The 72,089-nt window shown below is 36.9% G+C and overlaps 1 long non-coding RNA gene across 1 annotated transcript; it reads left to right on the forward strand.

Annotated features, from left to right (window-relative positions):
- Window positions 1–34,917: 34,917 nt before the first annotated feature.
- On the forward strand, window positions 34,918–41,476 carry LOC149916982 (uncharacterized). Its single transcript, XR_016468516.1, has 2 exons — window positions 34,918–34,990; window positions 41,385–41,476. It is a non-coding gene; the product is annotated as an uncharacterized LOC149916982 (long non-coding RNA).
- Window positions 41,477–72,089: the final 30,613 nt, after the last annotated feature.

A 72,089-nucleotide genomic window follows, 5' to 3' on the forward strand; every position in this document is an offset into this window, starting at 1 on the left:
AAAATAATGTTTATGTAATTCATGTATTATGTCTTATTTGAATCCGATAATAATACTGTTACCTTTTTCTTTTATGCTTAACAGTTATACTTAAAAATATTTAGAATTTGTGTGCCTTTAGACCCTGATTACAAATTTCAAATAATCTTTTGTTGACCTTTTATGACTACATCCAGACGTCTGACCTAATTCAGAAACAGCTGGGACGTTTTCTAACTTGGCTTCATTTTGGTTTGGTTCAGAAAATCAAAATATTTTTCAGAAGAACGATGATCACAGTAGGTTTTAAGTTAAAACCTGGTCTTGTGGAAATAGCAGGCCTGAAATTTCAAAACACTATCAAAAGAGTTATTGAAAATTTGTCCTGAAGAACAGTAAGAACAAAGATGATTTTGAAAAGAAAAAGAACTGATTGGTATGGGTTTTTTGTTTGTTTGTTTTGCTTTCGTAAGAAAAGATTTCTAGTAAGGGCAATCCTTAAAAATCATTGCAGTTTTTCTTAATTTCTGGCAATTGCCTGGTGACATCCACTATGACCTGCCTTCAGATGTTTCTTTAGATCACGTCATTTAATAAAGTAATGAACTATGAGAGAGATGCAGCTTGCTACAACATCTAAAGTAATGTTAAAAATGAACGTGCCCCAGGGTAAGGCTTTTATATTTCCCAAGAAAAATAAAGCAGCTTTGAAGAATCCAGGACTTTGGGAAATGAAATAGAAGCGGAGACTAAAAGAATAAAAGGGTCAAAGACACACAGCGTACTGCTGTTTTGAATTAGTCTGCGCATATAGCAAGAAAAAATATTGATAAATTTGTCAGTATGGAAAGCTTTGGTGGATTATTTCCCTGTAACACAGAACATATTATAATAACAGCTCTTATATGCAATTCATTTTATAGCCACAATTGCATTATACTAGAACAATTGTGAATGCAGTCGGGTGTACTGATGCCCAGCAGTGGTGAATGCCTGCCTCAGAAAAAATGAGAAGCCTTTATAATCTCTTGACCTGTACAGAATTATTCCTCAGGGCAAATAACACTTCCTGACCTGAGGAAAAATTCACTTCATGACCTAACCCCCAAAGAAAAGCATTTAATAGTTTTGTACGAGACATTTTTTCCTGCAAAATGTCTCATCTTTTCTTTGACTTGTACAAACCACTTATCTCAATGCTATGTTGTGATAACAACATTTACATGATGTTGTATATCAAAGTTTTAGCCTACCTGCTTTGTTTCCTAGTATGTGTACCACATAACACACTCAGTTGGAGTTATTTTAGAATTATATTTATCATATTGTTATCAGATTTTGCATTACACTTATTCAAACCAGGGAATCTGATCAGTGCAGTCAACATGAATATTCTTTTCTTTTTCTTTTCTTTTTTCCCAGCATTTCTAAAAGTTAACTCACGATGAAAATACATTTATTAACCAGATGATTGGTTCAGCTGTTTCTTTAATTGGAGTGCAATGGAGACTATGTTTTTCCATCTCTTCCAAATTCCTTCCTTTGAAGAAACGTTACTTGTCTCCTCTTACCTCAAAAGCATTGAATGAAGAAAAGCTTTTGATTCGGAGACTGAACTCATAAGTCAAATCAGCGGTGATGTCTGGTCCAGAAGTTAGTCTGATATTCTATAGAGGTTTTCTGAAGTATATGTAGTGACTTTTCTATCAGACAAAGCATCGTGGGCTACACAGACTAATGGCCAGGATGCAGTATGAAAATTCCCGTATTCCTCAATGAAGGCAACAATCGTAGCACTTACTTTAATTCAACAGTACAGCATCTTTAATAATCAGTATGGCTTCTGGACAGTGGAGAGAGGTACTACTCTTTGTGGACACTTAATTTCAACTAATTAAAGCATAGTCCATAATATAGGAAGAACCACGTTAATTTCATTCCACTCAGGAGAGCTTGACTCAGTTTGCCATACGGCTAAATTTTAGAGATCAGAGAAGAGAGATGAGCACCATTCTCAACTAATACATTTTGTTAAAGAATCCTGCCCAAAAGATTTTATAACAGGTAAAAAGAGCCAGTGTTGTAATGAAATCTTAATTCATTCTTTATACATTCTTGCCATTTAAAGAGCTGTTCTTTAAGAGTAATAAGGACAAAAATCTCTAAGTAGGGCTAGTGAAAGGTTACCTATCATAAAACGCATTATTACTGCAAGAAGGTCTGAACTGTGCAGCATATATATATAGCATATATATGTAAATTGAAGATGCTAATAAACAAGGAATTAACCAAGAAAATATGGGGAGAACACTTTTTTTGCTTTCAGTCTCTTCTTTCTCCCCGAGTTCGCTTATTGATTGCCTTATGGTATTGCTGTCAGTGAAGCTGATTTTCTTATCTACATTTAGAAAGATTAGTTTGTTGCTGTCAGAAAAGTGTACCTAAATAGTAAGTCCATTTCTTGATTATTCTTTTCTTTTTTCTCTTATCTGATGAAAAAGGCATGAATTCATATTTGAAAAATAAAAAGCAATTCCTTGTTTTTGCTAGTTGGAAGATTATATTCATTATGGTCATTTAATGACTTGGACCCCATGCTTACCTTGCTGAATATCCATAGCATGTGGGTACACAGTGCTTCAAATATAACAGTTTTTGTCTAATCCCTAAATCCTTATCTACAATAGATTAATATATATCATATCTAAGTCAATGCTAGATAAATGGAATTTTTGAAGAAATATCTCCGTTATTATGCCAGCTCTAAGGAGATTGATTTTTCTTTGACAAAATTCAGGTAATTACTGTAGTTACATTTTCTGTGTTAAGAAATAGCTTTATTATTAGAGGATCTATTATGTTTTGTCTTTTGCAGAAAGAAAATACTGCTTTATTACCCTATCTTTTCATGTTGTAGTAAGAATGTGGTTGTCTGTCCTTAGTAATTAGCGACAACTGAAAGTTGCCGTGTGCCATTTTGAAGTCAGAATATTTATCTGAATACTGAGTTTGTTCTACTTCAAAATCAAATGAGCTCTAAGTTACTCTTATTTCATCATGAGTTACTGAAGAATTTAAAATATAATAAATCTAAACATATGGGAGAAAAATACAGCAAAGACATTTTTAAATATGTGCCTTTATATGTATATATTTTCCCTAGTTATTTTGGACATAATCAGATGTGTGTAAGAAAAAAGATTTTGCTCAGTTTCAACCTATCTTAAATTGCAAGAATGGAAATAAGAGCTACGGTTTAGAACGTTGCCTGTTATAATAACTGAGGCCAAGGCAAAACATAATGCTATTATACGTACCTTCGTCTCGCTCATCTTCACCTAGAAAGTGTGTTTTAAATAGCTCTAGGCAAGAAATACTAAATAGTTCATAATATTGTACAGTTGGATTGCAGCATCTGTGATGTATGCAGGAAACGCCGTGTAATCTTTGGAACGCCACGAACAGTATTCATTTTAATGAGTACTGTAACAAAAAAATTGCTGTTAATTCTGGAAAGTCTGCCTAGTTAGTCAAGTCATACTATGTCTGCTCCAAAAGCAATGCCTCCTACTTTATTATGTTGGCCCAAGACTTCAAAGGCAGATATTGGTATGGTAGAGGCTGAACCTTCCCGGCAGTATTCCATCACATGTTGTTGCTATGTGATGCGTGGCAGCAGTGGGGCATCTGTCAGAATGGCATCTGACATAGAATTGGGTATGAAGCAAAGATGTGTTATTGAATTCCTCAGTGTGGAAAATACTGTACGCACAGATATTAACTGATGCTTGATGAATGTTTATGGAGACCGAACAGTGGATGGAGCACAGTTAGGAGGTGGGCAATATGTTTCAGCAGTGGTGATTGCGACATGAAATCAAGCCACGTTCCAGATGTCCTCTGTACTCTTCTTCAGTTTTGTTAAAAATGCATGAAAAAGAGTGTTGTGTAGTTGAGAACTTTCTCTACCAAATAGAGTTACTGTGCGCTTTGTATTGGGCTGCAGCTTCCATGGAAATAAATAGGAGGCAGTAGTTTCAGAGCAACCGTGTATGTATGTGTGTGTATATATATATATGTACACATAGTTTGCTCTGAATGTGTATTTATATGCCTCATTTATACATACTATATATATGTAATATATATTTATTATATGTATATTATTTATGGTAAATTTACATTTTGTTATATACACAACATTACATTAACCTGTGTTCTTCTTTAATAACCTCCTTGTCTGTCTGTGGAATAAGCAGACTGCATAGACTGTGATTTACTTATGAAACTCATACAGCAGTAGCCTACTGTCTCTGGAAATGTTGACTGAGTTTATGCAACTGAATTTATACTGAAAACAGTATTTTAGCTACAGTGTCTTCTAACAAGCATAAAGAGCTCAGAAGTTGAGTAGACAGTGCTGCTTTAGCATTTCCCTTCAAAAGATGTGAGGATCACTTTGCAAAAGCTATTATAATCTCAAAGCAATTAATTTCCATCACTTCTCATCTGATTTAACAGCCAGCAATGACCTGCATGCATTAATCCATTGAACGAATCTGTATGAAGAATTTCTTATTAATTCACAAGCAAATGTAAAATCCAAGGTTCAGTGACTGGAGGTGCTTGACGCTGAAGTGAGAGATCTGAGTCACCGTGTGGGGGAAGTTTGACTGCTCTGAGTCAAGTTAGTGGGATAGTCAGCAACTGGAGGTGGCACCTGATCTGCTAAAGCGGCATTTGTATCTCCAAAGAGATGAAGCATTCTATTAGAGAAATGTCAAAACTAACTCCAGAATAACTTAGAGTTAAATAAACTGTAAAGGAAAGAAACTGAGTCTGAAAGAATATTGTGAATCACTGCAGGTTAAACGGTATAAATGCTTCACCTGGAAAGGCATGTTTCTGAGTAGGTAGCTACCTGTGTTAGGTAAGTATTTGAAAACTTTGAAAGCGAGAGAGGATTTCCCAAGTAACTAATGACACATCAATTACATGCACCTGGTGGATAGTGAACCAACAGTCATTCTCAAATCCTCTACAAGTCTGAAGGATTTGAAGCATTCACTAACTTGCCAGATCAGGCTCTGGATTTTTTAAGTAAATCAGCACTTTATTTTTAACAGCTAGAATTATTTATAACAGCTAGACTTGTATTGGGTCTCAAGCACGCTTTCTGCACAGATATGACTACAGCGTAGGCAAACTGCCGATATTCTGCACATCTCTGGCAATATCCCTCACGGTGACAAGTGCTATACATTCTGATCCTCATCTTAAAGAGAGAGGTATTTTTAACGTTTGTCAGAGTTTAATACAGCTATCGTGTTCGAGAAGGAAGAGTTTGCGTTGAATGTGTCACAAGTTCAGAGGACCTACTGTTGCTTCTAGACGGGTGAGCGAGTAGTTGGCTGCTCGTGAACTTGACCGTATTTTTTCAATTTCAGTGAATACAAGTTGGCTGGGAATAACTTGCAGCTGGTACAGCTCTATTTTTAAATAGATTTATTAAAGGAAATTAAAATTAGCCTTTCTCCTTCCCCTCAAATTTCCATCTGCTGCAATTAATATTAACACGATTTCTAGCTTGTCATTTTAGCTAATTATATTTTTAGAAAGATTCCATAAAATGATAGTGTGAAGAACGTACGCTCTGCATCCTTGTCAATCTGCTTGCAGAGAATGTGATCCTCCATAGCAACATGTAGGTCAAAATGAATTTTGTTTAATGCTTCCTAACTAATGTATAGCACATAAAGCACCCTTAAACATGGAGGCATTTCTGAGATATCGTTCAAGCCTTCATCACCATCACGCGCTCCATTCCACACAGGCACTCATGGGGAGGCTAGTAGAATTCAAAGAAGGCTGACGTACTGTGCTTAGAATTAAGTAGGAAACATTTGACTGCCATTCATCAATAATACATGTCTTCATCATCTACATGTTCTATATATATAACACAATCGTTGGAAACGCTACAGAGCTTTTCAGAGACATTGTTGCGCTCTGCTCTTGTGGTTATAAAAGGTCCTCCTCAAATCAGGTCATGTCTTTGCTAAATTTTATTTCAAAAATGATGGCTTTAAATCTGAAAGGAATTTTATCTGGAATCTTCTGGTGAATTGTGTTAGTAGATTTATAGATTAAATTATTCTGACAGAATTGCCGAGACAGCAGTGGTCCAAAGAAGCAGTTAAAGACTTAACTGGCTGTATCAGGTCTATTTTTATGAGAGAAACTTTATCCTAAATAGCTTTTGAAGTGTTCTTTGGTGTGGTAAAGGCTTTGTGTATATGATACTATGATACTTTTTTTTTTTTTTTTTTTTTTCTGGATTCTAAATAGTGCTAAATTTTGGATGCTAAGTATTTCCAGCATGTGAAAATCGCATTCTTTATAATAGTATGTTGAAAAGATTTAATCTCTTCTTTAACAATTTGAGTTTCATCGACATGAGTTTTACTTGTTAGTTTTAGGTGAGGACTTGTAGGACAAGCGTAGGGGAAATGATGAGTCATGGCCTGAAGCAGTGATAGAGCACCTGTGGGAAGGCAGGGCCAACCTGGGGGAGCTCAGGTGCACGCAATGCTGCTGAGTGACCAGAAGGGCTGGAGCCAGGATCCACCCCTTACAGACCTTATTTAAGGGTTGGCAGTAGAAGTGAGGGTATTTCTTTTTAGAGATCCCTGCTTACCTGTGGTCTTCTGGAGGTAAGCAGATTCTTTATGTTCTCAGCTGCTGTATTTGAGCATTGTATAGTAGCTTATAGCTACTTATTATAGTATATATATACTTATTATAGCTATATGTAGCTTACCTGCTACAGCTTTGGGTTTTGCTAGCGTGCTGTTGTTGCTGCATTTTCCATTACGTTGCAGTGTTATCGATAAGGTGTTTTTATTATTATAATTATTTTTAAAGTTATTATTCATATTGGCTTTTCTAATCGTAGTCCTTAAGCCTGATGTAGAACTGAAGTACAACACAGGCATTGAGGGTATTGTGCAGGTGAATTTGCAGGTGAACATAGCTGAAGCATCATCCATCTAGCATTCAGTTGTGCAATTTTATGCTTTCTAGGCCAATTGCAGAGAGAACAATGCTGTTGTTCAGCACATTATGGGAACAGTAGTATGAAATATACACAGCATACAATAACAAATGAACGAAAAAAAAGGAAAATAAAACCAACAAAAAATACTACTAACGATTAGCATTTTTACCTTATTATTCCAGAGTATAAAAAAATCTCTAAAAACTTTCCCTTTTCTTCTGTGTTCATAGACTTTTTGGTAAATAACTAACATCAAAATGACAGTAAAAAACAGAGGTATAAACAATCGATGTTAGCGTGTACCGGGCTATTGCTGCTGCTTGCATGGGTTGGGAAGAAAGAGTGAAGCTCCTTTTTAAGAGTTCGATTGTATCTGAAAAATTAAATGAGTAAACTCTTTGCCGTTCCTGAAACTGTTACAGTCTGCTGTGTATTGAAACAGTTTTTATAAGCACATTTGCTATTGTTGTGTAAACAAATGAGTAAACACCCTTACTGCAGTAATAATCAGTATAATTTGAACACAATTTCTGGCTTGAAAATATTATAATAAAAGAGGAAATTGTTAGGTCTTAATGACAGTTTTCCTTTGCCAATGTTGAAATTACAGTAGAGGGAGTAAGAGAAAGGGAAGTAGGCATCCTTTCTAGTTGGTGGGTCTTGAGCAAAAAACGTCAATTAACTCAATCTGCATAATGTAATTTTACTCATGGTAGTTTTAATTACTAGCAAATATTAAAATAAAGTTTGATTTTGAAGTTTGATTTCTCACATCCCTGAGCCCAGAAATTTCAGGGCCAGGATGATGCTTTTCTCTATTTTGTCATAGAAACAATTTTCTTTTAAAGGCGCTTTTCCACTATTAAGAAGTCTGCTTGCTTACTTACTAGCGAGAAATGCAGTGCAAGCCCTTCATTATTTGTCCTCTCTGGTTTTTGACACTTGAGAAATTCACATATTGGTTTCTTTGATAGTCCCCTTTTCCTAAATCCATTTGTCAAGGTGTGCTGGCCGCAACCTTTCTGTGAGAAATTATAAATATTTAGTTTGCATTATAGTTAAAAATGAGATTATTTTTTCTGGAATAGAGCTAGTGCATTATTAGTTTTGACAGTGAACTTAAGTTGCTTTCTGAAGAGTCCTTGCCAAATATATGCCATTTTCTCTCGCTGGCACAGTGCAGCAGTAAAGTGGCATCATTACAGCATTGCCTGTGTCGTAGCTGAATTTCTTTTTAAGTTCTTAAGGAAGTATGTTCTCCTAGTATACAGTCTACATAATCAAGTTTTAGCACACCGCTGTACTTCCTATAGGATTCCAATTCCCCTATGCCTGGTACGAAGTATGGTTTCATGATGGTTATCTCAGTGAAAAAATATAAACTTAAAAAATATAAATCTTATAAAATGCAAGTGTTCCTTGCTGGAGCTGACTGAACGCTTGATGGTGAAAAACTGCCAGTGACTATGGCTTGCGTTCTGTAGCCAAGTAGTCAACCAATTACTTTCTCACTTCAGTGAAATCATTCTTAATTGTAATTTTAAATGAAAATTGTATAAGAATTTTTCAGCTAGTGTTTGTCTCCAACTTTTTGCTGTGACTATTTTCTCCATTAAGCATTCCCTACTTAGGTGTCATTATCTTGCTTGCTGTCAGTAGGCAGAGATATTCCTATAAGTTACTTTGAAGCTGGATGGGCAGAGGACTACTTGAGTTCTCCTGTAAGTTTCACCTTTTCTAAATCACATCCTTCTCCCTCAGGTCTTATGTTTAATTGTGCTATTTGGGTGCATCTTCAAATTATCATTGCTCAGCGCTCAATGTTTTTTTCCCCTCGGAAAATGGCGTGGATGGAAATAGAAGGAATCCAAGGTGTCTAGGGAAACTTGTTGCCCCTGGGCACCCTGTGGCATGGAGGGTAGATGAAGACAAAGCTACTGCACAGGCAGCGCAAGGTTATGTCCGTTATGTTCTCCTGGACTTGTACCATGGCTTGCAGAAAGAACTCATCATCACACTAATCACTACTACTAGCACTACTAGTTGCAAAACATGTGCTTTCTTATGCAAATGAATGCTCCTGAGAAACTATGCAGTGCTACTTTTTCTCATCTTCGCTGTTCCAGGCTCCTTTTTCCCATGTTTGTGAAAAATATCAAGTTGATATTCATTTTGCAACCATATACACGTTATTTAAAAACAAAACTAAATCCTTAAACATTCTGCTGATACAGAGTCAAGCACTTCATGCACTGATTCACTCCCTGTGAATTAAGTAGTGTATGTAGAGCAAGCCTTAAGAGGCAGGAATATCTGTGCTACTTCAGAAGTGTTCTGCGAGGCAGCGAAGCAGAGAGATCTGAATGTACAGCACTCAGTGGTCTTCTGGATGAAAAGAAAATACGTCTTAATCTGTTCTGAGATAGCTGTCTTCTCTTTTCTGTATGTTAATGTATGATTTTTAGAATTGGAGGTAAGAATTCTGGATCGGGCTCCTGTGTTTAATTCAAAATTTCTGCTAAGGTAGCAGCTTTCAGTGCTTAGTTGTACCAAATCTAACTCATTCTTCTCTTACAAAGAAACATATCTTCATCACATTTAATTTGCATAATTCATGGATGTATTGTTACAATAATTTCAATATTGATTTTTCAGTCTGGTTATTTCTTGTTAAAACAGATTTCTCGCTAGTGATTATCCAGGAGTTTCAGAGGCAACTGTGTAAGACTATGATAACCAGGAACTGAACTCACCTCAGTAACTTATCAAGTAGGTCTTCTGGAGCTTATGGGGATTACAAGTGACATATGGAACCTGCTGTTTTGTGTGAACTCTTAGTAACTCTGGAACTTGTTGTTATTTTGATAGCAGATGAGAAGGCACAACAGTAAGCATAATCTGTATTCACCCAGGTATTTGTTTCCATCTCCCCCTTTAGCATGCATACAAATAGCGTGATTGTGAAGTGAGGGATATTTTTCTCTGATAAGAGAGGGATTACAAAAGTCTGGTAAATAGACACGATGAGATATTAGATTTCAACTCTGTACATTCCGTTAGAAAATTTGCAGGTAGGTTTTTATATTGTTTGAAAACAGAGTCTCAAACAAACAAAATCTTGGTTTGTTTTGTTTTGGTGATCTTGTAAGCCATTCTCAAATTGCCTTATCAGAATAGAAAGCAGAGCCGCATATTTTTTTGCTGTTTACAGGGCATTTTTTAGCCAATGCGTAGAAATCCATAAACTTAATTGTCATAACTTGAGTTAGCAGTGTGCTGTGACCTTCCCATGCTCTGGTTTCATCCCGAATTGGATTAATAGCACACCATTGTTTGGTGCTGAGTGATGTGTGCATGCCTTGGGCCACGCTGGGCTGCTTGTCAGGGTAGAGCTGCCACCACGATGGCTCAGGACAGGGAGAGGTAGCAGTGAGGCTTCTGCCAGGCCAGGGCTGTGCGTTGGACGTGGCTGGACTGGATGATTTCCAGAGGTCTTTTCCAACCCCTGTGATTCTGTTAAGTGATTTCCTAAGGCGGTTGTTGTGCTATCGATGAAATCTCATGTGTACTGATGTATTATTTACTCTTGTGTGCAAATACAATATATAAAAAGCTGTAAAAATCTGAGCAAGTTCTTGCACATAATCGGTTTTCGTTGTTCAGTTAATAAATAAAAGATGAGATTATTAAAACGTGTTAGCAATGTTCAGTGAATAATAATGTTTACTGAGACAATATAAAATAAATAATATTGATGATCTTTCTCCTATCATCATGTTACAACAAACATGATCATTAACTGTAACTTTCAGTACTTAATATCAATTATGTTATTGTTAAGCATCCAATAGTGTATTTTTAATGAACTCTTATTTACTGAACAATGAAATAGCTGAGTTAATAGATTTAATAAGTCATGCAAAAATATTAAATTTAAAAAACAGAGGAAAACTTTGTTTGAAGTAGTGCTGCTCTTGTAGGTCAGAAGGGTTACCAAGACCCTCCCACAGTGGTCACAGTTGCTCCGAGTGATGTCAACACTGGAGGAGTGTTCCTGTGGCAAGGGACCGTCAAGGACCCAGGTCCTGGCACACAACTTTCATTGCTTTCTGCAGCAAGCAGTTCTCGGAGAGCTGTACTGATGTTGTGTCCCCCGCATATCCCGGGAAACCTTAAAAAGTTTTAGCAAAGTAGGGCCTCAGACACTGTGGCTAAGTTTGTGTTTAAATGAAGATACCTCAAAGGTTCACCTCAAGGTAACTATTTATAAACCTACATGATTTCTTAAAAGTTTTTTAAAAATTCTGTGAGAGTGTGAAGTCTGATTTGTAGTCCCTAAGGATTTATTCTGGTAGATTGTCCAAACCTTTTGTCTAAGTTAGAAAAGCACGCAATGTCAGTACAGTTTCTACATGATTTTCACTAGAAAATATAAATTATTCTATTTTTAAATTAGAGTAATTGGATTAGGCAGGTGGGTGTGTGAATGTAATACCAACAGTGTGCTAGAACGTTGTTTTTTCTTTTTCTGAAGCTATTTCTTGACACTGTATTATTAGACTTCCTCAAGAAATGTCAATGCTATAGAAAACAGTGTTTGGCAAATGCCAGTAGACTCCATTTAACTACATTTCTCTATGATGTTTTTTGAATTATTATTTTTCCTCGTTTTTTTCTTTGTCTTCAGAAAAGGTAAGTATTGGAAAAAAGTGATTTCTCTGTGGATAAGTCTTCAAGCAGTGAATTCTGTACAAGGCAGATTGAAAGTTAGCGTCGATGGAGACATTTTCAGGAGTCTTAGAACAGGATTTAAATGGCCTATTCTGCTGAAATGGGAGAAATGAGTGAACAATCAAACTTAGTAAACTAAGAAAACAAGTGAATGTACTGGACTATGTATTCTGTACAACAGTTGGTTAAATCTGCTGATTTCACATGGATGTAATCAATGTTTTTTCATTTATTTGTCTCAGATTACATTCACAACTATTTCTAGTCTCAGCATAAGACGTAAATATCTTCAGTCAATTCACTGACTTCCAGATGGCAGCAGTTACTCAGTTTGGAGGATGGTCTTACTGAGGATACCTGTATTTCAGCTCAAAGAATTGTGAGGTCGCTCAGATTTGCCATATGATACCTGAGTAATTGAATGCCGTAGCCTAAAATTCATATGAGGAACAGAGTTTCTTTATTTTCTTTAATTGTCTTCTCTGAAAAGCTTTTCTTCTGCTTAAACTTTCAGAAATCAATGGTATTTTCTTTAAAAAAAAAAAAAAAAAAAAAGCATTTTAAATATAATGTTCAATCATTGAAATATGAGCAGTCTTAGCATCGATTACGTATGTTCATCTTTACTAAATTTTATCTTTGAACAACATGAATAATTCTTTGAAGTTTGTGGAATAATTAGAATGCTTGATGATTTCAAGCATGCAATGTGGACATGTATGTCAAAATGTTTTGAAAAAACGGCTTTGTAAATTAAGTTTTAGCTGGTCTGTCAGTAAAATGTTCTGTTTAAAATTTTTAGCTTTAAAAAAAAGAGATGAAAAATAAATTTTTAAAGGACTGTATCTTTTTATCCTTCAGTGCAATTTAGACGTCAGGCCAAATTTATGTTAACTCATTCTATTAGTCTGATTCTCATTTCAGAAATGGAGATTTAGAAGATAAAGTGCTGTTACGTGCGAGACTATAATTCTGTACTGACTTTCATCCTTATATATGCGTATATATATAAAATTGAAAACATTGACGGCATTTGTAGTCTGAGGTAGGCTCTGGTGATTGAGTGCTCGGCTTACAGAAATCTTTTTGCAGGTCACACAGATGATGAATAATGAACTGTTTGAAAAACCTTTTGGAAACGTGAAAATTTTACCATAAATGTGAGTGTAGAGAAAGTGAAAATCAAGTTAATCAAAATCAACTGCACTTAACATTACTAATCATTATTAATATCAGACAAATGCAATCTTTTCAGAACGGGAGAAGAATGAAACCATTCACATCGTGCATCCTACAGATAAGCACAGGACCAGGTGGACCTGGGATGGAATAATAGCAGGGAAGCACCAATAGTTGGTGGGAATTTCAGTCTGTGGAACAGTTCATAGAAAGCACAGAGGAGATGAGCGTATGACTTAAGGAGCTTCTGCGTAGCTAAGTAACTGCCTGGTAATTTGTAAAGATGGTGCTCTCTTCATTTCTTCAGTTGCTATACCTGGAGAAGATAAGCACATCTCCTGTGTAAATCTGGAATGAAAAAAATGTAGCCTTATACTTGCCAGAATACTAGTAACGAATTCTGATACCATGGAAAAAGTGCTGTATACCCATATTAAGCACATTTTCTGCTAACTAGATGTATAATGACCAAAACTAGTCCAGATCAGAAAGTTGAGTTCTATCTATAGGCACGGAGGAGAGAGAACTCGGGGTGCTCTTGATCCTATTGTAACTAGGTGTTCAATGTCATTTGGCAATATTAGCCTATTTAGGTAATCTTTTTCATTAATTGCAGTGGGAAACCAGCTTTCCTAAAGAAATCACTTGAAATATGCTTGGCTGCGGTTTAATAGGATCGCTCGCTGCCCTGTCTACATGATGCCATGGATTTCAGATAGGATTGTAAAGAGTGAGATGTCTGTCACTCCATAAAATATTGCCCTACTTGCATTATTTAACAGTAGATATGTTAGAGGGAAGACATTTTTCTTTTAACTGTTATGACAAGCCTATTTTTAGAGGAAAAGCATGCAGCGTATCTTTATGAATAGGTTCTTTCTCTTGGAAGCAGAGCGCAATGTCTTAGATTCTTGAAAAAAACAAAAAAAAATATTTTAAATGCCTAGTTTAATTCATGTGGCTTATTACAGTTCTACAGGGAGAAGGGTCCAAGAAGACAAGGCACTGCTTTTTCTCTGTCACCTCTCCTGCTCGTGTTAACTGTACATGCACAGTGAAAAACATGATAAAAATGAAGGTCAGAGCTGTCTGGGAGCTCTGAGGAGAAGTATACGTGCCAAGCCCAAGAAAAAAAATAAATGAATATGCTGCAGCTCAACGTTTCTTCTCAGTTGCAAGAAAAATTATCCTCCTTTCCAAACAGTATAAATAGAGTATTCACTGTCAGAAGGCAGTTTTGGAAGCTAACAGCTTCAAGACAGTTGATTCCTTAATGGAACCAAATGAAGCTTCAGTGCAAGTTGGTCTGCCAGCTCAGAAATGTCATGTGATGCTAACCTTCTTTTCCTGTGTTTTTTTTTTTAAATACAAATTAAGTGAGTACTGTTAGGAATCATGTTTTAAAATACCAACACATCGTATAGCTTTGATATAAGCTCAGGTATTTTTGTATATTCTAGCATTTGATTTCACTCTGCCTGGACAAATGTAAGTGTTGAGGTGATTTAACTTTTAGTATGACTTTAAAATGATCACTTAGTCTGTGTGCATGTATGTGTGTTTGTGCTTATCTGCCTGTCACTTATTCTTGCAGTGTTTTTTTTAAGCTGCTAGCCAAATTCAGCTTAATTGGATAGAAATATATAAGTCTCAAATAAACAGTTTGTGTAAAAATTGGAAAAATAGCTGGAAGAAATGAGAGAGGAAGAGATAGGGAAGGAGGAGCACAGAGGAGGGGTGCAGAGAAGTCTTGATGAAAGCTCACCTCCCAAGACACAAAATCAACAAGGTATCTTAAACAGCTATATGTTTAGCATGGGCCTGACCAGCGTGCCGGTAATAATATTTAGCCAGAAATTAAGATGTACTAATAACTCATTTTTGACTCAGAAGGGAGAAAAAGGACAGAATAGACCACTCTCTGTATTCGTAGTATGACTTTGTCATGGCTCTTGTGAGACCTCATCTGCAGTACTGCATGCAGGCCTGGGGCCCCCACTGCAGGAAAGATGTGGAGCTCTTGGAGCAAGTCCGGAGGAGGGCGTCTAAGATGATCAGAGGGCTGGAGCACCTCTCCTATAAGGAAAGGTTGAGGGAACTGGGTTTGTTTACGTTGGAGAAGTGAAGGCTCCAGGGAGACCTGATTCTGGCCTTCCAATACTTGAAGGGAGCATATAAACAGGAGGAGGAACAGCTCTTTACGAGCGTGGATAGCGATAGGACAAGGGAGAATGGTTTTAAACTGAGCCACGGGAGGTTGAGGTTGGATTTTAGGAGGAAGTTTTTCAGCCAGAGGGTGGTGAGGCACTGGAACAGGTTGCCAAGGAGGCTGTGGATGCCCCATCCCTGCAGGCATTCAGTGCCAGGCTGGATGTGGCTCTGGGCAGCCTGGTCTGCTGGTTGGTGACCCTGCAATTAGCAAGGGGTTGAAAATAGATGAGCATTGTGGTCCTTTTCAATCCAGACCATTCTCCAATTTTATGAAATAGAATTGAGCTTCATGTTGATGGATGGGAGATCTCTTCCATATTTCCGTGGTAGGTATGTGCAGAAAAATACAATGTATAAATAACATTTCTTATTTTAACAAGGATATTCACAGAAAGAAAATCAACTAATCTAATGGAAGATTACATTTTCTACATTACATTTAATGTAATAATTATTATTGAATAATGTGCTGAATGTATTACTCTTAGGATTTCCTTCATAGAGAAGTAGGGAAATTACCTGGTGAATCAGAAGTGAGCTAGAGATAAACATAATGTGATGTAGTGACTCTTTTGAGCTGGAGTTGACTCCAGAGAAAGGATTACTTTTCTCATCTTGCAGATGAATGTCACTTGAGTACTTGCAAATTTGAGGCATCTAGAAATCGCATGAGTCTTTTCAGTATGTGTATACATAAAGCAAGAAGATGCTTACTATCACATACACATAGGCTGAAATCTTTATTTCAGAAGGCGTGAAGATTAAAGGTAAACTATTAGCAAGAAAATTGAACAAATAATACTGTGGGTAGCTATTTTTTCTCGTGAAAAGGAGGATGCTTAGAAATATGGTAATAAGACATGGAAACGGTGACAATGTTGTGTAGTTGATGATAATGAATGATAAAACCTATAATTCGCATCCCAGTGCAGCCATAAGCATGTTACATGTCTAATGTATGTAAAATAATTTTTATTTAATTCTGTAGCCAGTATAAGTTGCATAACTTATTTTAGTTTTGCTGGGAGTTGATACTACCCACTCATTATGGTGAACCATATCTAGTTCTTTTCAGATATACGTATTATTCACATTAAAAATTAATTTTAAGAATGTTCTAAGTTAGTTAACTTGTTTTTTCTTTCATCTTTGAATGCGACTATTGGACTCTAAGGAAAGTACTAGCTTTATGAACGAATCTATGGATTTAAGACACAAAATGATTCAAATGTACCTCGGAAGATAACGCTGCTTAATAGCCAATAGCCTTACATAAAAACACTGCATTTTATGATGCGCATTTTTCACCCTGCACTCTGCATAGAACTTTTTGACTTAGCTTTATAAGATCCACAGAATAATATGGTACATGAACTACTGAGGGGAGCAGCAGTAATTTGAGTGAGTGAGATCCGTAGTTATTTCCTGTAGCACGAGTGTCCCTTTTATTTCTTACCTTGCGGAATTGGCATTTTGCAACATAAGGATCCTTGTATGTTTATTCAAAATCAAGACTTGGTGTATTTTTTCAGGAATGAATCTGGAAAAGATGTCGTATCTCTAAATCTGTGCTGCTGCTGGTCTGGTTCAATGCGATCATCCAAACTGAGGCACCCAAAGGCACCTTTAAGAAGCTCTGAGTCTTTTCTCAGCCAAGTTAACCATGAAAATTCACTAAAGATGATACATTTGAATTACAAGTTTGTAAAGTGCCACAATTTTGAGATTCTGGAGCATCCTGAGAAACAGTCTGAGAGGGGAAAAAAAGCTGTGGCTCACTGCACGTCTCCAGTAATCTGCAGAACTGTATGGGTTTCTCTGCCCCAGGGCTGATTCAACTGCTTTTAGTTGGATTCCAAAGCACTGAGAAAACCGATTTCGCATTGTGAACCAGCATGGAAAAAATTGCTAACTAAAATATAGTGAATCTCTAAATATTATTAATGGATGAATAATTACGTTGAAGACTGAAGTTTATTTTCTGGCACTTAATTTCTTTCTTCAACTATTTTTCTTCAAATACGCTGCCTGATTTTCTGAAGACTGATCAGTTACGATATTGCTTAATAATTCTGCTGGGTATTTTCTGGCACGCAATAAGTTTAGCAGGGTTTCAAATATGAGTTCAATTAATATCTTTATCGCCTAAACCATTATTCCTATGAGCTGATAACTTCTGTATCTGTTGAAAGTTTTCATTAATTGCTTAAATTTGTTGGTTATAATTAGCTATAACTTTGAGCGAGTATTGTCAGACTGTTGCTTCATAGAAAGAGAGGGTTTTATAAATGCATTTAAAGAAACTTTGTCTCAGCACTTGAAAGCCAAGTTTTACCTAAATATTTCTTGAGTACATTTAGATTTTTATGAACTAATTTGTTTGGAAAAGAATTGTCATGTGTTGAATGAAAGGAATTATCTTTTATTGTCCCTGTCACCAGATAGTAGTGTAATGGCATAAGAGCTGGCTACATTTGAGTTTGGTGGTATGACAGCATATCAGGAATAATGATCTAACGGAATAATATTAGAAAGTTTGTACATACATTTTGACAACTGCAGCCTCCAGGATACATTTCTGCCACATTAAATTGTTTCAGATTTCATTCACTACGTGGGTAGGCTGTAATGCATTCTCTGCAAAGAACATCCTAAAGCTAAGATCTATCAGTATGGATATCTCACCTTTATCTTTGCAGATTAAATGAGGGTGAACAATGAAAATAAATTATCTGAGAGATGGAATGATCCTTTATAACAGTAACCCGGTTTCTCTTTGTGCCTGCTTCATTTCCTCCCCTCCACCCACTCATTATTTTGCCTTAGAACATTATTAACATATCATTAAGTAGTAATACATGTATTTAATTAACTTTATTTCACGTACTTGGCCCTGAAAGTTAGCCTTCAAAGAAAATTTACCTTCCGTGCTGGGAGAAAAACTCGCTATGATCTGGCTCTATATCGTTCATGTTGTTACAGCTCTGCTGTTAAAAGGTGTGGTAGTATCAGGTTCAACAAAGCAGCTGGGTAAAGGAAAATGATGAGCTTGATCTTGAATGGTTCAACGGAGTCTGATTAAAAACAATTGAATGTCACAGATGAACCGACCCGCAATAGATAGTGAAGCCATGCTTCCAACTTTCCTTTGAACGAGAGATTGGTAGTGGAAATTGACTGTGAGGGCTTCTGACAAATACTGATGTTTTTCTAATGGTAAATATTGCAGAGACTCTTTGAAAGCATGCAGATAAGGATCTGAACACACAATGCTTCAGGAATTGATAAGGCAGCTTGTGTTCAGTTACTGTAAGCAACTGTGGCCCTTTACTAGCAGTTATGAGTTTTGAATGCAGGTGGTGCAAAGAAGAGAATAAAATGGTTAACATTGAACTTTGTAGGTTACCTTTACTGGATAAAACAATTTCCTGCAAATCCTGATTTCTGTTTATGCAGATGTTTGTTCTGAATTTTAAAAACATTTCACTTCCACTGAAGTTCTGAGGACAGTCTTATTGCTAGAAAAAAAATGCTGTATAAGGCTTCAGTTATCAAAGAATACTTGATATGGTTAGATTACAGTGGATTTTCTTTTTACATGTGTACACAACAGTCACTTAAAAGGTCACTTATAGGCAAATACTAAACAGGAGATCTGTAATGATTTTTGCTTCACAGACTTGCTGGATGTTAAATGTGTGAGGAACTTTCCATAAGGTTCTTCACTTGCAATTCGTTAGAAATAGCTTCTGTTGCTTAAGAGGATTCAGGACATCGGAAAACAGATGCAGGTTCAGTACCCCAAGAAGTAAAAATAGATGACAATAAGAGAATAGATTTTTGAGTATCTTCGGGTTTAACAAAGCAGTTCAGGGGAAGGAAGGAAATCACTCTGACGCTTCATTCAATGTGTGTCTGTGCATCTTAAAACAGTTGATTTTAATTCACAAAATCGATCCTTACATTAAAGGTGTTAGTTTAACAAGAGCAAAGGGGACCATGAAACACATTTTCATCAGGTGCCAAGGAGAACACAGGTCCTTCTGTGTGGTCATATAGCATGTTAGTACCTAGATATGCTTTTCAATTGTCTGACAATTTTGTGTAAAGCTTTTGGATAATATTCTGGCTGGCTGAAAGATCTCTCTAACCTCAATGAGGTAATAAAATATTCCCAGCATCAAAGGTTACAATTATTGTTCTATGAATGAAGAGGAAAATGAAGATGATTTAACATTTTTAAACTGTGTTTTATAGTTAGGTTCTTAGCTTTCCAATTGTTAAATGAAGGATTAAATTCACTATCAGAGCAGAGAAATATGAAATTTTCTCAAATTATTCTTTATATCTGAAGTCAAGTAAATGCAGTTCGATTTGAGTTTCGACTCTTTTAAGCTCAATGCATTTTTTGATGCATTTGGACAAGAGTTTGTTTGAAGGATGGTGCTATCATTCAGTTTTTGTATCCTACATAAATCATGACATTTTTATGGTGACCTCTGTAGCTCTAATGGTGCTGTTTTGAACATAGGATGGAATTCTTATATATGGAAAACGTGTGAGAAAGATCAATTCCAAGTGAAGAAAGACGAAGTGTTAGAGGCAGGTTAAGGCTGGTATATTCAACACCGTTCTAGTAAGTATGTAAAATAAGTAAAATAATAAATACAGATTGTAATTAAATTATTTCACTCATCATAGATGCTTTCAGTTCTATGATGATAAATACAAGTACTTCTAAAGTACAGCTTACAGTTTTGCTGTTCCTCAAAACAGTTTAGTGGTTAGTGCTTATTTCTGAGTTAGCTTCTGGTGCCAGAATGTACTGATATCATCGCTCTCCTTAAGTACCCTTTCTCTGGTCCTGGTATATGGGACAAAATGTTCAAAATGTTCATCAGATTTACCGTTACCTTTTCTGCATGTGGCAGTGCTACTGTTGAAGATTTCTTGACTTCTTCGGTTTTTACACTACTGTCATGATACCAGTACTGTGTGCAAGGCCCTAAGGCATCTTTTTCCCCTTACAAGCGAAGGTTTTGGTTAGCTGTTAAAATATGATAGAATACTGGGATAAAAATATATATTTTATGTCTAGTAAAATGTTGTAATACAAATGGCAAATCTATAAGTATTAATTATTATTATTTTAGTTTGGCTTACACTACACTGTTAATTTATCTATACGTTCTTCAAGAAGTGCTGGTTTTGAGTATGTCTGTGCCTAGATACAACTTTGGCAGTATTTGAGTGAGTAATATTTCTCTAGGCAGTACTTGAATTCTATGATCAACTTGGATCTTTGTTTTCTCTGACTGGATAATCAAGATTTTGCAGTTTACTATTGCTTCTGTCTGAACCATGTTCTGTTTCACAGTCTACTTTGGTTTACTATGGTAATTTGGCTAGAAATCAAATATCACAGGATGGATAGTATTGGAAAACCTCATGGAGTTCAGGGCTCCTGGACTGCAGCAAGTGGTATTTGGTTTTTGTTTCATTGAAGCTTTTATAGAATATCTCAAGCACACACGTTTTTAACGCTATATACGTGATATTTTATTATTCTCAATTGTTCTTTGGCATTTCAGTGATAAATGCTGTCCTGAAAGCTTTGTTTATGTCTTACCAAGGACAGTTCTTCATCATAAGATGACTGTTTGCGTCATGCAGGCAATAATGAGTACAAAAGCAGCAGAAATATATAAAATCAGTTCTTGCTGGAAATTGAGTTTTAGTTCAGATGAAAATAACTGGACATCCACTGTGATAAAGAATTAGGGAGAAAAATACCCTAAAGTGCTTCGTTCGATGTTCTTCTGTCTTTTCCAGTTATATGCAGGGGGATAGGTGACCCCACATTGCTTTCCCATCAGCCTTTAAGTTTGAAAACAGAGATGGTGTCATAATCACTAAGCCTTCTGTTCTCTTCGGTTTGTTTTTTTTTTTGAGTAGAGTTAAAGGTAGAAGTGTATTCTGTCAGAGTAATGTGTACTCTATCTCTAAGTTAAAAGAAAAAACAGACATAAATAGAAAATAATTTACTACTTAAAACAAGTAGGAAAACAGCCGTTCTTAGTGTTGAAAGTTTAACGTTTCTAATAGAGTAGGAACTCAGTACTTAAGTTTAGCATTTTAACATCTATGCAGCTTATAAATCTTTTTTTTGTAGTGCAATATATTTTCTGCAGACCACTAGAGTTAGTCTTAGCTTGATATTACCGTGTAAATTATTGAGGCTGTTTCATACAATGCATCACCTTTATTCATTATTAAGAAGGCAAGCCACAGAACTCCCGTATTTTCACTTGGGTGCTATTAATAACAAGAAGAGAGCTAGCCAAGGCAGGACAAGAATAAGGATTGTACAGAGAGAAAACATTTCAAGTAAATTTTCTTCTGCACTGGGGGGAAAACGATAAAATTTTTAAATCTACCAAACATAAAGTACAGAAATAAATTAAGCAAAGCTTGTTGGAGCATTAGTCGATCTGTTATTTTATTTAGCTAGCATTGCGCAAATACATTGTCGTTCATTACCTTATATTGCGCTAACAGAAACTGTAAGGTTTTCTTTTTTAAGAGAAAAGATGGAAAAATTCTTAATTTCAAATACTCACATTTTTCAGATAGATTAGATTTCATGCAGTGTTTGCTTTATGTTGTTTATTTATTAATATACTTATGTTATATTCCAAGGTAGGTGACGTGGATATGTGGAAGATACCGGTCAAGCAGTGATGCATAGCAACTGCTTGAAGGACATCATATGAAATTTGGTATCCTAACACTAGGGAGAAATCTGAAGAAAGAGGAATGACCTTGTAAATTGTTGACTCTCTTGTGGCAAGCATGTAGAGCTTCCTGCAGATATTGTAGAGCACTTCTGGCATCCTGTTTTTTGACCCTGAGCTCTTGTTCTGTATTGCAAGATGAACTTCCTAAGCTCTGTGTTCCCGCTACCGTGTTAGATGCCTTCTATGCTTTTGACAAATAATGATTTGTATTTTGTCTCCATGCATGCATCCAGCACTTTGCTTCATTTCTGTAACACCGTGTAATTTAACGCAGATAAAATCAGTCTAAGACATAAATTCAATTCGTTATTACATCTTCACTTTTTAAGTAAATCCTCGTGCATTTAAAAATATCAAAACATAAAATAACCATAAATATACTAGTGTCCAGTTTTGCTTCCTAAGTGTAGCTAATGCTTTTTGAGCCATGTCCTTCTCTCTGAGATCGCCCTGGAGACATGGTTTTATAAACTTTTTTTTAAACCTTTATAAACCCTATAAGCTTTAGATTTTAACAAAATGGAACCCTTTTGCCTAGCCAACCAGTCGGAGCTCTGCACCGACATCAGAAGTGGAAAGTATTTGTAAGGCCTTTATTTAGAGATTCTTTTCTGCTTGTCCATATGCAGTCTATTTTGCTTTCTTACTAGCAAGTATACTTTTTAAGCAAATAATATTGTGAATTTGCTGTGAAAATTGTTGTTTTTTTTTTTTAAATGCAGATCTCCATACTTGAATGAAACTAGAACATGAATTCGGCACAAGATAAAAATGAGACTCTTATTTAGTGGAGGCTCAGCCTGAGTTGTCTGGTCTCAGATAAGCTTTTTTGTTATTGCTAAGATTATATGTTGACTTGGGGTTGATTTTCTGCCTGTCATAGGGAGGTATTTGATTTGAGGTTTAAATACAATTTATTTAAACAGGCAATTCTTCATGAAATTATTGAAGTTCATTGGAATGTCTGTTCACTTCAATTTTTTATTGTTGATAAAATACTTAGGCCCTATTTTTAGTAGTTGCATCCCTCCTTTTGACCACTTGACGTTAAGAACTCTGGGTTGCTCTTCAGTTCGAGTACCAACTCTTTAAGTCTGATGAAGTTATCAAACAGGTGCAACAGAGACTTATCCAGGATGACACACTGCTTATGTAGAACTGATCAGTTCTGCAATTCACGAAGCACCACTTCATGCAACATATGGTGCCATGTTTTATTTTCCATCTCTGCCTACAAAAAGATCAGTTAATCTTGATTGGAAATCAAACAAGGTTGTGACATAAGGTAGGATATCTGGAAGTTTCAGAACAGAAAAAAAAAAAAGTTCCTCTTCCATTTAACTAGTATATCTTAAAGCATGAGAAGATGAATTTGACTGTCTGTGAATTAATTCAAATATTTTCTGAGGCACATTTTGAATGAAGAATTGCCTTCGTGATTGAGGTTTCTTTCCATTTTTTAATATTCCTCTTCACTTGCGTCTCTTTTCACAGAAGAAGTAAACATTTGCGTGTTGTAATTTTGGGGGGAGAAAAACTGAAGAGAGAAAATGGGGGAACTGCATAACAGCTTTTTTTTTAAATACTTTTTGATAATTCTCCTGAGATGAACACTGCAATTTCTTCCATGTTTTTCTTGAGCTACCTTTGTGTTTTTTTTTTTTTTTTTTTTTTTTAAGATTAGGGTTTCCTATTAATACATTTAAATAACTTACCATACTTCATCTACCATAGCTCAGCTGTGTCTCCAGATGGAGAACCTTAAGATTCGTCATTAAAATGGTTAGGCAAGTGCATAGGCTTAAAACACAGATGAGCCTGTTTGTAGATTGTTAGATGGAATTATTCTATTTTCATTGGCATCAGCAAAGATAGGTTGAAATGGTGAATCCTTATGTCAGATATGTTGGAGTGACTGTAGAAGTATTCATGGCGTAGCGGAAAAATATTTGTCCTTCTTTGTCAGGGTACTTAAAATTTCATGAATTTGAAAATAAATGAAGACAAACTAGCATGAATGAAACTCAGTGTGTTATCAAATCCTTCGTTTTAACATTTCTGCTGGATCTGCTGTGGGGCATCATGAGTGATCAGCACAACAGAACGCTAATTATTTTTGAGTTTCAGCTGGGAAGATTGGTACTCCATGCTAATGCTAACAATAAAACCTAGGACAGCACACTAATGGAAAAAATCTGAAATATCAAATAAGGGCACAGCAACTATGATAAAAGACTCAACTACTCTTGGAAATATGTATTCATAGTCAGAGAAAGCTCTGGTGAGTGACTACTGCATCAAAATATATAAGGAATAACTGTAAACATAATAATAAAGGGAAAAAATGTCTCTTCACTAGGTGAAGAACTTTATAAGGAAAGAATAAAGACCTGATACTTAAAGTAACAAAGAATAGTAAGGAGTGTTCTCAGAATGTACATAAATTGAATGTTCTTATTTTGAGCATAATCAATAGAGTCAAGTATTGCTTAACTTTGCTGCTTTTTCTCATCCTATGAGATCCGCCATGTTCAAAAGCTGACTTTCTCTCAGCTGGACTTATCAAATGAATAAATTCACTGCTTTTTTTGATTCCTGGAGTTTACAACGTCTGCCTGAACGTGAAAGCCTCTGCTGTGCTCAAGACAATTGTGAAATGGAGTAGCTGTTTCGGGGGATATAATGACTAATAATTTGCTTTGGCAAAAAAAAAAAAACCACTCTAGTAGTCGTTTAAGAAATTAACCTTTCTAGGCTATTTTGAAAGCATTTTAAGTATGCCTTGCTTGGCAGGCAGCTTTGTTCTCTCAAGGGCGTCTGCGGGTTGGCCACACTGCTAGCCAAGCTGACATTCAGTGCTTCAAAGCAATGCACCATGTTGAATTGGGGGTGACCATTTACTGCAGAGAGACAAGCACATGAAACGGCTTCCTGTTGAAACTACGGGAGTTATTCTGATAAGTTAGCTCTGTGGGTTCTTCCATTTTTCCCATATTTCTGGCTCAGCCGCGCTTCTTGCTAGCAGGAGGAAGTAGATGGATGCTCCTGGGAGGTGATGCGAAGTTTGCGAGTCTGTTTTCCATGAAGAATCTCACTTAAGGTATTGGAAGAATCTTATTAAAGGTACTGTACATCAGTTAAGATTCAGAGATCAGGTTTAGGTAGCTGTATGTATATCTCTTAAACATGTGCTGTTGTTGATTGTTAAAAACAAGCCTTTGCACCCTTTTCTACAGAATGTAGTCTTGTTCCCAGACTGATGCGTTAGTGCTGTGTAACCTCTGTAATAAGGATCGGGCTATAAGGAGCACTGATAGTCTGGGTTATGCTCAAATTACATCTGCTGACAAACTTGCTATCAGCTTTACTAAAATTGAGAAAGTCACTAAAGGACATCTTGAAAGTTTTTAGGTTTGACATATCAGTCATGACTGTTAAACTGCAAGTTTAAACTGAAGGCCATCTGTGCAAAACTGACAGTGTTTTTAGTTGGTTTTACTATGTGTCATGGTTTGCACTGATGTCAGTAACAAGACTCAGCCTTCTGCTGCCTGTCTGTGAGTTGTTCCCCTTACTTTTCAGGCAGTTGTGACAGGGAGCAGAGAAGGACAGAGAGCAAGAATGTTCAGAAGTTCAGAACTGAATCTGTGAATTAGTGTTTTTATGGACCTTCCTAAGGGGAGCCAAAAAGGCAGTCTTCATCACTTCATGAACTATGTTTGAAAGGACTCCTTAAAAGCAAAATATAGTTTAATCTTAGTATCAACACGAGGCCAATAAAGCACAGAAAGAGAAGTCTGGAGTTTCTTTTCTTCTTCTGGCATCAAGTCTTGTTCAAATAAAATTATAAAGAATAAATACTGAATTAAAAAAAAAAAAAAAAGGAAGAGAAAACAAGGGCAGAGGGGAGACTTTGCCTTCAAGTCGGCAGATCTAACACATAATAGGCGTTGTTTGTAGATCTGTTGAGGCAGAAAATGTCATTTACATAGCTTTTTCTTTTTTTTTTTTTTTTCAAAGTGGAATCATGCTGTCAGAAGTAGTGGAGTTTTAAATTTTAAATCCATGATTGATGCAGTCATATTTTCTAGTTTGGTCAGTGGTCTTCAACCTTTCATATCTCATTCAGTTATACACCCATTTGTAACTATTTGTCTTTTTTCCTCTCTTTATTTCCCTCTTTACTTTCTTATGGCACAGACTCTCTTCATTTTTCTGAGATCTCCTTGAGATCATTGTTTTCTGTTAACCTGTCCATTCCTTTCACCTTTCCCATATCGCAACAATACCACCTGCCTATGAATTGCTTACAAATTCCAGCTTCCTTTTCATAGAATCATTAAGGTTGGATGACCTTAAAGGTATTTTCCAAATGTTCACCTATCACTAGTGTTGTCCACTAAACATTTCTTGAATGCCTCCAGGGATGGTGATTCAACCACTTCTTTGGGCAGCCTTTTCCTATGTATCACCATTCTTTTTGAGAGAAAGCTTTTCTTTAAGTCCAACTTGAACCTGTCTTGGCACAACTCCCTTGTCCTGTTCCCAGGTACCGGGGAGAACAGCCTGACGTCCGTCTCACCACAGTCTCCTTTCAGGTAGTTGTAGAAGTCAGTAAGGTCTCCCATCAGCATAGTCTTTTCCAGACTAAACAATCCCAATTCCCTCAGCTGCTTCTGGGCTAGCTACCTGGACACACTGCTAGCTCGTGGTCAGCTGAGCTTTGGCAAATACTCCCGGATCCTTTTTCTCTGCAGTCTTCCAGCCATTCTGCCTTAGGCCTGTAGCGTTGCTTGGGATCGTTATGACCAAAACTAGGAGCCAGCACTTGGTCTTCTTATTTTTGTTTCTATGTATATGTATTTTTTATCTTATTTCTGTATTTTTTCTGAAACGTATCCAGCCCTCTCACTTGCTTATCCTCTCCCTTTAATTTAGAATATTACTGTACTGCGTTGCATGGTGTAATACTTCTTCCCAAATCCTTTCTGAGTCTTTAGAGATAGCCAATTATCCAATATAAGCCTACCTTATCCAAACGTAAGGTGAAATATGCATTGGCATGCGTTCATCTTGTTATTTACATCCTCCAATAGATGCTGCCAAAGAAGAGACTGATAATAGAAGAACAATTTTGTCTTGTGTGGAGACTTAGTACTTGATTTGCTCAGCAAGTTAAATCCAAGATGATTATTTTGCAATGGTGAGACAGTATGTAATCTTGTCTCTAACAGAGAATTCTGGAGTGTGAAAATGAGATCGTAAAAGGTTTTTTGGTGGTGTAGTCAAAAATTTGATTGCGTGCTTGTTGAACCCTTATTTGAACCACTAGAACAGATCCTAGTATATTCATTACATCAAGTAGCCTTTGTAATGATTGTAAAAAAAAAAATAATATATATAATAACTTGTGTTACAACATTTCAGTATACCAAACCAAGGATCTCAGCATGTGTGAGGAATTAGGATTGAAAAAAAAGCACCCAAAAACTATTAATAGAGACTTTCTGACATAGAGAATATAAATTCAGATCCCCACTGGAAATCCAGGCCTAAATCTAAGGAACTACTTTCCATGCAGACTGCCTGTCAAAATATACTGCAGTGGTGGAACACCAACTCTGAGAAGATTCATGTCCAAGCTTTTTCTGTTTAATTTAAGCAGAGCTTTCTAGAGAAACTCAGAGGATTCCAATACGCTGCTCCGAAGCAAGCATCTGAAACCTTAAGCTTGCTGAAGTATTTTAGCATGAGTTCCATCTGAAGTCCTGCCTTTGACTTGTTATCTTGTGTAGATGTGAGCTGCATGTATTCTTCCTCACTTTGTGCAGTTAATTTTGTTGTCTCTCAATTGTCTTGTGCACAGAAGATGGAAATTAGCTGTGATAACAACCACTCATGGGCAAACATATAGATTAAATAAAATTATAGTTTAAATGACCTGCAAATATCTGGAATTCAACTATTTGTATTAGGACACTTAGTGAACACTATCCATCCTTTTGTTTTATTTTAGTGGGTTGTTATGCAAGCTGTCAGAATGACCATTTTGTGGATAAGTTTTCTGGCTGCCCATCCTGGACTACTGGGATATTTTTTAAGGATATCTTTTAAGGAGTGGTTGCTAGGGAGGATGGCAATTAGCACTTGCTGATGGAATGGGCTTTTTGTTGACGCTTGTTTAGGAGAAAGTCCTGTGAGTTCATCATCTCATCTGCCACGAGGCCATAGGTAGCCATTAGATTTCTTTTGATCGCTGCTGCCTTTGAGTGCATTTCAGCTGACAATTGCAGTGTTGAACTGATAATTTACTATTGTATAGGATGCTGATTCAATTCCAACAGAAGTCAAAGTGAACTTGAGGAATCCCTAGAATGTTAATAGATATTAAACATTTCTAGAATTGAATTGCCTTTTATTCTCTTCTGGGTTAACTTATTATTGTTTTCACATTTTTGTGATAACATATGCCACTGTTATTTTTAAAGAGTAGAATAAAAGAAGTGATCTAAGCTTTTTTATCTGTATGACTGTTTAAGCCTGAGGAAAGAAGTATAATTCATATAGGTTCCTAGGGGTAGCAATTAACATTAAATACGTATCTCCTTAAGAGGAGTTATTTAAAAATGTCATAGGGTCAACTAGCTTCAAGAGCCAGGATCGCTTATTGAAAGATTAGAGGTTGATATTAGTAACCATACAAAAACAGATGAGGTTGTTTTAATGAGCAGAGTACTGATATGCATTTATGTGCAGGCAGCTGAGTGCTTTAGAGAGTGTTGAAGCAATGTACCTCTCTCTAGGGAAAGTGAAAATAATGTCAAGTTATAGAAAAGCATAAAAGATGCGAAAAAGGAAGCAGTAAGGTACCTAATAAGCTGCAGTGGTCAGCTTTGATTATCTGCAGAGGGCCGAGGTTGCCACAGATGACCAGTGTTAGTATATGCACTGCTTGCATTTATTTTGTGCCAATTTTTAGCTCTAAAACGCGTTTCATACTTTGAAAAGTTTGGAGATGCAAGTGAAGCTTGTTTCATAATCACAGCAAGATTTATGAAGTAGAAAATTACTTCATAGGAAATTTCATATTATGTGGATTTTTGTAGTAATTTGACGTCTCTATATAGAATTTCTACTTTGCACCCACTCGTTTAAAATCAAGACTGCATTGAGGATATTGATGTTTTTGAACTTGTCTCTGTCACACCAGTTCAACGGGACTCTGTACCTTGCAGAATTAAACTCCTTAGCATCAAATATCTGAGATGACCAAGAAAATGATACATTTCTCATTTATTTATATGTTTTTTACTATGCACATGTGCTAAATGAGTACTTATTCAGAATCTTTGTGACTTGATTTCTATTTCTCTTTAAGACTACATATTGTTATGTCATATATAGAAGCATAGAATTGCTTTTATATTATTGCTATGGATGAGAGTGTATTAAGAAACCTCCTTCTCCCAGTCTAGCTGAAAATACTTTTGGCCAAATAGTCTAATGCTTAATATCACCGCAGCTTTTAATTGAATGATCCTATTCAGATTTACCCCAAGTGAACTTTTATGTTAGATTTGAAGATTAAAGAAATAACCTATATTATTAAGACGTTGCTAACATGAAAAGCATATATATATATATATGTATATATGCTTTTTTGTTTATATATATATGTGTTCTTACATAAATGTTTTTTTTTAAATAAAAATAAGACATCAGATAAGATATTGTAAAGTAGCTGATTAGTATTAATACTGCAGATGTTGATACTGTTGCGATGTTTCTGCTTTTTGAAAGTGCATGTTTTGAAAACACAGGTTTAAAAGGTTGGCCAGAATTAACTGAGCTGCACTGTGGGCATCTCGTTATTTAGAAGCCACTCTTAGATATAAATTTTATTGTGATATATGCTGCATAGAAAGTAAGGAAGAAATAGTATTTTCAGTGAGGTGAAATTTGCAGCTTATGACAATTTTGGGTTAGCAGAAGAGAACAAATTTACTGCTGTACCTATGTAGTAAATATGTCTAGTAAAATGATATATTTTTAATGGGATTTGATGTAATTTCAATGAAAGTAGTTTAAGTAGCTAATAAGAATTTAACTCTGAAGTATTAACCAATATTTACGTTATACTTAGGAAATTAATATGTAAAAAGAGAGTATTTGAACAGTGTTTGCTCTGTTTAATTAGATAATGAATGCAATAATATCTGAGAGCCCCAGTGAGTCTTTGGGTCTTATTTAAATGTGTAATACACAGAAGAAGGCAGGCTCTGGTCTGCAACCAGTGTTGTCTTACTGATCGTAAATGATAACTGAAAATGATGTTTGCTGCTGTGGCAAGTTCAGCCAAACAAAAATCAGCATTTCCCATTGTGATGAGGTTTCTCTCAGGCTGTATGGAGGGTGGGGAGATGTCTGGTGGCACTGCAGAACAGGACGTCTGCAGTGTGCCGGTGCTTCCATCCAGCCTGTAGACCCAGGATAAACCAGGACTCATTTTAAGAACAGGTTGCTAGTCTGGGTTCTGCAGTTCAGACATAGTTTTGCTTGAAAATGTTTGTATTAGCATAATCCTGCTTCCAGCTTTATTCTTTCAGCTCGCAAAGGAGGAACAAAGAAATTTTTATGGGGTAAAAGAACATTGAATTAAATCTAAGTCTAACCCAAAGCTAATGCAACAGGAGTAGCCTAACATCCTTCAAATCACAATATCTTGCTGAAAGTTTTAAACAGAGATAAATTACGTGCCCAATTACTTTTGTGTTCTTTTTGTCTTCAGCACAGGACATACTGAATTCTCTTGTATGAGACTTGTTCATCATACTTCATGCACTTAAATTTTCCAGGAAGAAGAAAAGTCAAAACAAAATGTATTAACAATGCAGGGCCATCTTTTCATTCTTTTTTCCCTCGTGTATTTTCAAGGCTGAGGTGTCATAGGTAGTGAGCAGATCTTAATGCCTCTATTCTACGGACACAAAAGGCTAATATGCAAGCAGGGTTTGCTCCTCACTTCACCTTCTGTTCACACCGTTATCTCACGCGCTCATTCTGTGAGAAGCAACTCTGTCAGGTGAAAGGTAGATTTGCATTGCTGCTTCTTGACAAGTTCTATTTATTGTATTTGTTCTGGGAAAAAGTGGCTTTAATAAGAAAGCTTTCAAGTAGTACCTAACTGTTCCAGTAGTGACTCTTTTTAGTTGCTTTGGTATGTAATCATTATGAGTCCAAAACATTCCAAGTCACACGTTTGGGGAGGCTGACCAGTACGGCGAATGAAGAGATAGTGATCTAGCAAATGCAGTGCGTTAGTAATCTACAAGTCATAGGAAGACGGATGTCAACGAAACCTACTTATGCATTATATATGTTTGCAGAGCCTATCTTCTGCTTAATTAAGTCCATATTACTTAATCACAAGTGAGGCGTGAAGGAAGTATAGCTATGTATCTCCTTTGAGAGCCAATTTTGCAAAATGAAAAGGAATCCAAGGAGGTTGTCAGTAATAGAAATCTGTTAACAAATTACCACTTTGGCAGGCGTTAGCTGGACAAAAATTTCTATTCAGAAGAGGAAAAGCATCAGCTAAGGGCAAGGAATATACTTCATAGAGACAAGTATTTAAAATTTGGCAAGCAAGACAGACTTTGGACTGAATCTAGAAACATAGGGAGAAATGCATTTTCTTTCTCCCTTCCCTTCTCTTCCCCCCCACCCCTCCTCCCTTCCTTTCTCTTCCCCCCCTCCCTCCCTTCCTTTCTCTTCCCCCCCTCCCTCCCTTCCCTTCCTTTCCCCCCCTCCCTCCCTTCCCTTCCTTTCCCCCCCTCCCTCCCTCCCTTCCCTTCCCTCCATTCCCTTCCTCCCTGTTTATCTTACTTGAAAATTATTGCATATAGCACTTTCCTTCATAAAAAGAGTGTTAAAAGCATAAAATCACACATTTGATCACAAAATCGTTCTTCATTTCCAGAACCACTGCAGACAGATTTCTTTTACCAGTGTACATCAGGTCTATGAGTCTTCATCTTTGAAAGCGTCCAACCCTCTTTCAGGATATGAGGCATGAAATCCACCTACTTTTATTTCTTCTTCACAATTTTATGCCTGTTTAGAAAACAGCTAGTTAATTAGGTGTTTTTCCTAGCTGAGGTACAAGATTTTGAAGAGGTCCTGCCAAGAGAAGCTTCCAAAAAGAAAAACTAAAACAATTTTGATGGAATGAAATGAAGGGGAGTATGTAAAAATGGGTGGCAAAAAAAAAAAAAAAAAAAAAAAAAAAAAAAAAGCTACTTTTTGGGTATTTTTTGGACTTTGCAACTGAATTTCTATATACTGTTAAATATGTCCATCTCTGTGATATGCAATAGGTTGTATATTTATTTGTGATGGTTTAAGTTATTTCTAATTTGTTTTCATGTTTCACTCATCCCCAAAAGCAGAACATCAGTAGTAATTTCTTCTCTATTGGCTATTTTCTGATTGGCTATTAACTACTATATAAGGAAATAGAATTTTATTGCAATTACATTTTCTATGCTTATATAGCAGTCGCATGCATAGACGCCCACGTGTTTATGCTAAGCAAAGTTACTTAATTTTATATTGAAATCTAGTTAAAATGTTCCCAACTTGCAACAAGAACTTAATCAGGGGAAAAAAAATTCTGAATATGCACTTAATTAAATTTAGAGTAGCAGATTGGAACCCTTCTTTGGACAACTATTTGTAGTTAAATTTCCAGTAATTTTTACACTGATTATTTCTGGAGGTAGAGACTGCATAATGACACCCTCCTGATTAGCAAGTGAGCAGACTGCAAACTCTATTTTAGTGTTATAGTGTAAATGATTAGAAATTAACCAACAAGCTGATCTGGATTTAATTTCAGTAAGTAGTATTTCATCGTGGCATAGTAACATTTTAATTAAATCTCGTTGAGGGTAATGCTGCATTAGTAGTATAAAAATGAAGATGACTTGGATGTTAAGCCTTCATCAAGCAGTTTAGTTCAGTCTTCTATCTCACAACTAATATTTTTGTATTAGAAAAACTTCTTTATTTCTATTCTTTCAATGAAATTTAGGTAGTGGTTTATTTTGTTAGGCACAATACCAGTTCAGGAAAAAATCACATGAATTAGAAAATAACCCCCCAAAACAAAATCACCCCAGAAAACCAAGCTCTAGCACCAGATTAATATCCCCTATAGATAGGGTACTCTAACTGCAGTAAGTATTAATGAGAATAGCCCAACGAAACTCAAGAGCTTACTATATATTCTACAAATACCGAAGAAGATATAATTTTTGCTGCAAATTTCATGCTTTCGTATCGTAAAGATTCCCTCTAGACAGAAAGATGAGTGGTACCATGGCAATACAAATCTGCAATTTTTGAAAAATACTACTATCAGATTTACTTCTGCTGTTACTCAAGGCAAAATTATACATATCAAATAACTTAAGTATCATCGTTGAAAGTTTTAGTAGAAAAGAAATGTGAAAATAATTATTAATGGAACAACTTTTAAGATTCTAAGTTGTTTAGCTCTTTAACAGTAACTCTTACTGTTGGAATTAAAAAAAAAAAAAAATCGAAAAAAAAGCCAAGCCCTCATCTGTAGGGATGTCTTCTCAAGATACTATATTAAATCTTCATCCGGAACATAAATTTATAATGTAGCTATCATTACAAACTCAAATAGAGAGACCACGAATTGAGAAACTTTATGGGTTTTGAGCTATGAACCAATAATTGCACTAACCCTCCCCTGTCTGATGAATGTCTCGCCCTCTGTTCCTTGGGATACAGAGTTTCTCTTTCACCTAAAAGCACTCTTCTAAAATGAATTACTTGAATGAAGGAGTGAGTGAACAATTGAATTAATTTTATTCATTTCTGAATGAAATAGTGTTTTATTGAAGAAGTCATTCTTTCGGGTCATAGGCAGGTCAATGTTACAGAGCACGTACCTTTTCTTAGACAACTGGAAATCTGAGAGGAGCTTCCATATATTCCGTTGTTTCTCAAGGTCTAAAATAGTTGCAGATTTCACTGTTGGGTTAAAACTGAGAACCTACTGATCTGTCAAATCTGATGACTTGTTCTATAAATCCTGTAAAAGTCAAAAATATGTCTTGTCTCTTTCCTTCAACTGATGCAGTTTAACTCTGCAACAGAAAGTGTTAACTTTGTATTATGTAGATTAAAATAACTGTATAGGAATGGGTATATAAGTATGCAAAGATGTTCTGTGTAAGTGCATCCACTTTCAAAATACTTCAACTATCTTGGCTTTGCTAGAACACCATAAAAGTTGAGCATGAGAAGTCATGAAAAAAAATCAAAAGAAGCAGAACTTAATTTCTAATATGAACATTTGATGTTAAGCTCTTAATGCAACGCACAAATTTAAACGCGCACAAATTTAAACGCACACAAATTGTGCAACACACAAATGCGGGGTTTATCATATGCGAAAGATAATTCTTGTTCTTCAGATAGATTTTCAGAACCATATACTTTCATCCTCTTATAGAGAAGATCAGTATGCAGTGGCTGTGGAAGTGGGGTGTATGGGAACTGCTGAGTCAAGGCCTGAACCTCTGATTGACCACCTCAGGCGAGCAAAAGTCAGCCCTGGGAGCACTGGTGAAGGCAATTCACCTGTGCTACTGGAAGGGGTGGAGCCTGGCTCCACCTCTCCTAAACCCCATTTAAGAACTGATTACGACTGGGGAAGGATTTCTTTTGGAGATCACTCTACTGGAGTTTTCTCAGCGAGCCCAGGACAAGTATCTTTGCATACTTACATACCCATTCCTATACAGTTATTTCCATCCGTTCTTCTTTGGTGTGATAACCTGTTTAGCCTAACTTTCTTGTGTATTTCTTAATTATAACATCTGTATATTCATTGAATATATGTAGGGTTAATTTCTTTGTTCTGTATGGAGGTTGCACGTGGAGTAGAGGGCAGACCTCTTAGTCCTGGCTCATCACCCACATGAATCTGCAGCTCTGGCAGGTAGGTGTCTTGCAGCACCTTTCAGATGACACCCATCTACTCTGATGGATGCTCTTTATTTGCCTTGAATGAGCACTATTTTTTTTTTTTTTTTTCCCCAATGTATAATCGCATTTATATTCCTCTTTTCCTCACCTTCAGTTTGAGTTTTCTCTTTGTCTAGCGTGGACCCTATGGCTCTTCTTTTGCCTCTGCCTTATGATGTACCTTACGTCCTCTGTCAGAACCTTTTCTGAGTGAGCTCTGGATCTTGTTATTACAACTTCCTTTGACTCATAAAGTGGACAACACATTACAGTTTACAGAGTCATTTTGTGTGTATGTTGTCTCTTTTTTGTTTGTTTGTTTTTCCACAGTGCAACCTGGAATTTACTTTACAGTTCTCTGTTTAAAACAACGAAAACAAAAACCCATCTCCCTAGTTCTTAGTGATACCTCAAGCAGTTCTGTCTGTTAAGAAAACTTCAAGAAAGCTATTTTAGATGGACTGCTCAGAATATTTCTATGTTGTGCTGAAAAAAAAAAAAAAAATTGGAGATCACAGGTCATGTTTTGAAGAGTAGAATAGTTCTAAAGCGAAGCTTAATATCACAAAAGACTTCATTTTGATTCTAGTAGGTAGGGTAGATTACTGATAAATATTTCCTTTGGAAAGATGCCTATTACATGGAGATTTGTCATGGTTGCATCTCTTGTTTTGAGAATCGAAGAGTTCAACTCTAATTTATCAATATAAATGTATGCCTACCACCTTTCACTTAAAAGGGGAAAATGGAGTACAAGGATTGACTTGGCCATTCTGGATTTGCATTCTTGAAAATTGCTCAATCACTGTATTGTCAGTGTTTTTTAATGTTGAGAATTTTATTCTGTTAAACAGTGTCAGTTGGAAAAAAGGCGTGATAGATCACTAGGCTGGGAAAAGCCGGTCCTTGAATTCATTAACAATTCATTATTTTGATTTAGTGAGTAGTTTTAAATGCTGCTTCTAGTTTGAGGGCACACGCACGTACATACAGCACTACTCAATGTGAGGAAACTAAAAGGAAAATTCTGATTATAGCTCATATTTTTGGGGTTGGTTTCAGTGTGAAGAAACCAGATAATGCGTTAGGTTAGGGTATGATTCTTTAGAAGCGGTAAGTAATAGGGCAGTGATGACCCAGATAAATCATCCACAGGGCTTGATCTGAACACAGTGCAATCAGTCAGGGAAAAAAAAAAAACGTAAACTTTAACGTCTTTCAGATCAAAGGTACGGTAAATCAAACGTTATATGCTGAATAAAACATACTGCTTCTCTTAAATCCCTCTTTGTGTCGGCAGTGAGAACCTTTCTTTCGAAGGTACTAAATTTGAGGAAACTGAATTTTAAAATGCTGAGATGGAGACAAAAATTTTGAAGGACTTTGTATTGAGAAATTCAGAAGTTCAGTACTAATAGGTATTGACATTTCAGTATTGGGAGTCCTCATTACATCATATGATGTAATAGCTGTTAATTTATCAAACGGTAACCAAACATTAGTGGAAGCAGTTCGTGGCTACAGAAGTATTTTCCTAATAGTTGTGAAAATGTTGTTTTAAATTGCTGTTTTTCTTTAGGCTTTTTTACTTAGGGACTGCATGGTAATTTAGTCAGTGTGCACTAAGGGATGCAAAAGCCACTGACTAAGTTCAAAAAATTTGCTTGAGAAGTTCAGGTATGTCAGGAGAAACATATAGAATAGTAGATCAATCTAACGCTAACTTGTATTTCTGTTTCAAATTTTCTTGTCAGTGATCGATCATGTTGTGCTGCAGTTTACTGCTCTTTTTCCTATCAGTCATATTCATTGGTGTGAATCCAGACTAAGACTACAGGCTTTCATGGAATTGCTCTGCTTTTACAGAAGTATATCTGAGATAAAAATCCTGCACTGTTTTAATGTGCCTTCCTCCCAGTGAAGCCTCCCTTCTCTATACTGATGGAGTTGCCAGGGCGTACTTTCTCTAGACTGATGCTTATGGCACATAAATAATTTTGTAGGTACATTATATTAATATAAATTATCACAGTATTGGTTGCTTCACAGTGATTGTTTTCTTTGCAGCCCAAGTGATACGTGCTGGAATAGACAGAGTGGCACGTATTCCTGTTTAAGTTTTACTGCTAGTACTGTGTTAAGTAAAGCCATATTAATTTGTAACTTGAAGGGATTTTGTTCCGTTCTTCAGGCTTTTTACATGCATTCTCTTTTTTTTTTAAAAACAAATGAAGGAATCTTTTCAGTAGGTTAATGTGAATTATTCAAGGATTTAATTCTTATGTCATTTTTATTTTTATGTATTTTCTCCTTAAACTGTGTAGTCACAACAGGTGAAGGCTGAAATGAAAGAGAAAATATAGCGACGTAATAATGAGAGATGAAACTTCTTTAAATTTGATCTGATGAAGAAAATGCAATAACTGCTTTGAATAAAATTTTAACTGCATATTTAGTGCTGCGTTACGTGAGCCAGTAAAACATTATATCACCCTGATTTTTACTGTAATTGTAGAGACTGATCCTACCATGCAGTAAGGGCCAAATTCATTCTCACTTTTAGTTGTCATATGGGGGATGGTTTTAAAACCATTGGATTGTGGTTCAGTATGATCTTTTTACCTATAAATAAATAGCAGCAATATACTGCAAGCTCCTTCTGTGTCACCCTAGAAGTCTCTAAAAAGGTTGAAGTGCCCCCTCTGATGTAAAGTTACTTGTATGCATCATAAGCTTTTAGTCTTCGCAATTGTGCGAGTTCATTCTTTGCTATTTTTCTGATGGCACAGCTGATGTACAAAGAAACTAATATGTGCTCAAGGTCGGACAGAAACCTGTGGCAGAAGGTAGAGTTGAAACACTCTGACAATTATGCTTTCATAGATGGAAGTAATTCAATTCCGGTGTATGTAGGAGTAAATATTGAAACTGGATAAATTATTCACAACAAACATGTTATTCTCAATGTTTAAATCCTCTTCTGCGTAGTTTATTTTCAGATTGTCATAAATGTGTGTATTTATCGGAAATACTCAAACAACATATTCTCACACACAATATTTGCTGAGGTTATTTTCTGCGTTCACTGCTAAGCGTTCGTTTTCAACCTGAATTTTCTGATGCTATCAAGGATTTGATGTTTTCAATCTTCTCAGTGTTTTCAAGACTATTATAGGTTCGTTTTTATTTAAGCACCCACGACCACACACACTCATAAGAATAAGAAATATTTGTCATTTTGGTGACATTGCTGAAAAAGAGCACTTGAATACACTATCTTGGGGAAAGAAGATAGCCAATCTTGTCATTGCCACATCGTGAAGTTTACTCGTGTATTCACGACTTCTTTTCCTCTAATGTTCACTCAGTCTAGTGTACAGAATATCTATAGATATATTCTGATGTTTTGCTACTGCCTGTGACAAAAGTACAGTTAATTAGGCATGCTGAAAGGAGAACTTAGCTGCTTTAATATGCATTGCTTCTGTCACAGAATATTCAAGCAGCGGTGGTGAATCAATTTCGAAAACTCCAAGTAGTCTGGTTAATATAAATTAAATTAAAAGCCCAAGACTGCTCGATATGCATTTTTTTTTCAGACCGTGGATGAAATCCTGCTTAAAAGTTCTCTGACTGCCACAATTAAAAAAAAACAAAAACAAAAACAAAAAAAACACACAAAAACTAGATCATATTTCAACAAATTCCCATTTAAATGTCATGAACTTTTCTGTATTTTCATCCACATCATTACTGATTTCTGAGATATCTGTGTATGAACAGAATCTCGCTCTTATTTGCATATGCCAGATTCTTTAATTGATTATAAGACACTTTTTTTTTTTTTTTTTTTTTTTAAGAAATAGTAGAAACCAAGTAGAAGAAAATTCTTCACTGTTGTTGTTATTTCTCTAAAGGTAAATGGAATTGTGATCCTGGCACTGCAGGTTCCTGGTGAAAAGAGAGTGATTTTTCCCTTCTGGATTTGAATTCCGCTTATGTAGGGTTATCGTTACAGAGATAGAGATTCAAAATCAGAGGGTTTGATCACACTTGAAGCTTTTACATAGGAAAGAGAGATTGGAGACCCACATAACTCTTTTTTGGACTTTTTTTTTTTAGTCTCCAGATTTTGCCTGATTCTCACTCATTTTCACATGCAGGTTTAAATCCATTTCTGAAAGTTGTCATCTAACTGCTTCTCATTTCATGTGACGTCTCAGCACGTATGAAGTATTTAGAGTAACGTTAAATGTATAATGGAGAATTAGGCTGGGAAGACCTTAAGAGGTCCCTGACCCAAAATGAAATTAGCAGATGCTGTGGGATCCTAGTCAGATAGGTATTGAATCTTTCTGTGAGTATGGAGATTGCAAACCTCAGAAGACTCAACCTATTTTTAAGACTTTTTTGATACCTAACCTGAACCTTATCTCTTTTCTCACCTGCCTGAGAGTAAAAAACATCACATTCTCTTTCAAATAACTTTTTGAATTTTTGGTGCTTATTACCATTCTTCCTTCAGTTTTCTCGGTCTCCATTTCTTCAGGTTTTCCCTGCAGTTTATGACTTCTAGGCATCTCACATTTCTGTTGCCCTACCCTGGGCTATCTTTCGCAGCGTGCTCATACTGAAGAGCCGTGCTTGCTCTTCTGTCAGGCACTGCTATCCCACTGAGGCAAGGCAGGGATCGGGCAGAGCACAACAGTATCACATCATGATTTATTCTGATATCTAAACTTAAAGATGAGCGGTGCTTTTTTTTTGTACAATATCATTGTACTGTTGACTCATATTAAGCTGGTTCTGTGTAATCAGTTTTCTGCAGAACTACTATTTTCCTCCCTTGAGTTTTGTGAAAATGAATATATGACTAAATGACCTTCCGCTTGTCCCTAGGAAATAGCTATCCATCTTTTCGAGTCATTTCCCCAGCTTGTCAAGATCAATCTTCCATGCGTGTGAACTCCTCTTTAGGTCACATTTGACACATACTCTCCCTTTATATTTTTCTTTAAAACACTGTACAGGACTGGAGCCAAAGCTCCATCCAGTTAAGTACACCCATTCATCCATTCAGTGCATCCCACTAATGCAGTCTGGTCTCAGTTTACCTATCTTTTTAATGAGAATGTTCTTTGGGAAACGTTGGCTAACACTTGCCAACACGTGAATGTTCTACTTCTCCTCTATTTGTAAGTAGGCTAGTAAAGAATTTTAAAGCTTGAAATAGTCAAACATTTTTATAATTTCAAGTTCATAAGCACTTATGGAGTATTTCTTCATTGTAAAAATGTTTCATATTATAATGAAAATTTGCAGTAAAATGCATTTTTTACTTAAATTGTTTCTTCCTTTTTGTGCTCTATTTCTTTTTATCTTCCCTCCTTTATCAGATGAAAAAGATAAAGGGAAGAGAAAATAGAAATACAGAAATAGAAAATAGAAAAAATGATAACTGAAGTTTGCTGTGTAACTTCAGTGATCTGTGAGGGAAGTGCAGTGCTCCTTTTCGCAGTGTATGCAAGTGATACTGAAATCTGCCCTCCTCTGTGCAAGCCCTGTTCATCTACTAATAACCTCTTCGACTCGTGAATTATCAGCATACCTGCATAAGTTTCTCTATCTTCTGTATTTTTAAGGAAACAGTTTTTTTTTTTTTTTTAAGCGAAGTTATACCATAGAAATAGGCCTTCCTTGGATTCCTAAACCATGCATAGTAATTAATGGTAATATGTATCTAGATTCCAAACAAAACAAGTGAAGCAAACTAATCTCTGCAATTCCTTTTTTTCTCCGCTTTCCATTATAAAAATGGTATTATGTCTGCATGAGCAAACACTGAAACATTAGACTGTGTCAGTGCAATCTTAGTTTGGCCCTTGTGAATATGTTTTTAGTATTGTTTTTAATCACATGATTGTATAGTTTTTTAAATGGAAATCATTTCTTATTCTGCACATAATGAATAGTATTCTTACATTTTCACAACCTGCTATTACTTGGATTGTTCCCCTTGCAATTCTTGAGTCATCTTAATCCTCTTTTTAAAAACTCACCCATGACTCAAGTGCTTTCCTATAGACAGTTGTTTTATCCACAAAGCAAACAAGGATTTTTTGACATTTTCTGCCCACTCCATCTGCCTGCTAAGTAAAGCAATTTAGAAGTATCACTAATGGATGTGGCTGAACACACATAGAAAATATCCCCATCTTGCCCCAGTGCGTCTTACTACAGTACAAGCGATAGCAGAAGACAAGCCTTTCTGCGTTGTGTTTACCATAGAAAATGATGATGCAATATGGGTGGCAATGCATGATTTCTGCTTAGCACGCTGCTGTCTCTTCTCTTTTCTTCCATTGCAGGCTGTCTTCATGCTGACTCATGTTTCCTAACGGGGCTCTCCGACACAATAACCCACAGCACTGAGAACTCGTAACTTCCCTGCACAGCAGAGCTCACAAAGTAGATGTATACAGACTACAGTATTTACAGGAATAATCTATTTCCCAGGACTTAGGACTTCAAAATGAAATCAAAGCTCACAAGCTCCATTTCCCTACAAAGCAAAGTGGGATACAAATATCCTCATGCCTTGTTACTTGCCTGGGAGCAGCAGCATTGTATAATAGAGAAAATAAAAAGCTCTAGCTGGACAGTGAAGTTTCTTCTCAGGTTGGCTTGGGTTTGCAGTAACGAGATAAAACTTGGCATCCAACTGGCTTCTCAGTTGGCTGGAGTAATACATATGATGATTGCATTCATTTTAATGATAAGTCTTTAAGGGTATTGAATTGATCCTTATAGCAGGGAGGGATTTCAGCATCCTTTTTACTTTTGGGGGGAAGGGAAGATGTATGGTAACTGCTGAGTCACGGCCTGAACTGCTGATTGAGTACCTGGGGAAAGGATCTGGTCAACAACCTGGGAGCACAGGTGAAGGCAATTCAGCTGAGAGACTGGAAGGGCCACCCCTGGTGCACCTCTCTTAGACCTCATTTAAGGGCAGACTGCCAGCGGGGGAGGATCTCTGGTTGGAGATGCCTCCTTCCTGGAGTTTTTCTCACAAGCCTTGGTCTTTGGAGATGGGTGAGCACTTTGCTTTTGTAGTATCTTTCTATCTCACTAGTTCCCTTGTCACTACGTTTCTTGTAACACCATTCTGTTGTGCTGATCTTCCTGATTATTACATGAGGGATGCTATTAATAAGGCTTTTATTTCATAATTTTATTTGTAAAATACACTTAGAAACACTAGTTTTCTGCTTTTCAACATTGGGAATGCCTGAAGAGTATTAATATGGAGCACACATGATGTGTAATTCTGTGCCCTAGAAAGTAATCTCTCTTGCTTTGTTTTCAAAGAAAGTTCAGGTTGAATTCCTGTTTCATCTCTATAGTTAAGTATCTAGCTATGAATGGTAAAGCCTTGTACGTGTATACACTTCGCTATTATTACCTTCCAATTTTTTCTTTTAATTGACTTATATGTTGTTCCTTGCCATTCAAGAAGAGGCAAGGTAGCAGGAGTTATGTAAGTTATTGTACTCTCTGTGCAAAACAGCTTGAATTGAGGTAATGAGGGACACTAAGCACATATAGCACAGCTTCATTGCTGTCTTGCTCACCTTGCGTGGGCTGAGAAGGCATAGAAATAATTAGATGAGACAGGAGGAAAAAGTGTATACTCCTTTACACTGAAGTGGAAGAGAAGACTGATTTCTATGAACTAGACAAGGCAGAATTTTCCTGTTGAAGGGCTGAGGCTTAACAGGGAATGCCTAGCAGCGGTGGCTGCGTAGTGTTGGGAGGAAGGTTGTTAAAGCCGATGCCTGATTCAGTGACCAAATGAGTTGGCTTCTCTCATCCGTTTGTGGCCATATTTGAGGAACTGAGCTCCGGTGGTTTTGTTGCTGAAGTTACGGCGGCTTTCAAAATGTCCCTGGCTACAGAAAACAGCTTGGATTCTGAAAGAATCTACAGGACTAATTCTGTAAAGAGTGTTATCTTGTGTTATTGTCACGCATATAATTTTCTTATCTCTTTAGCAGTGAAAATGCTTTTATTTCCAGCTTTCTTTTTGTAACATTACGTTGGTGTAATGGAACTAACCTCTGATAAGAAGTTATTGCTATTTTCAAACTTCATGAACAAATACAGATTTCCAAGACTATAACGTATTTACAAGTAGCTGTAACAAGAAACGTGTTTTTCAAAAATAATTTATCAATAAGGTGCCTCCTTTCTTAATTGTGGAATGGAATGTCCATCAATATACACTCACAGCATTCACTTTTTTGTTTGTGAACTACAATACAAGTTGTTATTATCAGTATTGTTTCTCTTTGCTGCTGTCCTTGGTATGTGGGAATAGTTTTTAGGTAAGATCTCATGAGAGCTTTTCCTTTGAAGTCTCCACTCACAGACGATTTGTATCATATTATCTTAAAAATTCTGTTGCCAGATGTTTCAGTTAATAAATATTTTCACGAAATATTGGCAAGTATTTTTTGACAAACCCTGAAGTAGACAAACCTTTCCTTTCATTATGAGGCCAAGACGAAATTTTTTCATTGACTCAGTTTCCAGGGTAGATTTTAATTTCCCCAGAGAGAGCAATTGTATCGATAAAATGAGACATATGCAAAATGGTGATAGACCTGTGATACCTGCTGAAAGAGTTGAGAATATTTCATTGCAGATACATTTTATGAAATCCATTGTATCCTCTTTTCTGTGGAGTTGCATAAATTTCTCTTGGGTCTAAGAAGAGGTTAAGACTGGTTTTATGACGAAGACCTTGAACAGGAGGTCTGCCAAGGATCTTGACTAGCTTGTTGAGCTGTATTTATCTTTATAATACTTAACTTCACCATTCAGAATGAGTGTAATAAGCATATTTGAGGAGGAATTTGTCCTTTACTTTTCCCTCAGCTCACTACTCATTGGTGAAGTGGAGCTTATCTACTTTACAGGTTTTAAAGTAAATGAACATATGCATTTATGGCCCCATCTGCTTAGGCTCATGCAGATGTTTCCAGCTGCTGAGTCTTTCTTGCATGTTAATTTTGAGGTATGCTCTTAAGGGGAAGCTTCAGGTTAACTTGAACAAGCCCAAATCCGAAATGAACCTTTCTGGTAACTTACACTTAGCCTTTTCTACTGATAAGCACAATAGAAAGGAAACTGAAGAGTGCAGTTGTTTAGGAAGCTTACCCTACAAAGTGTAAGTGGTGCTTGTACCGGTCTGTATTCGCATTCAGGGCCTGGTTTTCATCAGTTTGCAAAGGAGTAATGTCAGTTTAGTGCAAAACTGACAAACAAGCCTGTGGTTTCTATAGAGATGTTCTTTTTGAGTCAGGTTTCTTGCAAACCTAATTAGCTCCCAGGATGGAGTAGTTTGTTGTCCAGTTTATTGTCATTTTATGATGAAGGTCCAGTAACAGCTTAGTTGTACTGTGTATGGACAGTGCTCTTCTAATGGGATATAATTTGATGAGAATTCTACATCATTGGACAAGCAGAAATAAACTTCCATATTTTATTGACTAATGAAACAGTAGGTCATAAGCTCAGTGAGTGTAGATCAACACAGCTGACTTGGAAGACATCAAAGCACCAGCAGTTTATGCCAGTTATGTTATTGCAGTTGTTTGTTTGTTTTTGAGAGTATTTTTTAACATGTTAGCCTGAGAAAGTAAACAAATCCCTTCATTGTTCACTGCTAATTCGCCTATTTTGCCTGCTTAAAATTGATTAAATCTACTACAGAATATATAAAATTGACAAAATTCTTTTGGAAAATATAGTATTTCTGCTAAGAAAGAAAATTATTTTGCCTTCTACTGCCGGAACAGCAATTTCAGTATCTACATAAATGACAGGTAGCTTGAAGAGTTGTGTTGGGGGGAGGGGTGGGGAAGCCCACAAAATAAGATATAATCCTTGAGAATGTACTTGGCAAAAGTAGGTTTTTTATCTGGTTTATTTTTTCTTTACAATGGTAATATACTTAATGTATGCGCTCAGTATTTTCTTGGGTCATATTGCTCAGCTCTCCTGCCTTTTTTCACCATAATGAATAGGAGCAGCCCCACGATTCAAGGAATATTCACCAAAATTGTGCATCTGAAATGGTTATGTAAGTCTACTGCATTAAATCTGTGCAGAGATGGAGCAGCACACAACTTCAGAGCCTGTTTTCAACTTCCTGGCAGGTCAAGGAAGAAAAGGGAAAATGGTTCGCAAAGTCATCAAAATCAGATTTTTCTGACAAAAAATAATATTGTTCATGAAAACAGTTTATTTTATTTAAATGTAGTTGATTTCCTATGCAAGTTCTTAATCACTAAAAAACTAAAAAGTCAGTCTTCACCTTTTAATTTCTGTGTCTAAAAGCGTTTAGATCCATTTTATTCTCCTGATTATTTCACTGGCTCACTAGATTAGCTTCTTGGTAGAACTTGCCTTAGTTTACTATGGTTTCTGATATGACATAAGGCATTTTTTTTACTAGCAATACATTAGTCAGTAGTATTTATTTCTGTTAGTGGAAATAGAAGCTGAAGGAATAGGAATATCCTTGGAGTTTCTTCAATAATGAGCTGCTAATCACTTTTTGTTTAAGTTCTCCCGCAAATATATACTGGTGCAAATAGCTCTGGGATTTTAAAATCTTCCCGTGAGCTCCCAAAGTGAACTCTGATTGTCTAGATGACCCACTGCTTAATACTTTAACCCTTTAAAAATATGATGTTTTTTTTCCTGAAATTTGATTTGTTGTCTTGAAATAAATCTATGTTTAAACCAGAAATGCAGATGGTTGTGGAAGCGGCCTTCAAAGAATAAACAGAGCTAGGTGAATTTCTCTTAAGTAGTTTAATGACCAATTCAAAGACCTCGGAAATGTTGAGAACAAATACAGTTGTTTCAGAACAGCATAGATTAGCAGGTATCCTTTTCCATTCTTGAAAAGCACTTTGCACGGCTGAAGTAACTTACTTTTAGTAGTAGCCTGTGACCTTCCTGTGCATCTGCAAGTGAAGTCTTTGTCAGGAGTGTTCAACTTTCTCCAGATCTGTTTTGTGTTTCAAAAAAACCTAACCAACCATACAGCAGCATATGCAATTGCATATGTAATCTAAGAAGGCACGAAAGCAGAAGAAAAACGTATGTGCCACAGTCAAAAAGTGATAAATTGGGGTGAGGGAAGAATCTGCTCATTTTGATGTGCAGATGATGGGTGAATCTTTAATAACCGTTTCAGCGTGGTTCCAAGTATATACAAGTCAGCATATATGCCTTAATATGTTTCCCCTTCCTTAAAATATTTTTTGAATGAAACGTTCAGTGGAACATTACTTTACCTGTTTTCTTCCAGAAAAGTGGCAGTTAACACCAACCCTCATTTAGGAGTTTCTGCACTTGCAAAATACTGTCTGAACATCCGAATGCTCTCTAGTATTCTGGAGGGAGCTCTTTAACTCTTCTTGTCAGCAGCTGACATCAGTGTTATATACTGGTCTTCACAGGAGTCTTATTTATTACAACAAATCAAAGCGCTGCCAGGGTTCTCATCTTCCACAGAACTTTACATGTCATCTGTTGTGTGAACAGAAAAATGAAATATCTTTTTTCAGTTATAGACCTGATTTGTGTGTAGAAGTATGTATGGCCTAAGCTGAAGACAAAGTCACTCACACCTAGTCATGGGTGTATGGGTATATAGAGGGTGAAACTTGCATATTGCAGTTTACACAGTTGACATCTGGGTACTTAAGGCTGCAGAGAGAATGCTTACATAGCTGGAGTCTGGTTTGTAATACTGAACTATGTACATATATTCGAGGGGGAAAAAAATCAATAAAACAACTGTGGAGTAATATTCAGACCACGTATAGAAGTAACTTAATTATTGTCCCTTTTTCCCATTAGGTGGAGTTATTTGCAAGTTTTTCTTTACAGAGTAGGTTTGGCTATTTTTTGTTATGAGCTTGATATGGAAATGTATCTGAAACCCTCACAGTTCAGTAAGCTGCGAACATCAGGGTCCATCTTCTACAATGAGAGGCGTGGAAACTTACACTGGTGGTTCCCAGTTGTTTGGTGAACCTTTTCATTTTATGTGATTAATTGTGATATTCCCTTGAGTGAGGCATCCCTTTTGCATTCCTCTGTGGAGATGCTTTTGTAATCAGCAGTCTGAATGCGACCACTCTGAAACTGGACATGGAACGCATCTGTTTAATGTGTGGTGCAGAGCCGGCCCTCTAACTTATTGGAATAAATAAAACAGATGCACAAATGGAACTTGGACTTGCTGAAAAGTAAGCATCAATCTACTAAGAACGGTATTTTTTTTTTTTTTTACTCTGTATTTTATTAAATAGGATGTCTTCTAGGGAAGAGAATGAAGCATTGAAAACTGATGTCAAATCACTCTTATGACCACAGTCATTTGGAGAAAATAAATAACCTCCTCGTTATGTCATATCTTGCAGGTTGGATGTTATCCTGAAGTTACTCAGTGGTTGAATTAGAACAAGAAAAAGGAGGTACTTTTTCAGGTGTGTAACTAATAAATCTACTGAAATTCAGTATTAGGGCACTCGAAGTATGTCAAACTATTAAATGATTTAAGGAGTAATTGAATTGAAGGAAGACAAGACTGTCAAGGACTTAAATTTAGTGATAACCATTATAGCTAATAGACTTGTGGACTACTCTTAGGTTGCTATGGCAGTTGTTCATATCAAGTCCACTAAAACCAAAGTATAGCTTTTGTCCTTGATTGACAAGAGAATTTTTTTGTCCGTGAAGACGGTGCCTATGATTTAACTCTTAGGAAGTATGAGTCATATTTTGTTGTGAAATTGAAGGCTATTTGATATCATGTTGTCAGGTAACAGGTTGCCATTGAAAAGCTTGCAACTGCTTCTGTTTTAAGTGAGATTAAGTTGTTATGAAATGAGTGAAGAAATAAATGAATGCGTCTTAATGATGAGAAAATAAGATGCACGCGTTCTAAATGGCAGAGTAGTTACTGCATTAGTTTTGAAAGCATCTCTTTATTTTATGACCATCTTCTGAGAATTCAGAGGCCTGTTTGAACAGTGCAAGTGCCCCTTATTTATTTCAGCACCTAAAGCATTATGTATACATTTGATACAATTATATAATGTATTAAAGGAGATTTTCCTTTGCCTCATAGTCTTGCTTCAGTAAAACAGAAATCATCATCATCATCTTAGAGTGTTCAGTCTTGATTCTTTCTATTCCCACAACAATATAGCATGAAATGCATATTTTTGCTATTGCATTTCTTTTTTGTCATACGAGCAAACCTAAGTGAATGTGAAGGGCAGTAGCTCAGTTGCTCTGTGATGGCAGACAATAACTGCGATTGCATTGGAGCATCTGGTGGCCAGTCATTAGGGTGCCTTAGGGAGGAGTGTCACTGCACAGAGCTAGTCTGTAGGTCTAGTAAAGTCAGAGGGACCCATGAAATGAGTAGAGGGTTTAACAGAATTTGACGCTGCTTTTTTTCCCCTCCGCTTTCTTAGTCCCTCTTGTGGTAGCAAATGAAATTGCTCAATAGCTGTTTGATCTTCTGGGGCACTTCAGGTACCACTTCGTCTATGCAGTCATCTGTACAAAGATCACCCAACAGTTGCTGATGATGATCAGCTATCTTATTCATAAGGGGAGATTCTGAGTAAAAAAAAAAAATCACTATTTGAAGAAAACTGCTTTCACTATTCTCTAAATTCCAAGTTTGTAAATCAATGGAAACTTTCCTGCTCTGAGTTACTGACAGACTACGTACCATAAAGGTTTCAACTCAATTGTCAGTACGAAATAAAAGCTTTTTCTGTTTTTCTTGAAGGTTTCCAATAATACTTTTTTAATGTAAATAAACGCAAACCCTTGTGTTGCAGTACTAAGTATGACAAGAACTGTACCTCTTCAAAAGAACTGAAATCCATTGTCATCTGTAGGCGGAATCACATTTTTATAGTATTGTGCAATATTGATTACCTTTATGTGTTCTTCTGATACTTTTGGTTTCCTGCCTTCCAGCTCCTGCTTCTCCTTGTTGGCATTGTCAACAAAAATAAAATAATAATAAAAAGCTTCTTCAGCAGAGAGATTTCTCCAAGAAATATGGAGAGGCAAGCAGTCTGAGAAGCAGAGAACAGGGAAAGATTACCGCTTGGCTTTGCTCTGTTTGTCCTCTTTCTGGTTGCTGAACACTCTTAAACTGTGAAAAGCCTTCACCGAGTGCTGTTTCATCTCACATTCTTCTTAAATATGAACAGCTGCAGCACTTCTGTTTTCACAGTATTTCCTGGGTATTTCCCTGCACTCTCAGTCATCTTGAGCAACAGGAGCTTGTGCAGGATTATAAGGCTGGAACCCTACAAGAGTTCTGTACAGCAGCATATCTATTTTCCCCTATAAATTCTATCCCAAGCATTTTAGTTTGTAATTATTCTAATTATATGAAAGCAGTATTAGCATCATGGTGTTAAGAGGGAATCACAGAATGGCCGGGGTTGGAAGGGACATCGTGAATCTCCATCCCCACGGGCAGGCCCACCAACCTCTGCATTTAATCAACTGTAATTAACAGAATTCTACTTGAGAATTGCTGTTCCATAAATTCATAGGAATCATGAGTATAACACGCTAGTACAGCCTTTGTTGTTCTGAGAATCTTTGTGTTGTTTAATGTCTATCATTGTATCTCCTTCTTATCCTTGCAATTGCAGTTTGTGGCGGTTCAGTAAATACTGTGATATCTGTGACTGAAAACTTAAGTACTGGGTAAATACAATCTATTCCAGTTTTACAGCCTGTGGAAGGCTATAATGCAAGAAAATGTAACCTCATTCATTCTGGGAAAGAAATACAGCCCCACAATGCTTCATGGAACGCACTGCTCTCACAGTGTTGAGTTAAAGGCAAGAATTAGAGGCTAAGATTATATATTGAGAATGTCTTTTTTGTTTATAAATTCTTTTCATTAGTGAGCCTATAGCCAAATTATCTCTTTTAGATGTCAGAAAAGGAATGCTAGTTTGCATGAGCCATAATGAAGTGTGTGTTCAAAGCTAACGGCTCAAGGAGATTTGCAGTTGTTCTATGAGACAGCTAGTCACTGACCTGTAAGACACGAAAGAAAAAAGACCATAAAGTAGTGAGAAGTTTGCCACCAATTTCATTGTATGTACCCCACGGGTGTTCTCTGTATGCTAATTGGGAAAAATTAGATGTTAACACTTCAGTGAATGCCTTCAAAATAAGAAACAAGGAGACCACAGATTTCAGTTTGCCTCAAAGATGCTAATTTTATACACTCTGAACTAATAGAGTGTCTTATTGAAAAGGTGTTTTAATGAATTATCCAAATGTAAAATAAATGATTCCACAGCGCTTACAGAAGTGTTGCAGGACTGAATCTGTATACGTTATACCAGCCTCTATACAAGCCTATATATAAAAGCCTCCCTTGGAATCATTCTTCTATTAATATCAAGCAAGCTATCTTTTTACAACAGGAGGAAACCAACTATTAATTCAGCTTCCCGAGTTCATAATCTCAAATTAAAAAACTGCGTATAGGAGAGAGATAACATCCCGTTTTTACAAAAAAACAAAAACAAATATACAGCAAAGAAAAACCCACACGTATGTTTTAAAAAAAATAATCCAGAACAATGTAAATAAGTGCATTTGCTCTCACGAATATAATCAACTTCTCACAATGTTTCTTTGGTTTGCCTAAAAAACTTGTCTATCAATTCTGTAAGCTACGAATTGTCTTAGAAACTTAAGACTATTTTGTATTACACTGGAAGCACTTTTCAGCAGCACAGGTGTTTAATTGCTAAATTATCCCAGGTGTCTCTGGAGGGCTAGCAGTATTTTGCGCTGACAGGTGTAGCTCATAGTTTTGGTGTAATCTGCATTTTCCCCGTATTACACCTGACCTTAACTAGATATGTCCTTTCAGAGGAACGTAGCTGTTGGTTGCACTGTTGTCCCCAACTTTGGTCCTATGCGTGTCACTACTTTTCCAAGAGGAGCTGTTTCATGTACGTCAATTTAAGAGGATCGTCTTTGAGCTGAGACGGATTTTGTTGGACAACTTATCTCACCATAGTGAATACTTCAAACAAACTCTCATAATTATGCCTTTATGAGATTCTGAAGATGGAGGAAAAAATCAAGTAAAAAGATTTTAATTCAAGCTTCGATTCAAATTAAGTTATGTGTTTGCTTTCCTTAGGATTATAGCGTCTCTAATAGTCAGGGCCAAAAGTTACCTGATATCAAAAGAGCGAAGTCATAATCCCATACAAGAAGATAAAATACTTGCTGAGTTGGAGAATATGAGTTCCTGTTAACATGGAACTTTCCTTTGATATGTTGACCATTTCTTCTCTCTTTGAATTGCATTTTCGTCTTTCATGGGCAGCAATGCTCTTCAAAGATACTAATTCGCAAGTTCTGCCAATGGCAGACTTCTGAAGCAATGACTTGAACCCTGGGTTCAGCTCTTCCAGAAATACCGAAGGGATCTTCTCTAGTCTGAATTTGAGATAATGCATGGCTTTATCTGCCAGCGTTGATAGAATATTCTCTTTCCAAAGCGCGTGCAGAAATTACTGAATGATTTCCTTGCTCTCATGCACCCAGAGAAAAAGCAAAATAATATCTGCTCTTATTTTTAATGTTCCTATGTACAGGAAGTTCTCCTTGCTGAATAGGCTTATTCTGTGCTCTGTGCTGCTCTGACCTTGGCAGACGTATTAATGTGTCAGACAGAGGTCATTCAAGGGTGCAGATGGAAATAATATCCTAATAGATAGAAATTGTTGTGGTTTGACCCAGAAGGTAGCTAAGCAGCACACAAATTAAATTATTCTCTCACTCCCTCTGACTGAAGAAAGGGGGGAGAGAATAAAAAAAAAAAAAAAAAAAAAAAAAAAAAAGATGAAGTAGAATTTGTGGATTGAGATGAAACTGTTTACTAAGACAGAAAAGGAAGAGAGAAAAATAAATGATTTTTCAACATAATCACCATATTACCAATGCATTTTTGTCAGCCACAAAGAAGAGCCTGCATACCACGCTGGTAAAAATCCATACCAGAGGTGACATGATGTCACTGTTGCTTCTACAAAAACCCTCCCCCTGACTGTGCTTACATTCACTATTTGTTCTCCAGAAATGTTCAACAGGCATTGATGAATGTCAATGGGTGCTAGTTTTTCCACACAGAGGAATTCAGTGCCATGCCTTTGCTTCCTAAGCGCTTCCAGGACATATGCCACTCTGTCAGACTGCTCTTCTGCTGCCATCTGTCGTATGGCAACAACATGTAGTGGAATATAGGTGAGAAGGTTCAACCTCTACTTCCATAGCACCAACGTTCTCCTCTGACACTGTGGGCCAACTGCAGGAAAGAGTAGGCATTACTTCTGGAGCAGCCCTCATAGATAAAAAGCAAGTTCTGCACATCGCAGCTGCTCACCACCCACCAACCGAAGCTCAGCCAAACCCCAAGTGGAGACTGTCTGCCCATCCAGCTCCCCACTGTTTTCAGGTTTTTTTGCACGATGTTAAATAGTATGGGATATCCATTTGGGCAGTGTAGGTCAGCTGTCATGATTCTGTCTCCTCTCGGCTCCTTGTGTCCCCCACCACCCCTCCCCTTGCTGGCACGATAAAACAAGAAACAACTAGAAACACTGGTGCGTTATCAACATTGCTTTTCTCCTAAAGCCAAAACATAGCATCATGTTAGCTGTTGTCAAGAAAAAAACCAGCTCTGTCCTAGCTGACACTAGAACATGGACAAGTTTTAAGTAACAATGCAACACCTTCCTTCAATTAGGAAAGATCATTTATTTGAAATCTGAGAAAGAGCTTGTTTGTCCAGAAGGGTTTGTTTGCTGTGTACCAGCATGCCAGCTGTTCTGACAATTATTAACTATTTTTTTCCTACTTTATCCTTCGATCACCAGTAGCTACAGCTCTACATCTACACGATATGCCGGTACAACTGGAGAAGAGTCAAGGCTATTTCTCAATTACACTTCAAAGCCTGAGGTGCTTTGGCTGTTCTGATGTTCTATCTTTCCATGATGAATTTCAAACTGCGACGAAAAAATTAATGGTCAGCATCGCGAGCAAGCTAGGACTTTTCACCTATGTGTCTCTGAATACAATTTACAACAGAAAACAGAAATTACAAATACAAATTATGTTCTTGCTAACTGGATTTTTTGCTTCAGGGCAAAGGTCATTTTGCTGTTGTTTACTGTTTTAAATTGCTTTCAGTATTCTGAACAACGCATGCTGATATTTTTGTGTTAACCAAGTAAATATTATGGCTGTACGTTGTTGAGTGATTGTTTGGGAAATACTGTGAGTTCAACTTTGCTGAAGAAAAGAGGAAAAAGGGGGTAAAACCACGTAGTAATGTTGAAAATAATATTTACTGCTGTAGCCTGGTTGAGGGAGCAGAGTAAATATTTCCCTTTGCATGTTAATTTCTGATGTACTTGGATATTATTTTCCTGGCACGACAGACTCTAAATCAAATGTCTGTCTGCAGAAATGGGTGAAGAACCCTGCATCTACTTATTCAGATACCCTTCTGTGGATAATTGCACAACATCTAATGTTAGGATTCTACGTTTAGAGAAGTTGTTACAAGTAATGATGGAAACAGCATGGCTAAAATCTAGATGCATAACAACTCTAGAAATGCAACTTGGCAGCTAGCAGTTAAAAAATGAGCATTGATGCTGACAGCTGGAGGACAGCAAATACCAATAAATGAAATGAGGTGGCACTTAACAAATCTGGTGTCATACTGCAGGTAATTGAAAAAAAAAAAAAAAATTGAGCACTTCTGTAGAATTTTCTGCTTTGGTACAGTGTGAATGTACACTAAGAAGTACTAGAAACATTGGATAAAATCCCACATAAATGAAAACTTAATAATGATGCGGTTGAAATTCTACATTGTAATTCACTTGGCAATTTAATGAGAAAACATGGATATTTATGGCAGTTGTCCCATTGCTGAAAATAAGCCAGTATTCACTAGCATTTCTCCTCCTCACTTAAAATTCAGATGTGAGCATTTCACCTCAAGCTCTCGGTGTTTCAGAACGTGATGGAAAAGGCCAGTCTGGAACTACTCTATTTAAAGAGGATTTTAATGGACTTTAGTAAACAGTGCGTCAGTTTCCTTCAAAATAGTCCTCGACATTTACAACCGTATAAAAACTGCAGTTACGAGAGATGCTGGATTTCCTTCAAATGCTGCGCTCCGAGTTGTATCACGCCACAGTTCTTCAGCAAAGTCATTTTTTGCAGTTCTACGGAGCAGTGGCAAATGGCAGCTGTCCTGCAAGCAACAACTTGCCTGCAGGTGTACGGGCCTGACTGGAGAGTGACGGCCTTGCCACTTCTGCTCTTCCCTTTTCCTGCAAACTCACGTGCAGAAGGGGGAGAAAAAGGAAGTACTGCTCAGCATTCTTCTTCTTCTGTGAAATCTTATGTTGGTGCTTAGCGAATACGTTCTCTAGACATCTCATGGAATATTTAATTTGCAGCAGAATGTTTGAATTTTGGAGTAAATCCTTGTGACGCTTTCGAAATAGTCCTCTGCAGGGAGGGAATGATGAACTACAAGAAAAGTTGTCAGTTGCAAGCAGTAGCGATAGTAACATTTTTCTTGTTAACTGCAATTGTTAAAAATTAATATGCATATTTTATATTGATGAGTTTCGCAAATTGTTCAGTGTTTGTAGCAGTTGTATGGAATAGAACAAACATTTGGCTACCGGCCACCAGAGTACCTGCACACTTTTCAGGTTATATTATGTGATGCTATTTAAAGGTTGGCATAACATTTACATCTTTCCTTCTGACAGGCATCAGCAAACCAGGTGGAATATTTTTATTTTGAGAGTATAACATGTTCTAGTGATTGATGTCTGTCAATAGAAGCTTCGTTGTAATTGCAAGAGTGCTCGTGATCGGTGAAATCATGTCGCATCTGAGGCAGGAGTTTTTTAATTTCCTAGCAGCGCAGTGTCTATGGTTGGAATGGCCACACGAGGAACCTCATCCTTTGTTAGTGAAGGATAAAATTTAATTTTCACTTGATTTACAGGGATCGATGTAAAGTTTTGTTAGGAAGTCCTAGAATTTCAAGCGCTAAAATTGATTCAACTTTTTTTTACTTGTCAGTTAAGGACTTCATCCTTCACCCATGTAATTTTCATATAAAATTCATTCTTTTTCTGGCTCTGATGTTGCTTCTGAGGCTACGTGAATCCAGTGAAACTGCAGTTCGTAACCCTTAATTTTAGAGTTACAGTCCTTAGGACAGTGCTGTAGGTTTAAGTGATTCAGCACAGCTGTTTCCCATGAAAGCCAAAGACTTGCATGCTGAGGTCACCACCCAGAACTCTGCTTCCTCTGGTCCCAAACACACTTGGTACTTAAGAGGATCAGGATCAGCCTTCTTACTGGGACATCACAGGCAATAACAGAGAACAATACAATTTTCAATAGCAATGAAAATGGAAAAAAATATAATAGAGCAAAAGATGAGATGATAATAGAAGACAGCATGAGAACGAAAAGGAGGGAGTGATTATATGATCAAATTTATCATTTGCTTATTTTCTCTAAATACAGCCTGAGGGGCTTAGATGTAAGGATCTCGAATAGTCTACTGGAGTTTCTTGAAAATGTACTTACCCAGAATCAGTGCAAACAAACAGAAAGGTTACAGATCTTTTCCATTATCTGTTTATTTTGTATGGATGTGGGGTTTTGGTTTTTTGGGTTTTGTTGGTTGGTTGGTTGATTTTTTTTATTTGTTATTCTTCTGCATATATTGGAATCAATGTATATTGGAATCAATTTCAATGACACAGGTGGATTTAAAATGCTGTTGTTATCAAGCTCAGCACATTTTTATATCAGGAGATATACAGAAGGAAGAGACCGGAATGGAAGAAACATAGAACAAGCCATGACATTTTCCAAATAAATAGGAATTTTTTATTTCTTGTTTTCAGTGTGCTTTGTTAATTATAAACATTTTTAAGAGCAAACATTACATTTTCATTCTTCTAAGTCTGTGAACGTGGTGTAGCATTTAAACAACTTGGATCTTTCTAGCCTTTTCATTAAGTGTTTATTTCTTAATAATACAGAAATGCGAATGGATTTACCATGCGTATGGAGTTTGAACTGAGAAATGTATTAGAGGAAATAAAGGCACATTACTATGTCTGTTTAAAAAAAAAAAAAAGTCACTGAAAAGCTGTAAGAACTGTCAGTTTTCCCACAGCTCTTGCACATACTTAGAACTATGACATAACTTGAAAATAGAGATGCAAGCCATAAGATATATATATATATTTTGACAAGTTTTGGTAAAAAAAAAAAAAAAAAAGTATGACTGAACTGTTAACAACAACAAAAACTTATTTCTAGAATATAAAAACATTGTTGGGATTTTCAGCTTAGTGTGGTATTGCTCAGTGAAGTGTTGCTTGCCTTTCTTCTGAGCGCATCGTGTTCAATCCGTAATGCAAATAGATTCAGTTCCAATTCATTTCATCCCCATGTTTCACTTGTTTTTATCCCACAAAGTCATTCTTTTGATGCCAGATATCTGCTTGCTTTTCTTTATTTCATTTTATGCATTCGTTGCCCTGCTGCATAACTGAGCAGCAAATTTTATCTGTCAATAAGGTATATTTGAATACGGGGCTATTTATCTAGAATAATAGTGGTCAGCTCCTATTAAAACTGGCAAGATGACTGTCTCATTTAATTTGCATTATTTTATTCTGAGGCATAAATTAATTCTGACCTTTTAATATGGCTTTGCCCAGTAAGTACAATGGCTATAAATTTTTTAAATGCTACCAAATAACGCTTCCTATTTTAATTCCATGGAAACTACAACAGGCAGGAAGAGCACAATAACACTATTTGATAGGACAAACATTCAGCCACAAAACACTATTCTGTAACATAATCAACACCATTAGCTAAGCATTTTTGCCAGTCGTGCACAAGAGCCTGCACTCCATGCTTATAAAAATCTGCACCACTGGAGGTGACCTGCTGCTGCTGTCATCGCTGCTGAAATGCACCACCCACCACCACGTTGTGCTCACATCCTCTTTTTGGTCTCCGTCAACATTCAACAAATGTCAGTGAATGTCAGTGGGTGTCATTTTATCCTCAGAGAGGAATTAACTTCCACACCACTGTGCGCTTGCGTGTCAGATGCCATTCTGTAAGACAGCCTCTCTGCTACCATCTGTCACGTGGCAACAAAAAGTAATGGAATATTAATGGGAAGGTTCAACCTCTCCTGCCAGACCACCGACATCCAACTCTGATATCGTGGGCCAACATAATAAATTTGGAGGCATAACTTTTGGAGCATCCCTCATAAAAAAGCCTTCCAGATTACTTCCATTTATACTACATATTTATGCGTAGCGTATCTATCTTTTGCTATTTCTCATACAAAGCAAGGTCTTATTTTAGAAATGTATCTCGAAGTTACGCAAGTAGATGTACACTAGGGTTTCTTTCAGAATTAGCCAGGATGAGTATCATTGCGATGAGTTAAATTTAGTATTGAAGAATTTTTACTGACAAACAAGTAGGATCTGTCAGAAATGCCTATGCAAATGTTCAGTGCTCAGTTCTGAATCTGAATCCTTCCAATTCTATTGAATGTCAGAAACCTGGGCTGCTCCGAGCATTTTGCTTATCTTTTCAGTTTTTCTCTCCTATAGTGTTTTAGGGGAATGTTTGTGTGGTTCCTTTCTTTGCAGAAGTCATTATTTATTTGATGCAGATATTCTTCCTTTCCTGTATAATTCCTAAGAGATATCAAACCGCCTGTGGAAAATTCCTTTTTGCTATGAGCTCGTTCTGTAAGTTCATCTTGAGCTTTTAGGATACTTGGGTGATTTTTGATAGATTTCCAGCATTATTTGATTTCATAGCATTTCTAGATGTTGGGTTAGACACCAAAAATTTAGGAATGATAGTTTTTACTCTTAGTCATAGAGTGTTGGCAACAAAACTTTAATAAGGCTCATCCATACATCCATTATTGGGTATTTTGTGAAATTCTACTGGATTTGAAACTCTTTCTATGAACTCATTTGTCTTCTGCATAGATATTTAGCTTGAGGAATGCTTTATGTTTACCAACATTTTACTCTTCATCTGCATTGCAGTTAAGCAAAACTTAAGATACTGGCCGGTACGCAGGTGGGTTTATGTAAAAAGGGATACAGTTGCAGCAAAAATACATCATCTTTCTAAAACTCAAGGCCGAAGGCAAGAGACTGATGGCCTTCATTTGCTAGGAAAGCACCAGCGGCAGATATCTTTTCTGCTGTTATTGCCACAGTATGCTATTTATCCTTTCCTACCATCAGCGAGTACAGAGCTGAGCAGCTTTTACTCAGTCACCACCTCAGTTCTCAGAATAGGTGTCCGAACTAGAGAGGGACTGTGAAGATAACGCATGTTTTTGAGCACCTGAAGAAAATGTATTTGGAAGCTGGGCACCGCAGACTCCATTTGTTGAGGATTGACACATCCACAGGAGTCACATGCTTTAGAGCCTGCTTTTTTTTGTTTTTCTGACACACCTCTTGGCACCCTACAGGTTTAGGATAAACAGAGCAAAATATAGGCGTAGGGTTTTGTTGCTTGTTTCTTTTTGTAAAATCATAAAAGAAAAAGTGTAGTCACACACATTTGTAAAAATCTTATTGACAGCAGGTTGAAATGTTGTCCTGGAGGCCTGACATATCTTCCTTCTTATCCAACAAGCTGATAGCCACCTGCCAGGACCTGGAAGGGCAATACACACCTTTCCTCGTGTGCCAGGGGCTCAGCTGCCTGTGTCTGAGCTCAGGTGCAGCTACTTTACCTTAGATCTGGCTGCTTTGGGAAGAAACAGCTGTGAGAAGGTTTTTGGAATTCCTTCCTGGTGTGGTATGAGAGATGTATTTTATCTCATCTCTTCACCTTGGTCTTTGCGTGATGCAGGCTGTGGGCTTGTTCGTGCAGCCTTGGTGACTGGTTTCCTGACTAACCTACAGGCTACCCTTCTTGCTGGGGGTTGTTAGGCAGTCCCTGGGCTGCGGGCTGGTCCTTGTTGCTGTCACGCAGCCTGTGCTGCATTTGGTCAGCTACTGTGCCACTTTGCCTGTGTTAATGATGACGTTCACTCTCTTGTATTGTGGATGCTTAGCCAAAGGCCTTGTTTTGACTTCAGTCAGGAAGGATTTTCAGCTCCTTCTGCAGTCTTCACCGCAGTGAAAGGAATCGAGGTATACCGGATTAAACTTTCTGCGTGTTGTTAGATTCTCGTGGTGCAAGATGTCCTTTCTTGCTGAATAAATCCCAGCTTCTGGATGCACTGGGCTTTACATTCTCCATTTGATTTACTTTATTGGATGTACTGTTTGTCATGACGTAAATTAGATTATATGCAACACGGTATTCATTTTTATTAGCGTGAAATGTTTTCAAGGGAGGATAATGGATCTGGGAGTATCTGCTTCATACATTTTATAAATAGCATACAATATACTACAATACACTATAATCACATAATTTTGAAAGTATGGATCATATTATCTGTTGCTCAGCTTCGAGATAAGTACCTCCTGAAAGAACGCCTTTTCAGTTAACCAAATCTAATGAAGAAATAGTGTTGTGCTCTTTAGTCATACCTATTATGGCATTCACTTATATCCTGAATAAATATCCTGCCAGTTTCAAAGCTATTACCCATGCAAAAATCCCCAGCAAGGAAGATGTAAGAGAGAAAAAAATAAAAGACTGTGGGATGCTTGTCAAAATTGGTGTATGGTGTTGAGTCATGGCCTAACCACTGATTGAGCACCTGGGAAAAGAACCCGGTCAGCCCTGGGAGCACAGGTGAATGCAATTCAGCTGAGTGACCAGAAGGGGTGGAGTCTGGCTGCACCTCTCCTAGACGCCATTTAAGGGCTGACTGCCACAAGGGGAGGTTCTCTTTTTGGAGATTGCTTTTTTACGGAGCTTTCCCTATCAAATTTAGAAACTTCTGCTATGGGTGAGCAGTCTTTTTTTTTTCTTGTAGCACCTTTCCATGACGTCAGCCCTTACGTCATCACATCTTTGCTATAATGCATTTCACATTGTGCTGTTCTGTCTGCTTGTTACACGGTGCATTGTAGAAGAACTGAGGGCATTTGTTTTCTTGGGGGGGTTTCTGATTGAAGTCCTGAGGAGAGGAGTTAAATAGTTCCACGGTAGGCTTGGTTGTTGATTTCTTGTTGAATTGTCCTTTTTTTTGTGTAGTCTTATTTTCTCTTGTTTGTACGAATTATTTTTCCCTTATAGTTGCGTCGCGATAGAAAGATTTATTCATGGGAAATAAGGGGTGGAAATGCACTCTTAATGAGCTGTAACCAGAAAACCATTACACTGCCTTTGGAAGCACTGTGTATTAGACAGCTAACACCTCTGTGGATTTGATGTGTGCCTTTTTGCTGAGAGGAAGAGGTAGATGTTTTCCAACTCCTTTTTTCTGTCTTTTTCCTGTTGATGTAGGACTCCATGGTTTCCAGGACACAAGGAAGGGGTGGGGGAGAAGCGCTTAGTGTATCACACTGCGTAAACATAGGATTTGCTTTCAAGTTGAGTGTTTTGGGAGATGATTTAAATGTCAATCTAATGTGTGTTTTTCTTTTCAGACTTTAGCTCTCTATTAATCGGTGTCTCTGCTAGAACCTCTTGAGCTCAGAGAGTAAAGCAAGTAGATAAGTCCTTGCAGAAGAATATCTTAAATAAGAAATGATGAGGGTTATTTATTACATTTTTCTTATGGAGGATTATCTATTAGGGCTTTCAGATTTCTATTCTGAAGAGGTGTTGGAGCATATTTTTTCCATAGTGTTAATATTCAAGACTTCAAAAAACCTTTCTGTTTTTCTTTTTTGTGCTAATTTTTGTGTTAATTTCAATAAAAAAATCTTACTTGCGCAAATTAGTATATAAATTCTAAATTCACAAACTGGGGCTTTTCCACCAGGGAATACGTACTATAAATGAAATGTGCTAGTACTTAGATAGTTAAATCAGCCAGCTTACAGTCAGAGGGAGCTCGTTACAACTAGAACTCTACACATAGAAGTAATTACTTACTCTGATAGCGATAAGAGAAAATGATATGTAAATGCTCTACCTAGCAAGTCAGTGGCCTAAATCTTCTAATCACAGGGCCTCAGCAGCCACCTCTTCCTCTGCTCCCTTCTTCCTGGCTCTCAACCACCCACCCAGAAAAAGTATTATCTTATTCTAAGGTTTATGACTCTTCCTCTTTAACCTGTCACTTGCCTGTTTTTGCTGTGTTTATGTGAGATGTTGAAAACACCAGTAGTTTTTCTAGGTTTTTTTTGTGTTTCTCTAAGGACATTAAATCAGTACATTGTGATTAAAAAAAAAATTTAAGGGGAATATGTACATCAGAATCTAATGTCCACACTTGTTCCACAGATGAAAAATTAAAATTGCGAAGCCATTAAAACTGGAGAAACAAACTACCTACAGAAAATGATAATTTTTTTTTTAGGCAGGAACACAAATATGTGTTCATGTATAACTATATTTATATGTAAGTATATATGCAACTCTTTACAGGGGTAGGTAACGACAGGACAAGGGGAAATCATTTTAAGTTGAAGGAGGGAAGACTTAGGTTGGATACCAGGGGAAATCCTTGATCAACAGAGTGGTGAGGTGCTGGAGCTGAAAGGTTGTGGATGCAACTTCCCTGGAGGTGTTCAAGGACAGTTTGGTAGCGCCATGGGCAGCCTGGTCTTGTATTTCATGGGGAAATTGGTGGCTCTGCCTGTGGCAGGGGGGTTGGAAATTCATGATACTTGATCCTTTCCTACCCAAGCCATTCTATGATATGTACTTTCCTTTGAAATGGCACTGGGATTTAATTACATGGTGTGTTTAGTTTCGTGACGGATGGCTGTAACTCCAGACTTAGGTGTTTTTTTTTTAAACAGTATAAAGTGTTTAAAAGTTGAAGGATTTATTCATAATCTTCCTAAACTTAAGCTCTGTCAGCGGAGATAAACATTTACCCATCTAAGTAATAATCCTGTAAAATCATCCACTGAAATATTCTATAAAGATGATTTTCAAGCTTTGTTTTAGTTTTCTTTTTTTACTTAATGTGTGAGAAATGTATCAAGGATGCCTCTTCTTACACAGCATAACTTACGTATAGAAGTAAACATCAGATTCTTTTGTATTGTTTTGTTTTAGTCATTTGTTGTCTCTGTCCTTTCGTGGATGTCAATGGATGTGTGATTAGGTCCACAAAAAGAGACTTCGGCTATGCTAATGAAACTTGTCTTACTTTTTTCAATGCTGAGATAGAAGAACACAGGGCGTACTGGTCAATTTATGGAGTGGACCTTTCAACTCAAACAGGCCCCTACCTGAACAAGGCTCTGAAGGGAATGAACTGATTCTTAACAAAACTCTCAATTCTCCGATAAAAAATTAAAAGTGCTGTAGACGTTCAGGAATTACACAGTGTATCAGTCTGAAGATTTAGGAAGTAAATAAACAAGGACCAGTTTATTTACTAAGAAGGATAAATTATTCTTGAAGCAAGAAGCAGAGGAACACTTAATTAAGTTTAACAAAATGTTATTCCCGTGGACATCAGCAAACTGCAGCATATCAGGCTTTGACAAACGGAGTTGCTAGGTATCCAAAAGCCGGTAGAGGCTGCTTATGAATTTTGTTTCCATTTTTAGAGAATGACATGGTAAAATGTCAACAGATGAAATTGTGGATGAGCTCAGTAAAAATAAAACAAAACAAGAAGACGTAATTAAATATTATTTAATATATAAAGAGACAGATGGGCACACAAATTAGCGAACTGTGTTCATATCCTTGGCAAACAATGTATTTAGACAATGCTGGTATTAGCCACTGTCCATCTGTAAACATGCTGGATGTTATCTTCAAAAGGAAACAACATCGTAAGCGCCTCGAAGAGGAACTAATTTTTTTTTGCTAAATTGATGGAAAATTATGAGGAAAGATGTTTTGAACTGGTTGGTTTTGTTATATGGATAATTGTGATTGTTCAGAAAATATAAACTAATTTTTCATGCTACTGATAAATCCTAGGTATTAAACTAGAGCTAAGGAAGGATTGGTTTTAATCTGGGTGTTGAAAAGAGACTAATTATTAAAAGATAATGTGAAAACTTCGTTTCTATAGGTTTGAAGGTGGATAAAGACTTGATGGGATGATTGTAGCCAGAGGGGTGTGGTCCATGGATCTATGAAGGCTGCTCCAAAAGTAATGCCTCCTATTGACTGCAATGTTAAAGGAGGATGTTGGTGGCATGGCAGTAGAGGTTGAACCTTTCCACTGATAATACCTTAAGTTTTGTTGCTCTTTGACAAATGGTAGCAGAGGGGCAGTCTGACAGAGGCATCTGACATAAAAGTGCATACAAATAAAAAGATATGGAATTGAACTTGTCTCTGAGGAAAACATGGTGCCCATTGGCATTCATTGGCACTTACTGGATGTTTATGGAGTCAGTGAATGCGAATGGTGCATTTCAGCGGAGTGACCGCCTCCTGTGGTGCAGATTTTTACAAACATGGCATGAAGGCTCTTGTTTATCACTGGCAAAAGTACAGAGCTGACAACGATAAATACGTTTAAGATAACTGTGTTTAAGAATAGTGTTTTTTAGCTGAGAATTTGCTCCCTGAAATAGTCTTATTCTGCTCTTTGTATCTGTTGTAGTTTCCATGGAGATAAGTAGGAGGCATTACCTTTGGAGCAGACTATGTCTATGTTTGTCCCCAGATGTTGATTTTGGAGATAGTGTTCTTTAAGATCCTTATTCATGACATATTTTGAGCTGTGTGCTACAGCTTGAGTCAAGACCTGAAGCACTGACTGAGCACCTGGGGAAAGGACCCGGTCAGGCCTGAGAGCACAGGTGAAGGTAATTGACCTGTGAGACCTGAAGGGATGGAACCTGGCTGCACCTCTCCTAGACCCTATTTAAGGGCTGACTGCCACTGGGGAACCATCTCTGATTGGAGTTCTGTCCCTTGCTGAGTTCTCTTTGCGAACCTGTATCTTTGGAGATGGGTGAGCACTTGGCCTTTGTAATGCTGTTCCATTTGTGCTAATCCCTTTGCTAGTATAACTCTGTATCACCCTTCCACCACGTTGAAATCTCTGATTATGGGAGAGCATACCTTCAGGTTTGCTGATAACACCGAGCTGAATGGTGTGGTTGGTATGACAGAAGGAAGGGATGCCATCCAGAGGGACCTGCTCAGACTTGAAAAGTGGACACGTAAACCTAATGAGTTTAAACAGGGTTAAGTGCAAGGTGTTGCGCCTGGGTCAGGGCAGTCTTGGGTATGAGTACAGACAGGGAGAACTCAGTTGAGAGCAGTCCTGGTGGTTAAAAAGCTGATCGCGAGCCAGCAGTGTATGCTTGCAGCCCAGAAGGCTACCTGTATCCTGGGCTGCAGTAAAAGAAGGGTAGCCAGCAGGATGAGCCAAGTGTTTTTTCCTTTACTCTGCTTTCATGAAGACGCATCTGAAGCATTGCGTCCAGGTCTGGGGGCCCCAGCACAATAGCGATGTGGAGCTGTTGTTTTGGATCCAGAGGAGGGCTGTGAAGATGATCAGAGGTCTTGAGCGTGTGTTCCATGAAGAAAGGCTGAGTTATCTGAACTTATTTAGCCCAGAAAAGAGAAGGCACTGAGGAGAGCCTTCCAGTACTTGAGGGGAGCTTGTAAGAAGGAAGGTAGGTATAGATTAGGTTTAAGGAAGAAATTATTTAATCAGAGGGAAGTAAAGCACTGGTACAGACTGTCTGGAGAAGCTGTGCATGCCTCATAATGGGAGGCGTTCAGGGCTAGCTTGGATGGAGCCCTGGGCTGTCTTATCTGGTGGGTGGGGGCTTGGGTCTTGATGGTCCCTTGATCATCTCCTTAAAGGGACTTGATCTGTCCCTTCCCTTCCAGGATGTCATTCTAGGGTTCTGTCTGTGGTCTTAACTGTGCTTACATGTCCATACATTGGAACTATGGTATCACTAAGTATATGATTAACTATTTCATCAAGGGTTTATTAAGTATTTGAAAGAGCTTGTAATAATATTATACTGCAAACTGTATTTGAATTGCTGTCTTATGTTCACTTTGTCCAGCTCAAATGTTATGAAACAAATGGGATCAACCGAAGTATTCTTGTGAGCCCTCCCTAGTGTAAAATACCCATTTGTGACTATAGACAGAATATAGCTTTGCTTTTTAAAACTGTTGGTTTCAGCCTAAACTCCTGAATGATTTTTAACTAAATAGCAAAAGGCAGCATAAATATGTAAAATGACAGTAAGGCTTGGAACGTATCTTGACCTTTTGGGTTATATCTCCAGTAATTGTCACTGGAAAGTAATATTTGATTGAGGAGCTTCTATGCTGTCTAATAAAACCTGCATAAAATTTTGAACTATAACCATTTCAATTTTCCTTCTCTGCCAGATTGAGGAAAAGAATTTTTCACTTTTTGATAGGTAGCTTCCTTAAATTCTTTGTGGAAATATATTTTAAATATATTTGTGTATATATGTATATTTGAAGATCAAATACTACTATTTGCATATAAAAAGTAGTAGATGGTGTAGGTGAAGATAACTTCTCATGCAACCTCAATCATCTCATTCTTGAGAGCTGAAGTTATGATGAAACCGTAGTGAGAGGAGATGCTGTGTCGAGAATTGCTTATGCAGTGGTTCTAATATCCGATCTATTCAGCGCATTTCATTATTTTTTTTATTATGCTCATATGTCAGGGGTATACCGATCAATGAAAATGGTCCTCCATTCCTTCAAAAATGATTTTAACAGAAATCACAGTCGACGTCATTTTACATTTCATTTGCTGTTTAGAGTAGTTCATTTGGTTTGGTAGTCAAATACAGAACAATGATATTTTGTATGGTGATGAAATAGTTTTCTTTGGCTTTCTCTGTGGCAGCTCAGTATAGAACTATTCATTTATATTCAGTCTACTGGGGGGGGGAAGATGATGCTGAAACCTCGTAGGAGGAGGCTGACCATTGACTTAGCTGGGATTTTGTCCTCTGAACTCAGTGGGGGCCGGACTCTATTTCAGGGTCTTTAATACCAGCAGTTTGACAACTGTACTAAAATAGAGTCAAATTTATCGTAGGAGCCATCCATCCCGTGTGATGCTAATCGCTTCAGAACAAGAAGATGAATTGAGGCTTTATCAATCAAGCCAGCACGATGACCTTGTCATCTTGATCCCACAAAACCATGGAGTATCTTGTTCTAAAGATTTTTGAAGAAGTTTATCAAAATACATGTCAAATGTGTTTCTAAGACAAAGCTTAGGAAGACTAGGCAGTTCTCCATGGCTCGGCTACCCTAATTCATAAACACTTAAGCTTTCGGGTAGCATCCTACTAGTTCAAAAATAATCTGCTGACCAAGTACTATGTCCTGTCCGCTTCAGGTTACATGATTTTAGACAGAAGAGTGCTGCTGTTCTAATTAAGTAAATTGAAAAGAAAAAAGAATACTTGAAATATTTTTATTTTGAAGTGGAACTCCATTTTTTTAGTACCTTCAGTACATATGTCCTTATTTGTGTTCTTGCTGGTGTGCAAGTTTATTAAGTAGGATGGAATTGAACACACAGGGACAGCATGTCAGGACAGTAGCTACTAAGAATTTCTTTACTATGTGAGGTCATGAAACTGTTTCTGGTCTCGTGTTCAACTGATGAGCGATTCCAAAAGTAAGGGTTCTGAAACCAATGGAGGTAGTCAGATTTTTCAGCTTAAATACCTTGATTAATTTTTGTGCGGTCTCCATCAAGTTAAATATTTAGGCATCTTTCCCAGTATTATTTTAAAATGTTTTTCAGACTTTCACACATCCTCTTTGAAATCTTTTTTTTTTTTTTTTTTGGAGGAAACTTTATCATCCCTTAACGAAATAGAGTTTTTCGTGCCAGCAGGATGAATGTTGTTTCAGGCTTAAGACAAAGCTTTGCCAGAAAAAAAAAGAGCTGTTATATGTTTTTAAATAAGCAAGGCAGTAAATTGAGTTGGGATTTTTTTTCAATTTATGATTTTTTATCAATTTTTTTCATTTATGATTTAATTGAAGACCTTACTGCTTTAGAGGTATAGAAATTCCTGTGATACGTGTATTTTGTTTAGGAACCGTTCACAGAATCACAGAATTGTAGGGGCTGGAAGGGACCTCTGGAGATCATTGAGTAGAACCACCCTGCTTAGCAGAACTCATTTTAAACTAAGCGGTGTGAGTAGTGGTCTTGGCAAATCTTGTGGTGTGTTTGTTTTAATACGCACACATGCGCATCTCCAATAGTATGTACAGAATTAAATAAGTCTTCAATTAAGTTTTCAAGTAAGCAATCCTTTCTTGGTTTAAATCTTTTTTTTCTTTACATTTTATTTCGGAAAACATTTTCAGGAGTAGCCAGAACATTGTAGAACATCACCTATCTCAGGGTTGTCATTCAGAACAATATGTCCTGTCTAGTGTTACCTGGTACTCTACATCAGGAAGGTGAGTCAGGTTCAGGGTATAATAAATCAGGTTTAGAGTCTCTTTTCACGCAGTGCCATGGCTAACCATTGCAGGCCAAATTATTTCTTAGAGAGAAGGGAATTGCAGCTGTCTGTAATCAGCAGATCACTACTGCAACTGTGAACTGTATTTGGCCAGGAGTTTTCCATGGAAGCTTATCCCAAAATAAAATTAAATAAATTAATAAAAATTAAAATGAAGTCCTTAGAATGGTTTCTCAAGTTCTCTATTTCTATCTCATTATTCTGTATACTTCACCTTTCTCTGTCCCTCAAATATTTAAGCCCTCCTCACTCACTCGATCAGGTTCAGACAGGAATTATTTTATTATTTGGCTATGTTTGCAAATAGACATAATACACAAATACCTTAGCAAAATGATAACACATAAAGGGTGGTATACTACTTTCTTATTGTCTGTCCTTAGTGAGAGTATCTAAGACTAAAACTGAGTCTTATTTCGCAATTTTGATTAAGCCATTTCGGAAATCGAACCCTATTTTTCTTGAAATTGTTATTTATAGATTTACTTGTGATTTTTCTTTTGTGCACAGTTAATGTACCTTATTGGAATAGTTTAAAAAAGCCCACCTCTTAATGTGCAAATCGTTAGACTTCAAGTTTTTTTAGGCTATGTTTATCCTATCTTTGTTTTTATCATCATCATTCCAGGAATGGAGTAAACACTTTCTTGCTTTCTACTAGCATTCAATTTGCCAACGTAGCATTATTAAAATTTTACATCAGTAACAAGAAATTAATCTTACTAGTATGGTACAGCAAAGTTCCAAGTCTTGCCTTCAGAGGCATCTTAAAATTAGTCTTTTGATATAATCATTAATTAGAGAACTTGCTTGGAGAAACAGATAAGGGAAAATTGTTTTGCTATTGAGCATTTGTCAAAGGCAAAGCTAGTTAAGTTAACAAGCACACTAAGTCAACTTTAAGTTTGCCAAGGCATTTTCCTCACTGTGATGAAAGGCATGCTGTGATTCATGCTGTAACGCCTAGTGTAAATGAAGAAAGGAAAAAATCATACTTGTAGCCTACTAACAGCAATGATCCCAATTTCTAGAACTGTTTTTCACTGTGTCATGCTAGGGACAGTGCAGGCACGTAACCAACGCAAAGCACTTGCTCTGGAAAAGCTTACGGTGGAACAGCTTTAATAAGTGGAAATAGCACAAGACAGATTGGCAGCGAGCACCGACAGGCTCAGCAGCAAGCGGAGCTTTTGCAATCATGCGCCAATTTCCCAACAGTCTGTTGGCCCGTTCAGCAAACTCATTATTAATGTCGGTTATGAAGAAAACAGCTTAATCTTTGGAAGTTCCTCTGATGCCCCAAGGCCGGTGCTTCACCATTCTGTCACTTTCCAGATTGGTCCAAGTTTTCAAAACCAAGCTGAACTAAATGCTTTCACTACTTCTTTGCTGTCAGTTCTGCTTACTTTTAAAATGTTCGCTTGTTTCTCTGGGCTTCTTTCCCATTCTTTTTGCCCTTCACATTTTGTCAAACTTCTAATTACTGCATATGCCTACCCTCAACAATGAACAAGCTAGATGAAAATTTTCCTAGATTTCTTCCAATGTTAAAGAAAAGTTTTCAAAATACAAATTGCTTTGTATTTCTTTCACTTTCTATCGAGCAAGTTATATTCTACTCAGGCAGCAATTATCTTAGTGAAAGCAGCTCAGTGGACAGTCACTGCAATGTAATGGAAACATCTTAATTGCTCAGTGCAAGCTCTAGGATGATACTGCTGCCACCTCTGCTGGAGGGTTCTCAGTAGGGGAAACACTTGGCAAAACATGCTGACTCCTGTTCTTCATCTGTATCGGTCCAAAGATGACTGTTTCCCTTTTACTCAGTGTTAGAACGAAATTAATATCTTTTCTCAACTCCACCAGGTTGTCCTAAATAGTGTATATAGCTTCAAGTTTTGAGATGTTTTTTCAATCAAGAAATGGAAAATGACTGTGTGCAAGTACTCTTCTGCTTGGTCTGCTTTGTCAGAGTTTAAGTAAGATTGGCTCATGCTTGTGGTACGTCAGTTTAATGTTCTTAGTGCATGGATTATGAGATCCTGCTTTCTCTATGGTATTGTGACTTTCTAATCTTGCTTTTCTATTAAGATAGAACAACACAGTGTTTAAAAAAAAATGTTTTTGACTCAGGTAAACCAGAGTCCTGTATTTTAAGAAAGACGTGGTGTTTTGTCATAAGCTAGAAAAGTAACTGTAGTAATTCTAAGACTTTGGTTAGAGTACGTTGAAATTAAGAGGGAGAAAAAGAAAAAGCCTGCTGTGTCCCTTCATTCTGCTGCCTATTCACAGGGGGGAGAAAAGGTGTAGAGCTCCTGATGGTTTCAGACGTGTCTAGTTTGTCTAATACAGTTCTGATCTCGACGGTCATAATGCTGGCATCTCATGCTGCAAGGTATCCTTCAGAATGAATAATAAAATAGGCATCATTGACACAGATAACACTGAGAAATCTTTCTAGGTGCTTTTGCCACAGCTTAGGTGAAATATTTTGACTGATGCCAAGCCAGCCTGTGTTTGCGATACTGTACCGGGACTGATGTGTTGCACCTGGTTACTGGCTTGCAAACTGTGATGAAAGCTTCCTGAAAAACAGCTTCCTTAATGAACTGGGTTGCATACTGTATAAAGGCAGTGAGATAAAGTTGTTAGCTAAATTGCTGCACCAGTGTTTCTCTGCTGGTGAAATTACCATATTTACTTGCAATAACTCAGCGTTTCAGGAAAATCTTTCCTGTGAAAGATAGTTTTGAGCGTTGAGTTAAGTTAACTGACTTAAACTGACTCCTGAAAGTATTTTCCTTTTACAGTTTCAGTAGATAAACCAGAATACCCTATTGCTTATGCCACATGCTTTATGGAACAGCCTTATCTCCTATGTATTTCCATTTTGAGTGTCTTTTGGGCTGTTTTCACTTAGAACAACAGCATGAGCCTGGATATTCATAAACGTGCTAGAATTATACAGGACAGAATGAATCAGCTTTCCTGGAGGTTTTCAGAAAACAGTTAACATTCTGAATTATACAGCAAGGAATGAATCAACTTCGAGATTTACAGAAGACAGTTAAAGTTTTGTAAATCAATCCAAATCGGGTCAGTGTTTAAGAGTACAACTCTATAGGTAAAATGATATTTTATTTTCATGCTTCACACCTAGTTCTGTCTTTCTGTTTAACCTGAGAACAGAGACAGCCATTCATTATTTGTTCCTTAATGTTTCTGTAAGTTTTCCCTTTAATCCCCTGGCAATGGGATTAGCTCTCATTCTGCTTTGCTATGTAAAATTTCGTAGAACTGAAATTGTCAGTGAAGTAAGAGGTACAAATATGCAGTGTTGAGGGAAGAAGAGAACCCCGGTTGTTAGACATGTTCTTTTTAGTTTGGCGTTCCTCAAGTCTTATCTATATATATTTATTCCAGCATTCCACTTTAATGCCTTTCAGTTGTACCTGGAAACTTAGAAATATTTTAATCTTTTCTTTCTTTCTAGAAAGTTTCAGTGTTCTTGTGTAGCTTTTCTTTAGAGAGTGAACCGTATTTTTCCTTTTCTTTATTTTGGAGGATTGCTGCACCAAAAAGAACCTGAATTACAAAGATACTGTGACTACTGTAGCACTACAGCTTTTCTATTTTTTTTTAACTAAATCCTGAATCTTAACTAGGAAATTATCTTTCCTTGACTGTGGTACCTTGCTGCTTCTGGAAGAACATCTAAATTGCAAGTTCAAGAATTCATTATCAGCCTCTTCATAGACTTCATTTGCCCTAGTGACACTGATTATGAGATAGCATAAGTTTCCATGTGTGTATATATAGATATATATATATTCTTTCAGCTTAATTTCTCCTAGAATGCCGTATTTGCTGTTCTTTCTGTTGGGAAAAGGACTGATGTGCTTTCAGAAGTACTTTTTTTTTTTTTTCCTGTAACTGGACTTCTAATCCATCAGAATTCTGTGTTAAATACATGAGCAGTGTATTAATCTGATCTGATGTATTCATACACTATTAGTCTGTCATCAGCATGTCATTATGCTTCCTGCACTATGCTATTAGTTGCAACAGCACTTCTATTTTTCCATGGCTTTATTTGTAAATGTTCTTTCAAAAGGAAATCTGCTTACAAGAGAAAACGCACACAAAACTGAATTATTGTCTAAAAGGTATTTTGATTGGTGAACTGAAGTATCAATTTTATGGATTAATTGCAAGTACTTATTAACTGGC

The sequence above is a fragment of the Phasianus colchicus genome, chromosome 8 (assembly GCF_987193195.1).
Source record: "Phasianus colchicus chromosome 8, bPhaCol1.hap1.1, whole genome shotgun sequence".
NCBI lineage: Eukaryota > Metazoa > Chordata > Aves > Galliformes > Phasianidae > Phasianus > Phasianus colchicus.